This window comes from Solanum lycopersicum, chromosome 7 (genome assembly GCF_036512215.1).
Source record: "Solanum lycopersicum chromosome 7, SLM_r2.1".
Taxonomy (NCBI): Eukaryota; Viridiplantae; Streptophyta; class Magnoliopsida; order Solanales; family Solanaceae; genus Solanum; species Solanum lycopersicum.
Window position 1 is genome coordinate 26,467,187 of NC_090806.1, and position 72,089 is coordinate 26,539,275.

A 72,089-nucleotide genomic window follows, 5' to 3' on the forward strand; every position below is an offset into this window, starting at 1 on the left:
CTTAAGTAAGACAAACAGAGACCGCCCATACAACCTCTCTAGCTACCCCTAAATGATCCTCAAGACCACCCATAATGAGATCAATACACACTTACAATACACCAAGCACATGAACATGACATTCTCGTCCCAAAGGATATCAAAAGACTTACTTAAGTAAATAAGAAGATACGTCCATGACTGACCTCTTCAACATTACATAAATAATAATTAAGACTACCTAAGGCTTAGATCATGTCTACATAATCCACCATCTTTCTTAAATAGAGTCATTCTTAAGATTTATCCAGGTAAGATATGAAGTGATCATTCCTATGCCCCCTTCACACCTTAACTAGACAACTCTTAAATACTCAAGATAAGTACTTATTCATTTAACATACTTTCTTAACTTATATCATTACATTCATTAGTTCAATTAAGACTCATTCAACACATACAGGACATTCAAGTAATGGTCTTGGACAAGACCTAGGGACTTTAATTAACACCTTCAAAGCCTATTATGCAATGTCTAGATAATGTACCATACCACAACCTAAACTTCATAGAACCTCTCTAATGCTAGTAGGTATCCCACATGATGAGAATAGACAAAAAACGACATAGACCATGATATCTAGACATGGAATCTGGAGTTCTAACCTACTCCGATGAGGGTGTTCAACTTGCCAAGGGTAAAATTAAGATACATTCCATGTAGGCACGTGGATAAGGAATATGAAGGGCTTTTATGCACTCTAGTCTCAATCTCAATTAGAGATACATTGTACTCTAGACTCCGTCTCAAGTAGAGCTACTTCCCATGAAATAATCACTCGGTGCTAGCCTTGGTTCTCATAGATTAATTCACATTAAAGGATTACATGGAGAGATCCTTATCTAGTTCATAACCCAATCACGTTCACCCAACCAAAGAGGTCAACTAGGGGTACCTTTCAATAGAGACTAGGAAAGCTCATTATGACTTTCCTGAGGATGATATGATGTCGTTCAATCTGATGAATCCTAATTCCATCATCCTATACATGAAGGATACCATTATGGTTCATCAACTTCAACATTCATAACATAACCTATTCCACGTACATGACCTTCTTAACATCATCTAAGGTCTCACACATCATTCATTCATACATGCCAAAGGTGCACTACACCTACTTAGTCAAGACATCTCATATTCACATATCATTCATATACGTATCAAGTAAAGGACACAAATCTACCAAAACAAGACACCATATTTTTTACTTTATCACATGTAGCATATCTTTCTTAGAACCACTTAGGAATGACCCTTATCATCTTTATGTCATCCTATACGTTACTATAACATCATCAATATAACCATCATAGAATCGTATTGTCAAGTAGGAATAATCATGCATCGACTCTAAGACTACACATATAAGCATATAGTCATAGTCTACATGATCTCCTACCATACGTAGAAAGAACACATAGTTTCACATTACTTCACATATAGATACATATGCTCATACTTCACATAAATCAACTACAAAAATCATCATAATACTTTAAGCAGTGCCGACAAGGCCATGATCATCATAATAGATAAAGTAACGCCGACAAGGCCACATCAATTGCAAGTAAAGCACATAACACCGTCACCATACGTAGACCATACCAATCATAACATAATTAAAGTCTAAATAACATTAAATAAATAGAATTAGGGCAGGCTACCACCAATACATTCTCTCCACTTCAATCCATGTCTAAATAATCCAATTCAATACCATTTGACCCTTACCTATGGCCATAACCAATAATTCAATGCAATTATAACAATACTCAATGAAACTAGGTTAATTCACTATATATTCATCAATATAATACAACCTAGAAATCAATTCAATATAATTATCACATCATTCAATAGCCCATAAAAAACTAAAATAGAATTCATAAGTATTAAATCCAAATCACTTAACCAATAAAGTAGTAAAAAGCTAGGGTTCATCAATTACATGGGTTCATAGGTTAATTTATTTAAAATCATATAATTAACAACAATTCAATCAATATTCCACGCTTTAAAACCTTTAATGCAAGAACCCATGGATGGATAATGAAATTGGACAAATCATCTTTGAAAACTTTGGAAAACTTCTATGAAAGTTGGTCTCCTTAACGAATAGAGTTTCAAGGATAAAAAAAATACCTTAATGAATCTTATTAGTCAATTTGATGAAGAATCTCCACTTAATTCTCCAATCCAAGCCCTTCCTTGAGTTTTGGCTCCAATGGAAAACTAGAGGGTTTCTAACGAATTTTAGGTTTTGATTTTGAAGAATGAAATCTTCTAAGTGTTAAAGACTTATATACATGTTTAAAATACCCTAAATACCCCTAATTATCCGCCCTTTCTATTATTTGGATGTGGGGTGAATTTATCAATTCACCCCTTGAACCTAACAGTGATTGCGTAGGAATGCAGACCCAACCGACGAAAGACCATCGATGGCATGTCCCTTGACCAACTGACACTCTTGTTGAATTGTAGATTGGGACTGATTCTGGTTTTTCACTTCTCCTTCCTCACGCCTAGGTTTCCATCAACGTCCCCTCACCTACGGGGCATCGACTAACCCACAAGTATTGATTACCTACATAGGTTGGGCTGTCTTGGCTCAATGAAAAGGGTCCCGGACGTTTCCAACCAAAACATGCTCGATCTTATATGAGTTCAGTATATATCACATAAATTTCATCAAAAATGAACATGTAAAACACGACGAAACACGCATAAACACACAAAGTCATTTCAAGGCAAACCTTTCGAATGTCATGGACGTTCGTACGCGTTTGACCTCCAAACTTCACGAAAATTGACACACTTCCTATAAACAATATAATAACTCATATTAAGACCTCATTAACTCATAAAATAAATATATATGCATATAACCACATCTGAGGCACATAGGTGACTTAGTCGTCGAACATCTAGTCGTCCCTTGACGTTTCACTTCCAAATCGCATAAAACTCTAGAGACTACCTCAATACATCATTATAAAAAATTTTAGGAATTTTTACACTCATAAAACCCATGTTAGGTTGTAGATTCATGATACGCTCAAACTTACTTCTCAAATAAGAAGTAAAACGGTCGTGTCAAGTAAATAACCCAACTAGTGAGGTCGGGATCGTTCCCCCGAGGAAAATAGTTTAGACTTAACTTCAATCTATTAATAATATTGTTCAATAAATTACTTCCTTGGAAAGAATAAAATGATAAAAAGGGGGGTTTCTATTCCTAAATAAATGAAAATAACTACCGAAATAAAATGTGACAACTAACAGCTTCGAATGTTGGAGTTTAATCAATTAATCAAAGAAACTAGGGTTTATGTGTTCCCCACAAGTTCATAACTTGATAAGTCTAAATATAACAATTCTTTCCTAATATCTTGCATGCGAAGTGATAAGTTATGTATTTCTAAATCCTTGGTCCGGCATCTAGTAAATTTCACTCCGCACCTTGGTCCGGCTACGTGTGTTGCTATTCTAACCCTTATCTTTACCTCATATTAAGTATTGTATTCGATATTTAACTAAGTTATTACCTCGTACTAATCAATAGTAGCCTATTAGATAGTATACACTAAATCTATGTTGATAATTCTTTTCCTATTATCTATCTCCTTGGTCCGGAAAGTAGCGTTAAAACGAGTTCTAACGTTGTCCATCCGTTAAAAAGACTTCTATGCGAAAGAATTATCAATACATGCAAGACACTATTCTAGAGTTGTTATTTTAGTTAGGTTTTACCTCATTATTTGACTATGGTTCCCACAACCCTAGTGATGGAGTTTAGTTACCCATAGTCATAATCACAATATTCAAATATATGGTATAAGAATTCATGTACTTACTTTAATGAGAAAGAGTAAAATCCGAAAGTTCGCTTGATTAATCAACAATAATCACCAACAATCAATTCAAAGAATCTCAAAATAATCAAAAATCTAACAATAATCAAGGGCCTCACAAAATAATCCAGAGTCTAACCTAATATTCCAGAGTCTAACCTCAAAAACAGATTTTTCGAACTATTTATAGAAAATAAAAACCTAATTAAACAAGGATTCTATTTGCTGGAAATCTGTAATCAACCTACATTTGTCTTACCCAAATATCTAGTAAACTAGCAATGTTAAGGCACTTATTTCTAGGGTTTTGACACGGCAATTTCGGGAATTTTTTAATCTAGGTTAGATAAAATTTGATAAAGAATGAATGTATCAAGAAGACCTAGACTACTACCAATTGATAAACAAAAATGCAATATAAATGAGTTGAAATTAGAGACACATACCGGAGAATTTTAGAAAACAAGAGGGAAAGGTACTTGGTGATCAAGTACACACCCACAGCAGCAGCTCTTCGACTAGTAGATGATGACTTTTAGGATTTTTGAAAATTTGGGGAAAATGATCGGTTGAAGAGAGATATGATTTTTGAAGTTGAAAAGGGAGGGAAATAGGAGGAAGAGTGAAGGAATGGGGTGAAATGAAGGGTTGGTGGTTTTAAATGTTGAATTTTTTTAAAAACCCTAGTCGGGTCCGGTCGGGTATGCCTTATTAATGACGCGATGATTCCACAACGACGGTCCGTCTCATTTGTGAAGGTCCATCGTTAGTTCCGTCGCGTGTGCCCTAGTTTGAAAATAATAGAAAGACACACCTGGCACGATGGATTCATGCGATGGTCCATCACACTTGACACGGTCCATTGTTGTATCTGTCAGTGACTGCTGCAGACTAATTTTCTGCAGAATTTCCTGGTCATGTGCCTTCATATTTAAAATCCATTGGTAGAAAATGTTTCCATTACTAGAAAGAAAAACTAGTAAGTATTGGGTTGCCTCCCAACAAGTGCCTGATTTAAACCTCACTCCCTCCTTGGTTTTTAACTCAACTGCTCCATGAGGGAATACTTGGGTGATCAAGTAAGCGCCAGTCCGTTTGGACTTGAGCTCGCCCGGAAGACAAGGCAACCCAGATCTGTCTAAAAGCACAAAATCCCCCAACCATAAACTCTTGTTTTGCACTTTTTTGTTCATTCTCCTTCTTCATCTTTTCTTTGTGGGATATGGCGGATACCGATTTGAGCTCACCACTCTGCCTTATGGTCCTACAAACTTTGAAGGTCGCTTCTTCATTGTTCAATCGAAATTTCATCTGCCCTTTTTCCATATCAACTAAGGCTCTACTCTGTAGCAAGGAATGGCCTCCCAAGAATAATAGGCACTTCAAAATCGACTTCACAATCAAGAATAACAAAATCTGCCAGAAATATGAATGACTCCACTTTTATTAGCAAATCATGGAGTAACCCTATACGCCTTTTAACTGTTAGATCAGCCATCAGTAGCCGCATCGCAGTGGGTTTTTGGTCACCCAAACTCAACTTCTTGTAAATCGAGAGAGGCATGAGATTTATGCTTGCCCCCAGATCACATAATGCTTTCGCAAAATGTAATGACCCGAGTGTACAAGGAATAGTGAACGCACCCGGATCTTCTTTATTTTGTACGAGAAATCTTGTAGAAATAGCACTACTATGTTGCAGTCTATCATCATCTTCGAAAGTGACCGATCTTTTCTTTGTAACAAGATCTTTCATAAACTTGGCATAACCGGGCATTTCTTCTAGAGCTTCTACCAAAGGCACATTGATAGAAAGCTGCTGCAGCATGTTATAAAATGCCGATATTTACCATCCTCGGTCTTTTTCACTAATCTCTGAGGGAAGGGTGGTGGTTGTCTAGGCATGGGAATTACCTTCATAGGGACTTCTGCATTTTTTCAGTGCTCTCTTATGCTTCACCGCTACCCTTTACCACCTTATCATCATCCTTTCTCACCTTTTCCTCATTAGACGGCATAGGTGGGTCAATTGTTTGCTTACCACCACGAGAAGTGATTGTCATATAGTGTGCAACATTTTTCGGATTTTGGACAGTGTTGCTAGGAAGAGTGCCCGGTTGTCATGTGTTCACAGTCGCAGATAATTGGGCCATTTGAAACTTTATTTGCTTAATTGATATTGCATGTGTATCGACGTTTTGCCCAACACCTGCTAAATCACACCTTAATTCTTTAATGTGCTCATAACTAGCATCGAACCTCCTCATCATTTTGTGCAACATATCCTCAACTCACGCCATACTATCTCCGCCATCCCTAGGAGTAACTTCACGATTTTGAGGAGGGCATAGGGACCATTCCTATCATTTCTATTACCATAGTTAGCCCTGTTGAAGTTGTTGTCGCGGTTGTAGTTTCCATCTCGGACATAATGACCCACACGGTATTAGTTACTATAGATCCGACCTTGGTTCCCTTGACCTTGGCGCCAATTATCCTGATTTGAGCTTGGGCTCTCAGTCGAAAACTCCCCACCTTCTCATTTACTGTATAGGAGTCCTCCGCATAATAGCATTCATCATTACGAGGTGGTGGTTTAGGCAAGTAGTTAACTGCATTTATCTTTTCTACACCCCCAGTGATATGTTTTAGTACCAACCCAAGCTCAGATCTCATCTGAGCCATTTCTTCATGAATCTCATCAGTGGCTGGGTTGTGAGTGGACTGTAGTGCAAAGGTATTTCTCCTGATATCTTACTTCCTAGTACTCCAAGATTTATTATTCCAGGAGATTTTCTCTAATTTTTCAGCAATCTCAGCATAAGGACACTCCCCATAAGATGCACCTGCTATAGTGTCCAACACCATTTTATTATTATCATCATGTCCCCAATAGAAGTATTCCTTCAGTGACTCATCATCTATACGGTGATTTGGGACGCTTCTTAAGAACGAGGTGAATCAATCCCAAGAACTATTAACTGACTCTCCTGGTAGTGCCACAAAGTTGTTCACTATGTCTTTATGGTTTAGTTTCTTGGAGACCAGAGATTAGCGTGCTAAGAAAACATCCCTTAGTTGGTTCAAAGTGAAAATTTAGTTGTAATAAAACTCAGTGAACCATATAGCAGCCTCTCCCTTCAGTGAGAGAGGAAACACTCTAAGCCCTATTACATCCAAGTCCAAGTCAGGCCTCCCTACACAGCTTTTACACACTGCCCTTACCTTAGCTATATGGGCATGTGGATCCTCATAAGGTAGCCTGAAAACAAACCTCCGGCAGTGAGCATTTGCATCAGGCTACTAGTTACCACGAAGGTGTGGCCTGGTGGTAGAGGTGGCAAGACAAGTGGCCCACCGGAGTCTGCTATGTTGTCATAGCCTCTTTAGTATACTTGGGGCTGTGTAGCGGAATTTTGTCCCCTCTGTTGGTGTTCACCCGGAGCATCGGGTAACAACTGACCATGAACATCAACCGGAGCTGGGATGTTCTGGTTTGGATCATCATCATTGATTCCCAAGTTTCAATTCATATTGCGTAGTGTACGCTCTAATTCGTGATCGTAGGGAAACAAGGGTTCTCTTCCTCTCCGTGTATTTGTCATACAAGGAAGATGGTTCTGCAAGAATCAAAAACAATAAAACAAAGTAAAATCAAGAAAATATCAACTAAACTATAGTAATAAGATTAAGTTAATCTAAAAGCTACTTTCCCCGGTAACGGCACCAAAATTTGATACGGTCTAACTTACTTCTCAAATAAGAAGTGAAGCGGTCGTGTCAAGTAAATAACCCAACTAGTGAGGTCGGGATCGTTCCCATGAGGAAAATAGTTTAGATTAATTTCAATCTATTATTACTATTGTTCATTCAAGTACTTCCTTGGAAAGCATAAAATGATAAAAAGGGGGTTTCTATTCCTTAATAAATGAAAATAACTAGCAAAATAAAAGAAGAAAACTAACAACTTCGAATGTTGGAGTTTAATCAATTAATCAAAGTAACTAGGGTTTACGTGTTCCCCATAGGTTCATAACTTGATAAGTCTAACTGTAACAATTCTTTCCTAGTATCTTGCATGCAAAGTGATAAGTTATGTATTTCTAAATCCTTGGTCCAGCATCTAGAAAATTTCACTCCGCACCTTGGTCCGGCAACGTGTGTTGCTATCCTAACCCTTATCTTTACCTCATATTAAGCATCGTATTCGATATTTGACTAAGTTATTACCTCGTACCAATCAATACTAGCCCATTAGATAGTATACACTAAATCTATGGTTATAATTCTTTTTCTATTATCTACCTCCTTGGTCCGGCAACTAGCATTAAGGCGAGTTATAACGTTGCCCATCTGTTAAAAAGATTTCTATTGGAAAGAATTATCAATACATGCAAGAAACTATTCTAGAATTGTTATTTTAGTTAGGTTTTACCTCATTATTTGCCTATGGTTCCCACAACCCTAGTTATGGAGTTTAGTTACCCATAATCATAATCACAATATTAAAATATATGGTATAAGAATTCATATACTTACTTCAATGAGAAAGAGTAAAATCCGAAAGTTTGCTTGATTAATCAACAAAAATCACCAACAATCAATTCAAAGAATCTCAAAATAATCAAGATTCTAACAATAATCAAGGGCCTAACCAAATAATCATGAGACTAACCTAATATTCTAGAGTCTAACCTCAAAACGAGGTTGTTCAAACTATTTATCGAAAATAAGAACCTAATTAAACAAGGACTCTATTAGCTGGAAATCTGTCAAAATGCGGCTGGGCCGACGGACCTCGCGACGGATCGTCGTGGTCATGACGGGCCGTCATGGATTCTGTCGTCCCATGCTTGTGCAATTTATTCTACTGATCTCTTTATTACCCTCAACGGTAGGTATGGTGGATCGTTACGAGAACAACGGTCTATCGAGGGTCTCTGTTCCAAAACACTTGAACTCTTGGAATATTGGTACTGGGGCTACTTCTCTTATCTTCATGACGAACCTACAGGACGGACCGTCATAGCTATGACGGTCCATCACGTTTTCCATAACCCCACACTTGGTCAGACTTCCCAACTTCCTTCAGCAGTTGCACTACGCTGCCACATACGGACCGTCACAAGCATTACGGACCGTCACAAGCTCCGTAGGTGGTCTCTTCTGCATTTCTTCGCTCAAAAACCTCTGCATTCATCTTTGGACAAATTTCCTGCAAATAAGGAGAAACTTATATAAAAATTATCACAAAAAGGCTTTTGGACACACTAAACTTACGGAAAAAGTATTAATAATACCGTGAAACCACGGTATATCACTTCACCAAAGTCATTTGAGGGGTGGTATAGCAATCCTATGGTATTGAGCACAATTGTACTTGAAATTACTTTTGAGCATTAGTGTTGATTATATACCTATAATTAAAGTCATATTCATTGTGTGAAAAAGGTATTTTGTTTGAAGTAATGGCACTAGTTACATTGTCGAAGAGTTCATCCTTGGTGATGGTGAAACAATGTGTGTTGCGGAACTATTGGTCGATCTTTGTCATATTTTTATCCGCATGAGTTAGATTTTTGAGTCTGAGAGAAAAGATTTGCACTTGAAAAAGGATTCAGGATAGAAAGTCATGTTATTGCTTAAGTGTGAATTCTTGATTCAATACAAGAGTCGTTTAGAGTCTTAGTATGTCACTTGAGGATGAACAACGAAATTAAGTTGAGCATATTGATATACATGAGTTTACAGTGTTTTTAATACATTTCACTTCAGAGTTGTTAGTGTCTAGGGACATTTCGTATTTTTATTAATGTGTTTTGATCACGTTTGCATGAAATAAGTTCAAACGTGGAAGTTGAGAGACACCGTAGATGGTAGACGTAGATGGGCAGGAAAGGCTTGGATGAGACTCGGGGAATTTTTCAACTAAGTTTGGGACCACAGTTGCAAATGACGTACCATAGTTCAACCTACGGGTCATCCTCTTGGTCCTTTAATAGATTCATAGAGGGGGTTTCAGTACCTATGTTCGAAAAGTTTATGTACGGAGATACACAAGAGGATCCATGGATCGTAGATAAAACCGTAGTTTGGATTCCTAATCCATCGATCGTTATTGAGATTTAGAGATTTGTGAATCTGGATAATTGCCTAAGTCATGACCAACGGATGGGACTTACAGACCGTAGGCAAGTCAATGGTCTATAGGTCGGTATCGTAGGCTGAAGCCATGTATTGAAACATTATTTCCTTTTTTTGTTTCTTTTTTAGTTGGGACTTGTTTTTCAATAAATAGGGTATTTAAACTCATTTTTGGAGTTAGACATTATTACTTTTGTTCTAGTTTTAGCTTCGGAGATTATGTTGCAACTTTGGCAATTCTTGATTTCCGTAGCTCCTTTTCAAGATCTTTGCTTGGAAATTCAAGTTGAGATTTTGGATTTCTTATATTCGTTACTTAAGTTCATGATTTTTTTCATCTAAAAATATTAATTCTGTTCTTGCTAATATGGCAACTAAATCCACAACTAGGGTTGTGGGAACAATGAGTGATTATCAAAGTATGACTAGTATTTAAGCAATTCTTGAGTAGCATTTTTGCATGCATATGTCTTTTTAACGGTGGAAAACATTAGAACTCGCCTTGTTGCTACTTTCCTAACCAAGGAGGTACTTAATAACAAATGAATTATTAATATATAGATTTAGTGTTATATTATCTAATAGTCTAATAGCAATAGGTGCGAAGCTGAAAACTACACCTACATTGATATGATGTCTAATATGAGTTAAAGGTTCGAGTTACTAAATTATACACACACAACAGACCAAGTTGTGGAGTGAAATTCTCTAGTTGTAGGACCAAGGAATTAGAAATACATAATGTATAACTTTTCATGTAATACACGAGGGAAGTATTGTTATTACTAGGATTACCACGTTATGAGATTTGGGAACACGTGCACCCTATTTACTCAATCTTATTAATAAAAATGAATTTCAACTCCTGCTTAATTACCGTTACTAAACAACAATCAATTATTTGTTTCACAACCCCCCCCCCCCCACACTTACTTGTCTCGAAAATAACTTGTCTAAACGAATATAATAGTATGTTAAGTTTAAGTATAAATCATCCTCTTTGTAGGATCGATCTCAACCTACAAGTTGGGTCTTTACTTGATAACGATCGCTTATACTTCTTTAGGAGGTCTAACTTGAGTGTATCACTTACTACATAATGTATTGAAAATTTCTATTAGATTAGATCAATTTGTACTAACAAATTATACTATCTATGGGGTCTATGATTCACCAATACAATTATTGTAATAAAAAATAATTAATTAAATTGTTGAAATGTACATGATTAAATAAGTTTAAACAAGTCATAAGATCATATAAGAGTTCAATGTCATGACACAGGTCGTCAAGATTGGCACCCACATTAACCCTTCAATAGGAAACCATACCCAAAACCCAACTAAGCAATTTAATTAAAAAAAACTAGGCATCTAAAGATAAGAAGCAGGTTTAACTGAAAAATATAATAAATACAGAGTCCCATTAAACTCCAATCGTTTAATCAATGTGGAAATACCCCTAGAACTTTAAAGTCAATATATAAAAACCCTAATAACAATAAGTCTAATAACACAGGGTACAACCCCAAAACTAACCAACCACCTTAAGTGAATATCCTATGTCCGAAGAGAGTGGACTTAAACAAAAGAGATCCATGGAAGCTGAAAGAACTGTCTCACCCTTAAATTTAGTCAAGCTCAATAATCACATAACTGAGGTCTATGAATAACCGCCAAAAGATGCCGTCTACTAAATAAAAATAAGAGCAAGTGTAGAATCAGTACACAACCACCATGTACTGGTAAGATCACGTGGCTATCCCATTAAGTGAAACATATATAAGTCAAAAAACATTATATACATGGATACACCCAACATATAAAATATCATAAGATAACCACACCACAAACACTCTCAAATTCAACTTGTGCAATGCATGAATGAAGTCCCACACCCCAGTTAAACTAAGTAGAATTCTTTGAGAAGTCATAAGTCATAGTACATGTTCATGTTCATAACAATAAGCCAATATATAACAAGTCAATGGTCCTCTCATGGAACCCATACCCAAAATTTTAGTGCACCGCACTGTGGTACTCTATCACATGTTTATGCCAGAACGTGGCAATCGATTACATATTTATGCCAAAATGTCATAATTTGATCCCAGTTAATTATGCCCGAAGTGGCATTCTAATCCATTCAACACACCACAATCAGAATGAGTAACGACCAGCAAGTACCCCCTAGAAGAAGGGAACACCCATAGGTTAGAACAATTGCATACTTGACCTTTTGGAGGTCTTGTACAAGCCTTCGCTATCATTCATTACATAAGACATGAAAAGTAGTGCAGAAATTAAAACTTTTCATGAGTAAATTAATAAATAAAACATCTTTTACAAAAGCCAAGGATTAATATTGTCTCCACAAGCCAACTTAAAGACTCGACATAAATATCTTAGTGTCACGGCCCTTACATTAAATAAAAATACATAATAAGTCATAACAATAGAACATAACAAATAGAAGTATCTCCTTGAATGTAAGAGGTCATACTTAATCTTGAGAGGATAGATTCCCAAGCTTTGTCTTCTAGTCTTTAAGCGCCTCCAACCTATACTTATTAAGTATAAAAAAAAGTATGGAGTTAGTACAAAACAATGTACTAAGTATGGCATATACAAAAACATGCAAAAAGGGACATTTTATTAAAATAAGCTTTCATGCCAAATAAGTAAAAAATTTATGATCATAAAGTTAATAATCATCATTTATCATATAAAATAAAATTCTCATAATTTTAGAACCAAAAGGTAACTTAACGGTAACTCAAGTCTATTTACAGTTACACATAGAGGAACATTACAGTGAAAAATTCTTCCTAAGCATAGTTAACTCATTTCCCTTGAGGTTTCCCTATAAAAGTTATCTTAAGATTCCCTAAGGTAAGACAAGAAGGGAGTTTCCATACACCAACTTCAAGTCACATCAAAGCAATCCTTAAGACTACCAACCGTAGGCTTACCTCGGTCGGGGAAACAAGTCCACACATTTGGTTAGACATTGAAAGACACTCATACAAGAAGGATTTCATGTAAGCACCCTTCTCCAATAGGACCTAGAAGTTACACTAAGTGCAATGTGAGAGTAGCATCCCATACTACTACTGCCAGTAAGTTCTCCTTGAGGATTCCCCTGAATTAAGCACTCTACATTAGTGACTCCTAACTTCATCACATAAAACTTATCTTTAACATACTTCCTTAACATTAGACTTTAAGTTATCTTACTTCATTTACAACACATGATAGAACACACAAAGATTCCCCTTTCGGAAGGTCTACGTACTGCAATGGATAGATAGTGTCCCCTACCACCACCTACCCTAAGTAGTACGTCCTTTTAAGAGACTTAGTTCATACATTTCATATAAAACACACCAAGACTCCCCTTTCAGAAGGTCTACCTAGTGCAATGGATAGATAGTGTCTTATACCACCACATACTCTAAGTACTACGTTCTTTTAGGAGACTTAATTCATTCATTCTTTTCTGGGGGAATAGCTTCAACCGACATAGACCATGAAAGATAGACATGGAATCCCGATACCACTCTTATTGGATGAGGGATCCCCACTTGCCTAGGGTGGGGTCTTTCTCTTAGATTTTACATGACTTTTCCAATAGCTATACATATGCGGGCGCATAGTTAAGGGATAAGGAGATTGCTACTAAGTAACTCACACTCTACTAATAAGGAGTACTCATATCAGTAGGTGCATTTGGTACGACATCTCTACTCACAATTTGCACCCACCACTTCTTAAAATCCTCTTGGTGCTAAGCATAACTCCCCTACAGAGTCTGAAACATTCATTACTAAACGTCAAGGATAACTTTTGGACACTCCATCTCAACTCACAATGGGTATCCATCTTCCAACCTACATTATAAAGCTCTTTAGAGGTAGTGAGGTTGCTACTATGAACTTCATCTCAACTCACAATGAGTTCTCACCCCAAAACTCCCCTTTTTATTCACATTCTTTGACTTCAATCATTCATTCATTCAAAGTCTGAGTATGTGTGTACATGTGAGCACACCTTTCACATAAATCATCACTTTAATTAATGTTGAATTCTAAACATGCTTACACCTTAATTCATCATTTATCACACACTACCATACTCAACATATACACATGATTCATTTAGCCCTAATCTAACCAAGACATACAATTGAAGCTTCATAATACATATCAACATGAACCTCATCCTTATCACTTCATTTCACATCTTAGGCCTTCAAAGCTATATACTCACAACACATACAAATATATATATATATATATATATATATATATATATATATATATATATATATATATACACACACATCAAGTAAACACTGCCACCAAGAAGGTGGACCATACCACTCAAGAGCATTTCATAATAAGAGCTATAGAATATAACCAACTTAACATTTTAACAAGTATTTCATCACCTATAAGAAATTATTAAATTTTTTATCATAATATGGCCCTTATGTCAGTATCTCAACCATAATAATAACATGATAAGAAAAACAAAGTTCATACCCTACACAAACATGTTCATTTAACTCATTTCTTAAGCTAAAAATTGGAAATATGCATAAACATGAGTTCATTAGTGTATTTACATTTCAAATTCATCAATTAATACTAAAAAAATATATTTGAACCATTAAAACACTTTTACATGAAGACACATGCTTAGAATCAAAACTAGGAGAAAATAGAGTTTGTAGACCCTTTATGAAATCTTTTAAAAATGACTCCTTGAATAGAAGAGAGTTCAAGGATGACTACCATACCTCAATGAGAAGGAAATCCACTAATTTTGATGAAGAAACACGTACAACCAGCCCTCCTAGTTCTTCCTTGAATGTTAGCTCCAATGATGACTTGAGAGAGTTTATCTTTAGAGAGAGTTTGAATATTTGAAGTGAGGGATCCTGACTAGTTATAGGACTTTAAAATAATTTAACATAACATAAAAAAAATTGTCCTAGGTTCTTAAAATACTTGGGGTGAATTTACAAAACACCCAAGCCAAGGCATCCGCGTCCAGAATCTTTTGCAAAACCACCATCGACGCCCAGCAACGATGGACGGTCGATGCATCAATGTCCCATTGATGAGGGCTCGTGTTTTGGTACTACAACTCCCAAAATGTTCAGGCTGCAGGTCCAATCGACGTACCAAGTCGACGATGCGTTTGTTGGACCATCGGCCGTCGATTGGTCTCGTTTGTGGACACTGCCTAGGTAGTCTTGGGCCCTTCTCTAAGTCCACTTGTGGGTCCTAGGTGGGGTCTTACCAAGACTTTAAACCCCTATACATAGTCTTATGGGTATTAGGAACATCTCACACCAATTTTAAACAAAACGAACACGTAAAACTAACAAAAACACATGAGAACACACAAGCACTTTCTAAAGCATATCTTTGAAACGTCATGGACGTTCTTGGACGTTTGACCTCCAAATATAAACAAAATTCACACACTACCTAAGAAAATTAACATAACTCATTTTAATGCAAACTTAACTCATGAAACATTCATTAAGATCTAGTTCACCTTAGTTCATTTTAGGGTGTTATACAATGTATATTTCATAATAATACAACAAGATCTGATTCATGAAATATAGTTATTCATTTAAACTCATTTATGATTAGTGTGATCAATAATGAAACATTCATATAAATATGTGCATGATAATGAAGCAATACTGTAACAACCCTAAATATGAACTAGGTTAATATAGACCCTATCATGAGTTTTATGGTTTAATAAGGTGTTATAATGATTAATATTAGAATTAAAAGTCCGTTTGTAGAGTTTGGAAGTGAAATGTCGAAGAACGATCGATACATTCGAAAACTAGTTTTGTGTGTGGTAATGTATCCTTGTATGTTGTGCAAGTTTTAAGGTATTGTTTAAAGTATAAATCAGTGGGTACGACCCTATTACCTAAAGGGACATACCTAAGGTCAAACGTCTGAGCACAACTCCGGAAGGACCAACCAAAGGGTCCTTGAGAAGGACCCAAACATGGGCCAAGGAAATAGTCGAGGCAACCCATATTTGGAGTCCATGGCGTGTCTCGTCTCCAAAATTTGAAGGGAAAAAATTTTCCTGTTGACGGGTCTATACAAAAACCATTCTATATTAAAATTTAAAACAATCAAGAATTGGAAGTGCCTTCACAACGCGCAACCAAGTCCCAGACTTGGTCACGTCGTTGTTAATTCAAATTAAACTTAGTTAAAAGGTACAATAAGTGTAGGGGCCTTTTGGGTACTTTTGGAGGTTATTTATTGATGGTTATTGAGTCTTTTTAAACCCCCAAAAAAGTTACCAATTAAACCAAACCCTCAAGACCAAACAAAAACTCTATTCCTTCTCTCCAAAACCTCCATTGATGAATCTTTGAATCTTAAAGGAAGAAGGCCAAATTCTTCAATTCTTTCAACCCAATTTTGGTGGAATTTATACAAATAGCGTATGGTGATTCATCATTTATTCTTCCTCCGTATAAGGATCAAATTTTAAAGGATTTTCAAAGATCTTTCAAAACCTTGAAATCTTATTTTTAATTCTAAGCATGGGTTCTAGCATGAAAAGGTTTTAAGTGATGCTTTATGGATTTATCAATGGTATTTGAATGTTTTAAGGTCAAAAAACCTATGAAACCATGTATTCCATAAATTTCTAATTTTGGCTCTAATGTGGATGCATTGATCATGGCTTAATAGTATTGAATTCATGTGTAGATTATAATAGGACATTGAATTATGTATTGATAAATGTTGGAATTGTTCATGGCTGACTTATAATGTCGATATCTATATTGAGTATCGATGGATCACTGATTTAGTTGAACTATTGACTTAGTCTTATGTATATTGTTATGGGAAATATCTCTATTATGTGAATTTGTATTGGAAAGGCTAAAGGATGAGTATTATAGATATGAGAAGGTGGTGAGTTTACCTAATTCCTTTGTTTAGCATTGAATTGATATTGAATTGTTGTTGTTTGGTATGGTCCATGTAATACCTCTAAAATGACTTAGGTGAAACTAGATCCTAACATGTTTTTCATGAGAATCTAAGTTCCTAAAATGGTTTATAATATGGTAATGAGGAAGTGTCTATAGTTTTTGGTGATTTGAAAGTGAAACGTCAAGGGACGACTAAGATGTTCGACGACTAAGGCACATATGTGTCTCATGTGTGTATAATGTGTCTATATGTTTGTTTCATGAGATTATTAGGTCCTTATATAAGTAATAATATTTTTATAGGTAGTGTGTTAGGTTTCATGAGGTTTGGAGGTCAAACGTCAAAGAACGTCAATGACGTTCGAAAGGTTTGCCTTGAAATGACCTTGTGTGTCTTGGCATTTTTCGTCAATTTTTATGTGTTATTTTTGGTTGAAATTGATATAAGAGGTATAAAATTGTATAAAATAATAATTTAGTTGGAAACATATGGGAAAAAGTCTCCAAGGACCAAGCAAGTGTCTTTGAGGAAGGATCGTTCATTTGCGGACAAGGCTGTCTCGTCTAGCCCCAATTGACTGAGGCAATCGACGGCCAGTAAGCAGGTTGACGCCCTGACGTTGGTGTCCAATATTCAATACTTATTCTAGGGAGCATAATCTCCCAATTTCCAGTCTTTGAACCAAACGACATCCAGCCAGGACGGTCCGTTTGTGGACAAACGGTCCGTCGATGGGCAGGCGTGGATTGTATGCATTTCCTGCACAATAAGTGAAAATGGTGAATTTCATGTCCAAATAAGATTATTACTTAGGGATATTTTTGGTATTTTAAATAGATTTATAAGTCTTAAACACTTACATAAATTTATTCTTTAAAAATCAAAACCCGAAACCTCTGCGAAATTTTCTACAACTCCATTGAAGCGAAAACTCAAGGAAGAGATTGGATTGAATATTTGATTGGTGATTCTTCAAAATTTTCTTGGTTTAGATTCATTAGGGTATGGTTTTTCATCCTTTATTCAAGGAGCCAATCTTCAAAGTTTTTTTCTAAGAAAGACTCTAAATTGGAAAGTTAGTTGATACATTAGACATGATCCAAACTTAGGTAATCTTAAATATTATTTAAGTAATCTTGGAGAGGTCAAGTAAGGGCATTCTCTTCTTTATTTACTTAACTAGTATTTTGATAACCTTTGTGATATGAATGTCATATTATAAATATATATATATATATATATATATATATATATATATATATATATATACATATATATTATTGTATAAGGTGAGAATGATCTTATCATAGGTACTCTAAAGGATCTCTTCGGTGTGTGTGAAGGGATTGTATGGGTGATCGCTTCATAACTCACTCAGCGAATCTTAGAATCACCTTTGGTAGAAGGATCTCATGTCTATGTGGTTGGTGTATTGTAATTGTATTTGTCTCATTGTAGGTGGTCTTGAAGATCATTTAGGTGTGCCTAGAGAGGTTGTATGGGTGATCTCCCTTTGTCATACATAAGTGAGTCTTAAGATAGATTTTAGTGAAGGGATTGCATGTTATTTGAGCTCACTGTGAAGTTGGAAACTGTTCGCAATAAATTGGTAAGGTTTACTATAATATTCCATAAAATGGGGTAAAATGCTTATATGATCTCCTATATGTTTCTAAGGTGTTAAATGTTATTCTTGTGCTTATGATATGTTTTAATAAAAAAGAGCATGTTTCTAATAAATGTTTGTGTTCCTGATATTATGCATTAAGTCGTTTAAGTACAAGTGTTTGTACTAATTCCATACATTTTGTTATATCTAAAGGTGTATGTGGAAGGTGAGAAGGATCGTGAAGGAAAGCTTGGATTCTAGTTGTTGTTCAAGCAAAGTTGAAGTATGTCCTCACTTGACTCGAGGCATAAGCGTCTTTAGATGTCTTTTATTTTAAAGTAATGTAATTTACTAAGTATTTCTATATTCATATTGTATGGGTCGTGTCCCAAGTATTCTTGAGTCTAAGATTTGCATAAGTTGAGACTTAGTGTTTCTATGACTTTAATATGAAAGATGGTTTAAGATATTTTGTGTGAAAATTTTTAATTCCGCACTACTTTTTATACATGTATGTGATGAATGATGTCAAATGGCTTGTACAAGGCCTCTAAGAGGTCAAGTACGCCTTGTTGCACTCTGAGAGTGCCCAAACTCCTACGGTGTGATCTCGGGATGTGACAGTCCACTTATGGTGGCGGTGTTTACTTCATATAATTGTTATTAATATGGTCTAGTTGGCGTTATTGTGTGAATTATGGTATAATCATGACATGGTATATATGAAGGTATAAAGTGAAGGTATTCAGGAGATGTCTACATGATTTTGTATGAGTATATAATGCTAAGATTTGATATTTTGCCTTTATAGTGAATGATATATGATGTGAAGGAATGGGGAGAGCCTTTACATAATGATGTTGTATCTTGTATTAGTAGACTATATGTCCCTACTTAGTACTTGAATGGTATTAAATGAATGAAAGAATGAAAGTCTATGATTGTTAGACCTAAGTTGGTGCCATTCCTTGAATGATTAAATGAGGTATTTTAGAGCATGTCTTGAACCGGTAGACCTAAGCATGGTGCCTCTTCTTGATAAGTATAGAACACTAAGTAAATTTAAAACCTTGAATAATGAATAAAAGGTTAATAGAAGCCTTTAAGTGAAAGACCGTAATTGTGTCCTTTTTTAGTAGAATAATAGAATTAGAGGTAGGCTGGCTGGAAAGGCATGAAACCATCTCTAAGGAAGTCATAAGAGCAATCCTAAAAGACCTAGTTTGCAGCCCTGTGGGCCCATCCTTGGAAGAAAGCGTATTATGAGTTGGTAGGACTTAGTGAGGTACCTTTTCAAATACTAGTACATGAATGAATTACTCTTTAAGAACAAAGGCAAAGCACCGAGAGAATATGCTTCTGGTAGTAGCTCTACTTTATATGAGACTAGAGTACAAAAAAACCCCTTGATATTCCTTAACCCTGTGACAACATGGGATGATTACTAGCTCTACCTTTGTCAAGTGGAACACCTTCCATGGTGTGGAGTCTTATAACACTGGATTTAATACCTAGATAGTGTGATCTATGTAGGTTAATGCATATTCTCGTCATATCGGATTTACGCTCTAGTCATTAGATAGATTCTACAATGTGAAGGTAGTGGAATGGGATGCTATCTATACATTGCACGAGTTGACTTTAAAGATGTTAGGTGAGTTCCATAGATCCTACAAGACCATTATGTGAATTCCTCTAAATGCTTAATGGTTTCATAAATGGATTAATGAATAACGTTGACTTAAGTTAGTGCATGTTGAATAGAAAGGTTCTTATCTAGGGTAGCTTTGAGGATTACTTAGGTAGTCTTGAAGCGGGTGTATGGACGGTATCTTAATGTCTTACTTATGTAACTATTAAAGTAACCTTAGGTAGAGATTATAATGATGAAAAGGGAATAATCTTAATTAGGGAAGTCTTACGGAACACTTAGGTGTGTGTGGAAGGGTAGTATGGGCGGCCGCTTCATATCTTACTTAGGTGGGTAGTAGGATGACCTTTGGTAGAAGGTCTATAAGTTTTTATGGTTTCTAAGCGATGATGTTTATATATTGTGCATTACTTGAATATGTTGTAAATCTGAAGATTGATTTGAAGGTGATTCATATACTTGTTCTAGAGGTTTAGCAAACGAGCATGTAAAGTATGTTTTAAATTAAATGTTCATCTTTTCATGGTTTTATTGCATGTCACCATACTTGGTGCATTCAATGTGATAATTCCATATGTTTTTTATTACTAAAAGTATAGGTGGCAAGTGAGAATATTCTTAGAAGTTGAATCTTGGGAATATCATTCTCTCAAGATCGGTATGTTCTCATATGTTTGAACACATGGCTACATTTTAGCTTCCTTTTCTAAAAGACGTTGTAAAAGACTATAGTTTCTTTTAAATTTGATGAAAGGGTCATGACCCTATGTTATTTGACTTGTAACATGGTGTATGTTGAGACTTAGTTCTTCCTTATGATTTTATAAAAGAGTCTGACTATTATGATGATAAGTTTTAATTCCGCACTACTTTAAATATATGTGCGATGAAAGATTTCTAAATACTTGTACAAGAACTTTAAGAAGTCGAGTATTCCATTTGGTGAGTTAGGGGTGCTCACGAATCGTTACAAACTTGGTATCAGATGATAAGGTCATGAAGTAGTCTTTAGGATTAAAAGTCTCATAAAATCTAGGTCTAGTAGAGTCTTGTTCATCGGTGGTGAGTCGCGAAATATCTATGAGCGAGAGGTTATAGGACAATAGAAGTTTCACTTTCTTCATTACTATTGTGTCGTTCCATAGAGTTGAGAATATAAGTGTCTTTTCCTAATCTCTTCTCTTGTTTATTGGATATGAATACAATAAGGATGCCCACAAGGAAAGTTGATGAGGGAGTTCCTCCCCAAGGTGGACAAGCTCCACAAAGTGTTCAAGTTCCTCAAGTTGAACAATTCCCTGCATCTAATCAAGGGAATGAGGTTCTGGTGGTTCCCTAGACATCACTAATAAGGAAATTGGAGGAGAAATTTTTACCCTAACCCGAGCCATGACGGCTCAAGCAAATCGAGATGTGGGTCCTAGGATAAATCCTCTTGAGAGTACCATGACCTCTAGGTTGAGAGACTTTGTGATGATGAATCCTCCTACTTTTCTTGTCTCTAAGGTGGCATAATATCCCTAAGAGTTTCTAGATGGAGTTTATATGGTGTTGAGTGCTATGGGGGTGACTTCTGTAGAAAAAGCAGAGTTAACTTCATGCTAATTGAGGGAAGTTGATCAAGTGTGGTACACACAATGGAAAGTTAATAGGCCGATTGAATCGGTCCTATAGAAAGGGAAGAGTTTAAGGAAGTCTTATTAGGAAAGTACTTTACCCGTGAGAAGAGAGAAGTGAAGGTTGAGGATTTTATAAACCTTATACAAGATAACGTGAGTGTGGAGGATCATTCCTTGAAATTTACCTTATTGTCTAAGTATGCTCTATCTTTGGTGTCTAACCCCAAAGATGAGATGAATACATTTGTGACCGGTATTGCTGACCTTCTGAAAGATGAGTGTCGTACGACCATGCTCCATAATGACATGAACATATCAAGACTTATGGTGTATGCACAATACATTGAAGAATCAAAGCTTAGTAGAATAACAAGAAATTTGAAGAGGGCTAGATCTGATGATAAAACCCAACCTAGATTTAGAAAGAGGCATCCAAACCAACATTCTCCTAGTGCCCCTAAGTACAACTATGAGAGGGGTGGTGGTGCTCAAGGTGTTAAGCCTACTTTCTCCAATTGTGGGAAGAAACACTTTGGGAAGTGTCTATCAGGTACTAGAGGGTTCTATGGTTGTGTAACGGATGATAAAAAGGTGAAATATTTTCATACTATTTCTTCTAAATAGAGATAGACCAAGAAATCTCCTAGTGAAGGTACGGTTCCTATTCCTTCAAGTCTTGGTCCTTTCTATGCTCTCCAAGGTAACAAGGAAGCAAATCCGGATGAAGGTGCCGGTAAGTTATAGTTTTCCCCTTTGTATTTTGATGGGTATATTCTAAGTCGGGGAGTATGGTGAATAGCTTGGTTGATGAATCTTATCTCTTCTCTTCTATTCTATTCAAGCTTGAGAGTTAGAACTTTCTAGTAGCATGTTGCTTGTGTTTTAGAGACTAAATAAAAATGAATTTCATTGATCTCATTGCATTGTGCATATTTTCCTAAGTTAATGTTTATATGGTAAATTGAGCTTAAATGATGTTGTATTTCATGTTGTTATGCATCAATAATGAATTGATTAAATGTTGCATAAGTGTACTAGTAAGCATGCTTAACAGTAAAGTTTTTGAAAAATGTTGCATAATTGTGTTACTTGAGAAATGGACATGATATTCTTAGAATTTATGTGATAGCATGTTGCTATGTGGAGAAGGAAGTTCCTCTTATGTGAAATAAAAAGGGAGAGTCTTATTGGATGATAAGTAGTAGATGTTGTTCCTACTTTCTTGTTATGTTTTGAGTCTCTTCATTATTGGAGTTGATGTTCCTCCTAGATATGTGTATTTTGTATGGTGTGGTATGGTTATTAGCTGCTAGTCTTGTGTCCTTATCTCTTGATAATGTTTAAAGTGTTTTCGTGTCATTTGAGGACGAATGTTTTCTAGGTGGGGGAGAATGTAAAAACCCTAAAAATGAACTAGGTTAATCTAGAGACTATCATGAGTGTTATGAGTTAATAAGGTGTCAAAATGATTAATATTGGCATTAGAAGTCCATTGGTAGAATTTTGAAGTCAAACGTCAAAGAACGACCAAGACGTTTGGAAATTAGTCTTATGTGTACACGCAAGTGTGTCCTTGTATGTTGTGCATGTTTTAAGGTATTGTTTGGAGTCTAAAATCAGTGTGTATGACCCCAGTAACTAGAGGGACATAACTAGAGTACAAATATCTAGGCACGACTCCCCAAGGAACAACTAAACGATCCTTGAGGAAGGACCAAATATGGGGCAAGGAAGCTGCCAGGGCAGCCCATATTTGGAGTCCACGACGCGTTGCGCCTGCAACACTTGAAGCGAAAAAATGTTTCCCTGCAACACAGGCTCTACATGAAGCATTATGTCTTTAAAATTTTCAGAACTAAGAAGTGGAAGTACCTCCGCGATGCGCAGCTATGTCCCAGATTTGGTCAGGTTGTTTTTAAGTGAAATAAGACTTGGTTAAAATATCCAATAAGTTCAGGGCTCTTTTGGGTACTTTGGGTATTATTATTTGACGGTTATTGAGTCTTTTTAAACCCCAAAAAAAGTCACCAATCAAACAAAACCCTCAAGTCAGCATAAAAAACTCTCTATTCTTTCACTCCAAAACCTCCATAGATGAAGCTTTGAAGCTCCAAGGATGAAGGTCAAATTCTCCAAGTTTTTAAACCCAATTTCATGGGCTTTCTACAAATAAGGTATTGTAATTATTCCTTGATTATTCTTTCATTCAATAAGTCATCTTCAAAGGCTTTTCAAATATCTTTCAAAACCATAAAATCCTATTTTTAATTCCAAGCATGGGTTCTTTCATGAAATGGTTTTGGGAGTTTTACTCGCCTAAATTCAATTTCATAAAGTAGTACGGGTCCTTATCGTCTTAGATATGCATTTGTGTAATCAAATTCATAATTATATATCTCATTCTTTATTAGATTTCCCTATACCTCATTGACTCAGATTTTGTCCAAATTTGTAATAGGCTAGGAATTCCAAGTTACTATAAAAAAAGTTTTCTAGACCCAATTCTTTTCTCGTTGGATTTTTAATGACGACGGAACCCAGTTGTTACAAAAGATACCAATTTACCCATCACTCATCCCTGAGTGATCAACTAGGGAAGTTTGTCCAAAGTATGGGTAGAGTAGTATTTGAATCATTGAACAACAGGGGATACTTGTCTCACATGTCCTTAGCTTTCGAATATTGAGATCAAGAATTTTAATTGATTCTTCTTCATACAGAAGATCGTGTTTAACAAAACGAAGTCTCACTTTATGATATAATCTACGTCCCCAAACAAATAAATTGAATACCTACAGATCCTTCTATACAATGCATCAACGAAGTCATCACAACATTCATGCGATAATTACTGTTTATGTCCACTTAACTAACAACAAAGTTATTCTAAATAATCACCAAAGTTGATCTACACATGTCTGCATCATATTATCATGAACTTCCACGCAAAACTCAGGACAAATTTTTTTTTCACATAACCATGATAAAATTCAAACTCAATACTCACCATAATTAGAGGTAGACTTGAACCGACCAACACACATTCATAATACTCAAGCAGTCATATTCCTTATCAACAACTCCATCTCACAACATAAATATCCATAAGCTTAAGTTATAGAAATTTAATCTTAAGACATCATATACTCATCCAGGGATATGTTCAATAATATAAACCTTCCAACAACACTGTCAAAGTTTTTGATTTAGTAATTGTAGTTTACCTCTTAAGAATAGTAGAATCGGATCCAATAATCCTACATTTGACCACACATAATCGATACCTGACCTCAACAACTAGATGAATATTAAGATTGTTGAACAACCATAAATACACATGTTCACTCTTCTATAAACTCTCATAAGCAAGGTCTTACATGTACAACCACTGAAGTAATTTAACAACTCCAAGACAACAACACACAAGTCATATGAATAACCAGTTCTTCTAAATTCTTCCACTCAACCAAGAGAACATCAAAGGATTGGTACACCTGATCCACCACTATGGATACACAAATAAAAATACATGTGAGCATAGATAGTGCATCACACTCACAACCACGTACAACAATAGATGGTCATATAAGAATTTATCGAATAACATAAAAGGTTTTCCTCTGAAGAGTCGATACCAGTCATTTTCATTCACTTGACTCCACCTAATCTTCACATCATTCCATTGAAGTCCACACTCTAAATACTAAAGACCATCATGAACACACCAACCATTTACCTTACTATAACCAACACTTTTAAAATGGAGACCTTTCTTCGATACTTTAAAGAATCGAAAGTAATAAGCTGTAAAACTCAAACCAGGTGTAGGTCCTTTCAAATCCTCAATTACCAATACAATGGATCACTCCACACCTTTAGAATTCATACCTTGATAAAATATATCACCATGAATGTACACTTTCAATGAAATCTGAATTGTAAATTCAACCGTCTAACACAATACCCATATCTATCAACATTATCTTATACCTCAAATATTTTTATGAATTCATAGATCTTCAGTTATCATGGACCATATCTCCATCTATCTCACATATCATTCGCTACCAATCCAATTGTAATCATTACAGAACTCAAAACAAACAAAAACACTTATCATCACATTCGATATAGTGTATGTACACTCATTGCTCAATAGTTTATAACCAATCTGCTGGACTTGTGACACTATTAAAATAGTAACAAAAAAAATTATGTCTCTCAGCACCCATTTATATACACCTACAAAAAAAATCTTTATCCTTTGCAATCAATACAATATTCTTGCTCTCGCCTCTCTCTAATAGTTGAACTCATCCCACTATTTATTTATTTATTTATTGCATTATAACTCTAGATCTTTTAATTTGTATTTGAGTGGTGCTCCGCCTTCTCTTAAAACTTCCCATACGAACACGTTATTCGCCAAATATTTTATAAATCCACAACCTTAGATACTCACAATTCATAATTACTACACCAAATTTGCTTAGCCCTAACCTTATTATATAGTTGCATCCCGTCACAATCTACTACGAACTCTTATTACCATTATGCTCAGTCAACCCTGACTATCGCTACAAATAAATATTTTATCCAACATAACACCTCAAAATTTGGTATACTCATCAAATTCAAAAGACTAACCCCATTTTCATACACACTTTTTTATGGCTTAAGATAAAATCACCACTACTCATATTACCCTCATTTTTTCTTAACAAACAAGACAGGAGCACCCCACTTGAAAAAACTAGGATGGATGAATCCTTTATCATGAAACTCTTGGATTTGAGCCTTAAGTTATCTTAATTATATTTGATACATACGATACAAAGGCATGAAAATGGGGCGATGTCAGTCTCTATTTTAATGCAAAAATCTATATCTCTATCCAGAGGCATACAAGGCAAATCCATACGAAACACTCCTCTAAATTTAGACACTACAAGAATAGACTCAACCCCAATATCCCGAATATGATCCAAATAAGTCGAACAACCCTACCTCACTAGTTTCCTACCCTGCATGAAAGATACGGCATTCGCTAACTTAGGCTTGTACCCCTTCCCACTCTAATTTTTCCTTACGCAAGGTATCTAGAGTTATCGACTTAGTATTACAATAAAGTACAGTATAATAGGGGAACAACCAAGTCATGCCTAAAATTATATCAAGAAGTCATATACAACATAAATAAATCAACCCAAGTCTGAAAATTCATAAACACAACAGGACAAAGATGATATACAAGGATGACATGACCGACTCTTCAACTGGGTATAATCATGGATGAGGGCATCAATTGTATCACAAACCATATAAAATTCCAAGGCCATTGAACTGAAACATATGAATAAGTAGAACCCATATCACACAAAAAAATGTCCATCGAGGCACACACAAGAGCAACATTAGTAACCACTACATCACACCTCAAACTCAATTTTGCTCGGAAAGGCATATAACTGAGCCATGTCATCTTGAAGAGCAACCTCCTCGCCTGGATGCACTACTCCTCTACATGCATGGACATTTCCTAGCCTTCACGGCCTCACTAATTTCCTCCTCATATGCTCAGGTTCCCCTCAATTTTAACACACTTATAATTTCTATTTGACTATTAGACATTGAAGTAGATTGCGGCGGCTAGTTTGGTATGATTTAGGGTCCATAGTTGTGACTGAGAAAAAAATAGAGGAGACAGGGCTGAGCTTTTGTCCCAGTCTGGAAGGAGATATCCTGCACTGGCGAACTCGCCATGGCGGGAAAATCCTGCCCCAACGACCCTGACAGAAACATAACCCATGCTCACAATTTTTTGGGGGTTTTCTCTCTTCAATATTTTCCCCTCAAATTTACGTCTATAAGTAGGCATTTAGGGTGATTCCCTTAGCAAGAATAATCATTTCCTACACCGAGTCAACCCAACAAAGTACATATTTTAGAATCCCGTTTTCATCATTTTAACACTGCCACACATATCTCTATGATACACCTAGACTCTCACACAGTGATCAGTTTGTCGTAACACATATCCACATTTCTTGTTTCCGAACCATATCATAATTTATCTAGACCCTTACACCTAATATAGTGATTACTTTATTTTTCATAATAAGTTATATGACACTCAAACGGTTACAAGTTGAAAAATTCAACATTTAGGCCAGCCAACACATTGCACATATCAGCATTCAGACAAGCAATACTGCGCAAATAATCATATCAAAACATTCAAGAAATACATCCTTCACATTCACCTTTCTAAGTTACAACTCACAGACCAGTCCAACTTATTTAATTAATTCGCTCCATAGATGACTATTACTGCTCATTATGCCTTATACGACCCCTAAGACTAGATACCAAATGGAACCTTCTCATTTCCAATTAACTTGCCTGTGTCCGTCCAGCCGAGATTATACGTATAATTCACTTTATTGAGATATCAATTAGAATCTGGAGATACCAATTAGACTCAAATCATACCACAAGTGACAATAACAGCTAGCGAGCCCCCACAAAACTGCTAATTTCAATCACAAAAGTTGGTCGAGCCAAACTCTTAACCACTTTAATATTTCACTGATTGTAACCAGACCTTAAATCAATCGTAGATAAAATTGATTCCCCTTGAAATTGGTCAAAATGGTTACTTGTTCCGGATGGTAACCCTATTAAACTGTTGGTAATCTACACACATTTTCTCTTGCTAGTGATGGTGTTACCACTTATGTTGCTCTAGATCAAACAACAGAGTGAAAGAGGAAAGATATCAATGTGTATCACCCAGGTATCAATTTTATTTAAGTCATAGCAAAAGTTAGTAGAAACAAGTGAGTTTTTCCTAAAGTCTATTAGCCTCTCGAAGAAAAGTATGGACGTCATTGTACTGTTCTGCAAGAATCTACTAGAATTTTTTTGTAGAATGAGATCAATGAACCTAGGGCTCTGATACCAACTTTTTCATGACCAGACCATCAAGATTGGCACCACACTAATCCTTCGCTGCGAGAACCAGTACTACAGCCCAACTAAGAAATTTAACCAAAAAGTAGGGATTAATAATAAAAATGCAGAAGCAGGTTTAAATGACAATATAATAAATACAGAGTCCCCATAAATTTCAAAGGCTTAACAAACATCTAATAACAAATGCTTAAGTACCCCTAGAACCTAATAGAACCTGAAAGTCAATGTACTGAAACTCTACTAATGGCAAGTCTAAGAACAATGGGTACAACCCTGAAACCAAACAACCACCTTAAACAAATAGTCTTGGTATGAAGAGAGTGTACTTAAACAAGAGAGATCCATGGCAGCCTGGAAGAACTGGTTCACCATTGAATCTGGTCACGCTCAATAATCACAAAACTGAGGTCCATCAATAGCCGCCGGAAGATGCCATGTACTCAACAAAAATAAAATCAACATATATAAGTCAAAGCAACATTATAAGCATGCAAACACCGAACATATATATATCATAACAAAACCATAACCACTTTTAAAGTTCAATTGTTCAATGCATGAATAAAGTCTCATACCCCCACTCGCACTAAGTACATCTGTTTGAGATTTCATAAGTCATAGTCCACGTTCATGTTCATAAAAATAAGACAATATATAACAAGTCAATAGTCCTCTCATGGAAATCAATTCAATGACTCACTCATAGAATCCATACCCAATTTATTAGTGCACTGGAACGTGGTACTCAATTCCATGTTTATGCTGGAATGTGGCAATTCAATCGTAGTTTGTTATGTCGGAACATGACAGTCTGATTCATTCAACACACAAAAATTACAATCATATTGTATATTTCACCATCATACAACATGACGAGATTCATGGAATATAGTTATTCGTTCATACTCATTTACAATTAGTGTGATCGATAATGTAAGATTCACATACATACATGCATCATAATGAAGCAAAAAAAACATATATCACACATATGAAATCAGAACCATCACGTAACTCGAATCTAAGGTTGAATCCCCTAAGTCACTTGAATCTTCCCTTTCCTGATTTTTTACAATTTTTCTAGGTTTACAAACAATTAATATACACAACCATAAAAATCAAAGGTATAATTGTCGATATTATAACAAACTAAATAACATTAGAGCAAACCCTTGATCTCTCATACCCAAATTAAGGATTTTTCACCATAAATCTCAGATCAAAACTCATTTGTATCAATAATAACTCAAGAAATAGGTTCTACGGATCAAAAAATGGATTCGGAGAGTTAAAATCTTACTTTGATCCTCAAGAATAGTGGAAAATCGTCAAGAAAATCCCTAGGTTCATTCTTTAGCTCTCAAAGTCAAAAAATGCAGAAAAATATTGTTCTGTAGGTTTATTTACGACTTTAAGTTGCGTCGATCCCGCTACAGCGGATCCTATCCTGCTCTGTCGGCTCTAATCCCGCTCTACCAGCTTACATGAAGACAAAATGTTACCATTCAGACTAAGAAAATTTTTGGGAGTTCTACTAGCTCGAATCAATTTCATAAAGTCGTACAGGTTTCTTATTGTCTTAGCTATACATTCACGTAATCAAATTAATAATTATATCTCTCATTCCTTACTATGTTTCACTATAGCTCACTGAATCATATCTCGTCCAAATCTGGACTAGGTTAGGAATTTCGAGTTCCTACCAAATGTTTTCTGGCCCAAATTCTTTTTATAGTTGGCTTTTCTATAACGATGGAACCCGATTGTTACATTCATATACAATGGGGATGATAATTAGATAAAGATGTGTGAGAATGAGTAATGATTATACAATCAGCATCCTCACAATAATGTTGACCAAACACAAATATGTTCTAAGGATTTTATTTGTGCAATCATAATTCATTCTCATACATGTGTTATTATTATATTCAATTTATGTAGACTCTTATATGATCATATGACTTGTCTAAACTCATTTAATTTGGTAAATTTCAATAACTTATTTTTTTTATTAGTTAACTTTTCTCTTTTTAAAATTTTACAAGTTAAAGTCTACATACGTGTATTATAATCTAGTAAGTTTATTATGGTTGAATGTCTTAGTATAGGATATAGTTTAGTCATCAACTTCTTATAGTCTAACCTATTTTATGACCTTTATCCATAATAAACGTACTAGGTAAAGATACATATTTATAGACCATTGCTACTAAAATTTTAAAAAGAAAATAATTAATTCATAAAAAATAGGCTATTAAATTTATACAATTAAATAAGTTTAAACAAGTCATAAATCATAAGAGAGTGTACATATTGAAGATAACGAACATCAAATATGTATGAGGATAAAATTTGAATGAACGAAAGAAATCTTGACAAAACATACTTGTATTTTAGTAAACATTATTCCGAGGATGCTAATTGTATAACCACTATCCATCCTTATACTTCTCTCATCGTCATTACCAATTTACGTGGACTCTTATATGATCATAGAATTTGTTTAAGGTCATTAAGCTGAGTAAATTTTATTAATTTATTTTTTATCAATTAATTATTTTCTTTTTTGACAATATGCTAGTAAGAGTTATAAAATCATTCAATAAATTATTGATAAAATATATAGTTAAGGTATACAATGAATTTAGTTGTTGGTCCTCAATATAATATAATTTATGTAGTTATTTACTTTTTTGTTATATACTAATATTTTGCCTATGATTGAACCAACCAACATATATCTTACAAATGATAGAGTGTCAATCTATATAATCCATGCATGATCTTCCAGTCTTAAGAGCACTAATTGATTAAATTTATGATGTATGATACTAACAAAATTTAAGTATCCACTTTTACAACGGTAGTAAAGTACAACTCAAATTACACTCAATCGTAATATCTGAATTTTTTTATATATAAAAAGACAACCTTCGTTTTAATTCCATCATTTTATTGACTTCATTTTTATTCAATTTTAAATAAAAATGATGTCTCAAATATCCAACACAAAATAATTATTATTTCATCTAAGTAAACGAAGAATATATTTCCTTTTGTTATATTGTTGTTCCATCTAAATAAATGTAGAATGTGCTGAGAAGAATTTAAAAACTTTCCAGCATTCTTTTTTTATTATATAAAAACGAAGGAAATATTTATTTTAACTTTTTCAATTTATCGACTTCGTGTTTTGTTCAATTTAAAATAACTACAATGTCTTATTTAAAACATTCTATGAAAAAAATAATTGTTCCATCTAAGTAAACGAGGAATGTAATATTTTCCATGATGCTATCACTCCGTCTAAGTAAATGAGGAAAGCACAAAACAGAATCTAAAGACTTTTTGTATATTCTTCAAGATGAGAAAAAATCTCATATATATAATCATGTAATCAATGGAAGAATAAATAAATTTATAGAGTCTACGTATTAATGTATTAACATATAAGATTTTATAGTAAATCAATAAGATTATCGATAATAAGTACCAAAAATGCCTACAAAAATTGTATAAAGCATACAATGAATTGTTCTTCTTATTAAAAGTTTTTTTCTATTAGTTCAAATCAATCTTCTTCTTTAAACAACTGTATACTAGTCCAATGGTCTTTTTTTTAATGGATAAATATCAACGAAATTTTAATCAACCACTATTTTGATTTGGTTTAAATTCTTTTTATCTGTCGAATTCCTTGTCAAGAGCACCGAGTGCACAAACCAATCTAAAATACACTTCAAATTTTGATTGTTTCTCAATTGACTTGATTTAATTAAGTTTACCAGCCTTTCAATAGTGATATTGTTGTTCTTGGTAACCTTTAAAGAAAATATCTCACAATATTGAAGTATTTTGCTCCTTTTCTATTCACGTTGTATTTTTAACAATTCAATCCCATAATCAAAGTAAATTTCTTTAAGCTGAAACAAGTTGATTTATCATTCACTAGAACTAGATGTCATGCAACTTATTTTTACTCTTCGCACATCGCAACAACACATAACAAATCATTTATTTATTGTTTCTAAAATGCTTCAACAAATATTTCAAGAGTTAAAAATAGATTCACTTGGAATCAACATAGAACTTTTGATCCATTAGAATTTTTCTAAAGTGATCAAAATAAAATTGTCATCCTTACCCTTAAAGGTATTTAAAATTTTATAATAGTGATCAATACCTTTAGTTTTACGTTTCTTACTGCTGCAAGAAGTAGAAGCAAATTCTTTAGTAATTTTCTATCTTTAGCCATATTTTACACTCTAAAGCAAACAAATTTGTAGTGATCAATCTATTGACCACTAGTCTATTAACTAAAACAAAAAATTACTCTATCAAACTTGCAAAATGAGAAGCAATATTCTAGAAAGGAAGAATGCAAATGGCAACAACCAGAACATCATTAATGTGTACTAAAACACAGAAAAAGTCTACATATAATATAAACATAAATTCAAAAGAATTCTAATCATTATTCAAAGCAAAACACAATTAAAAATATGGAATGAAGAACATAAACTCAAAACATATCAAATTTAATCAAGAACAGTTGAATTTTTGTTTAAAAAAACATAATCCATTAAACAAAATTGCAACGAAAATAGTAAAATGGAGCAAAGACTGTACAGGCAAGAAAAATAAACTTACCTGAGCACAAGAGGATGGATAATTCGCTTGGGGAAGAAGAGAGGTTTAGAAGAGAGAGGATAGTTATTGAATAATTAAATGAATTTATAAAAAATAGAACATTTATATTAAATATAAAGGGGGCTTGGTTGTATTATGATAAACATCTATTTTACACCTAAGTTTCTAAAAGTATTAAAATGGTTCATGACCCCGCAACCATATCCCACTTTTTTCGCCTTTCACTTTTTTAATAAGCTGACCCTAAAATATAAATCAAAAAGAAATTTAGAGGCTATTATTCAAATAAAGTTTTGGGAGTGTCTCACGTGCCAATTAATCTCATGTATCATGCCATGAACTTATTTCTAATTGAAATATGCGCCTTAGTACAAAATGAAATTTATAATCATTAGTAAAAAAAATTATTAGTTAAAAGAGCAAATAAGGATTATATCGGTTCACAAAAAATACAAAGTAAAAGTAGAATATATCATGGTAATGGTGCAAATATTGAAAGCAAAAGAGACATGGAGTACTCCGTGTTTACAAGCGGAAAACGTAGGTTGCGCTTGTTTGAAGTAGTATTTGAACATAGAGGAGAAACATGTCAATGCATCCTACCGCAAATCAGATTGCATATAATTAATTCAACAATTTTCACTCTTATAAATCAAGAGAGTAGTAAAGAAAACGGACAGTATATGATATATTTTTATTTAAGACAGATAGATCTAAATTAAATCAGAATGGATGAAGATAATAAAATGGAATCTAAGAAGCCTCCTCTCAACAAGTATGCTCTCGCTTGCGCCCTTTTGGTTTCCACCAACTCCATCCTCTTGGGCTAAACAAGTGTGTGTTTAGAATTAAGTTGGAGTTAGTCATATTTGTTCATCTTTAGTTCTTTTTTTATATTTGGACATTTGTAATTGATATACTTTTAATTATTCTATTTTATGTTTTACTTGTGATTTATATTAAAATTATATTTAAGAAATTTCATATATATATATATATATATGTGTGTGTGTGTGTGTGTGTGTGTGTGTGTAGAATTGTATATGGGAGATAAATATAACGGCTTGCTTTTCCATTAGAACAACGAGATATATATTGTTACATAATTACAGTGGGCTGAAGCCCAGTAAACAGAATCTAAACCTAAACCTAATCTGGGTCAACACTCCTCCTCAAGTTGGAGCATGAACATCGTGAATGCCCATCTTGGATAAAAGAAATGAAAAATTAGGATGAGATAAAGGTTTAGTAAACAAATCAGCTCGCTGGAGTTTCGTGAGAACGTAGAGGGTCGAGAGCTCGTGACGTCGTACGCATTCACGTACGATATGGCAATCAATGTTGACATGTTTCATCCGCTCATGAAATACTGGATTAGCTGCGATATATAGGGCAGATTGGTTATCATAATATAACCTCGGAACTGAGGTAATCGCGACTCCAAGACATCCGAGGATATGCTGAATCCACCAAATTTCGTAGCAAGTATCAGCCATGGCCCGATACTCAGTTTCGGCGGAAGAACGAGAGACGGTAGTCTGTTTCTTGGTCTTCCAAGAGATGGGAGATCGCCCCAACATAACAAAATAGCCGCTGACAGACTTTCTGGAGAGAGGACATGTAGCGCAATCAGAATCACAATAAGCCATAATCTGTAAGTTACTGTCAGCTCTGAGAAGAATGCCCTGACCCGGATGACCCTTGAGGTAACGCAGCACGTGCATAGTAGCATTGAGATGGTCAACTCTGGGCTCGTGCATAAACTGGGACAGGATATGAACTGAATAACCCAAGTCCGGGGGCGTAATCGTCAGATAGATGAGACGACCAACCAATCGACGTTATTTGCTGGGATCGCAAATCGTTGCGCTGGTCGAAGTGGCCAAGCCGTGACCAGGGGGCAAAAGAGTCGAGGGCGGTTTGCAGTCGGTGAGTTCGGCCTCCTACAGAATTTCCAGTGCATATTTGCGTTGGCACAACACTAAACCAGTCGACGAACGGGCACATTCGATTCCCAGAAAGTATTTTAAAGGCCCCAAATCCTTTAGCTAAAAATAGTTGTGCAAATATTTTTTGAATGAAGCGCATAGATTGAGGTTGTTACCTATGACTAAAATGTCGTCGACGTAAATTAAGATGGCCAGAAAGTCGGCACCGCGTTGAAAAATGAAGAGCGTATGATCCTTATGAGCTTGGTTGAAACCATGACGCCTCAATGTGATTGTCAGTTTTTCAAACCAATTTCTGGGTGATTGTCAGAGACCATAGAGAGATTTTTTCAGTCGACATACTTTGCCTGGGTGTGCATTAGAATAACCGGGTGAAAGTCGCATGTGGACCTCTTCAGTAATATCCCCATGTAGAAAGGTGTTATTTACATCAAGTTGGTGAATCTCCCAATTCTTGGCAACGGCAACGGACAATAAAATTCGTACAGTTCCCATTCGGGCAACTGGAGCAAATGTATCCGTGTAATCTGTTCCTAATTCCTGATGATTTCCCAGAACAAATAGTCGTGCCTTGTCCCGTTCTTTAGATCCATCAGCATGGAATTTTGTCTTGTACACCCATTGACACCCCAGAGCGCGTCTACCGGCTGGAAGGTTAGTCAACACCCAAGTCTGATTGTTTTGCAAGGCTCGAATTTTTTTATGCATAGCCTCCCTCCAATTTGCAAATTTAACAGCATCCCGAAAGGATCAGGCGACGTCTGTAGCAGAGATGGCAGCCAAGAAACCACGATACCTGTCATGCAATTTTTCATAACGAATGTAGTTAGTGATAGGAAATCGTGTACCTGAACGAGGAGTGGTCGAAAGAACGAGTAACGGGAGGTACATGAGTAGCATATTGGCACACATATTCAGAAAGGTAGCCAGGTGGATGAAGAACGCGACTTGAAGTCCGGGCAGGTGGTGGAACCACGCCTAGGTCGACGGGAGGTACGGTGGTTGTAGGCTCTGTGGAGGTAGTGGATTCGGGCTGATGTGGCGCAATGTTGGTCTGCTGAGTAATGGAAACAACATTTGGGTTAGGTGACATGGTAGAGACAACGACGAGAAAGTTTGGGTTGGGTGACATGGTGGAGACAGCGACGGGAAAGTCTGCTGCTTGTTGGACTGTCGGTGTGTGGACTGTCAGTGTGTATTTCGTGGGCTGTGGGTTGGTAGGCGTAGGTGCGAAAGGAAAAATCGTCTCATTAAACGCGATGTCACGCATATGAAAGAAACGATGAGTTTCCAAATCGTATACTCGCCAACCTTTCGTTCCGGATGGATAACCGAGGAACATACATTGGAGACTGCGGGGTGCGAATTTTGTTTGGTGGACGCTGGATATTTCGGACAAAACACAGGCACCCGAAAACACGTAACTGGAAAATATCTGGTGGGGTTTTATTTAGCATTTTGAATGGAGACTTGCCACCGAGGACACGGCTAGGGGTGCGATTGATGAGATAAACTGCAGTACGTACACACTCCCCCCAAAATTTGACTTGTAGGGACGCCTGGAACATTAAGGAGCGTGCTACGTTTAATATGTGACGGTGTTTGCGCTCGACCCTCCTATTTTGTTGGGGGGTTCCGACGCATGATGTTTGGACAAAGACGCCCATGTCGTGGTAAAACTGACGAAGAGGGTTATGAAGAATTTTGGTACCATTGTCAGATCGGATAATTTTTATAGTTTTATGGTACTGAGTTTGGATCAAGGTAAAGAATTATTTTAAGCAAGTTGTGACTTCACTTTTATCACTATGAGGTACACCCATATAGCTCGAGAGTAATCATCTACAATACTCAAAAAATAATGTGACCCAGAAGATAGAAAGGTAGAGTAAGGACCCCATAAATCACAATGAATTAAATCAAAAACGGAAACAGCTTTATTAGAACTGGAAGGAAAACTTGAGCGAGTTTGCTTGGAATAAAAACAGATCTCACACTACTCTAATCGTTTGATATCTGAGGGGGTTTTATTAAAAGAAGGGGAACATAAAATTGTAGGAGATGGATGACCCAGTCGCTTGTGCAACAACTCGACCTGGTCGACTCTAGAAGCGGAAACGAAAGCTTGAGACTGGAACACGTATACCCCGTTACGAGCTGTACCCCGACCAATCTCCGTTGTCGAAACACAAACCAATAACACACAACAACAATCATCAAAAATCACACGACAATTGTTGAACTTAATCAGGCATCCAACAGAAATCAAGTGGCATTTCAGATTAGGGACGAACAACACATTTTTCAATATTAAATTGGCAGAAATTTGTACACTACCACAATAATTTGCCACAACACGAGTGCCATCCGGGAGACCAATAGAACACTCAGGGACAGACATAATATCATAAAGTGATGAAAAATTACCCGTCATGTGATGTGAAGCACCACTATCAATTAACCAATCGGGTGACAAAGCATGAACCGTACCCGTGTTATTTCTTGATTGTGTAGGAGTGTCGAGCATATTTAATAATCGAGTCATCTGCTCAGCCGACAGCCTTGGAAAGTTCCCGCCTTGGCTGTTGCCGATCGTCACTGCTGGTGAAGTTGGACTGTCTGTGTGTGCAGCCATGCCACCACCGCGGCCTGCAGATTGTTCACGGCCAGATGGTGGACCTTGACCTCTTCGACCCCCGCGTCCTCCCTCACGACCCCTTCTTCCTCCGCTGGGAAAGCCAATCAAAATAAAGCACCGTTCTGCAGAATGACCATTTTTCCCGCAATGGGTGCATTTGTATTTCAGAGGTGGTGTGGGTTGAGTTTCAACCGCGAATGCTAGTCCATCGGTGTGGTCATCGCGGTTACACACAATCGACTTGTGTCTCTCCTCTTGAGAGACAAGATAGTAGGCTTCATTGAGAACAAAAAGTGGATGGGTGCCGAAGATCTCGGAGCGAGTGGCTCCGAACTGTGCATCATCGAGTCCGAGAAGAAACGCATGTGTCTTCTCCTCCTCAAATCGAAGAAGCATTTTTGCACCTACAGGACATATACACCCGCAGTTTGGATCAATCGAACCATACAATTGGTTCCAAATATTTATAAACTGATTGTAGAACGAGACTACAGATTGACCTTTTTGTCTCAACATTTGTAGATCGGACTTCAACTGCCACGATCTTGGAGCATTCGTGCTTTTGTACCTTGCCGTTATATCAGTCCATAATTCGTGGGCAATTTGGTGAGCGACGATACTTGGCTGGATTGTCTCGTCAGCACTGTTAAAAATCCACGAACATATGATTGAGTTGTTCGCTTTCAAGGCATCAAGTTCCAACTCGTTCGTGGGTTTTCGAAAACCCTTTTCATATAAAAAACCAATCTTGCTTTTGCCTTCGAGTACATTACAAATAGCTTGCTCCCAAAAGTCAAAATTATCTCCCTTCAGTAGGTATTTGGTTAGAGAATTGCTTGGTCCTTCTGACGGGTGTAAATAGTAGACGGAGCTCGGATCATGGATCAGAATCTTCGCAGCAATCGTTGCGGAAATGGTGCTGGGTTTGGTGGATTCGACGGTCATGATTTCTCGTAGGGGCTGTGGTTTATTGTGCGAGATTGCAACGACGATCGGGAGATCGTATGTTGGCAGCGGCAGTGGTCGAATCTCGGCTAGGATTTGATTCCCGGTCGAGGCTCTGATACCATGTAGAATTGTATATGGGAGATAAATACAACGACTTGCTTTTCCATTAGCACAACGAGATATATATTGTTATATAATTATAGTGGGCTGAAGCCCAGTAAACAGAATCTAAACCTAAACCTAATCTGGGTCAACAATATATATATATATATATATATATATATATATATATATATATATATATATATATATATATATATATTGCAAATATAATTTTATTTATATTTCTAATTATTGATATAACCGATTACCTGAATCGAAAAAACTCAAATCAAAAAAGAAAAATCAAATTTATTTTGGTTTAGATTTAATTACACTTTTTCAAATAAAAAATTGAAAAATCCAAATCAAATAATATAAAATCAAACTGAAAATACGAATGCACACACCTAGATGCTCTATCGATGGCTTGAGACCAATATAGAAAAAAATATTGTTGTGAGGTCTTTGGTACCCCTCTCACGACATCCTACAATTGATAGTGGTGACTCGATTGAAGATAAAATTTTGGGTGATAATGTTGATATGCATTGTCATCCCAATAGAATCGAAAGATTCCGAATAGTTTAAAAAATAACGAAAATGTGGGTCAGGATATAACTCAACTACAGTTTTTCCAGTGAAACTTTTAAATTAAATATATATTTAGCAGAAAGAATCAGTTGAAAATGTTATTAGACCAAGTGTTGATGAGAAATTCATTTCACTATACTACTTTGAAGAATTGTAGTAAATGGTTCAAAGGGAAATGTATACCCCTTGATTGTACCATGAGAAATTCTTTTCATTATACTACTTTGAAGAATTGTAGTAAATGGTTCAAAGGGAAATGTATACCCCTTGATCGTACCTTGATACTGCGTGCAAAGAAGTATGAATGCTCGATCAAATTTTTCACCTATAAATATGTTGACTATCACACTTGCAGCGTCGAACATGTTGCGCACATCCATAAGGAAATCTCAATCAAAGTAATTATGTCACATTATGTGAAGTCTGTATCCAAACGGCAAGAGATTAAACACTAAAAAAATCAAAGAATTTCATTATAGTTTAAGCATCTATGAGTACTATTCACCTATGCATAAAGTCAACGTCTATATTCTTGCGTACTCAAAATCAATTAATGGTATACTTGTAGAGTTCGGATAGTGTGTGCCACATGTATTCTTTCATCCTTGTCGATACCAAGCTTGGAATAAAGAAAGAAAACATGTTAAGGATGTTGGCGAGACTTACAAAGCTAAAAAGAAGAATAAGTATTTAGTGTTTAATTGATCAGTACACAAAAGAACCACATGTAACAGCCATAAATTTAGAATAGAGTTGTTCCACTTTATTTTTGTTGTTCAAGGTGATGTATGTAATTTAAGACTCAACAGTTTTGATATAATAAGTAGCGTGTTAATTTTGTCTTCTTTAATCACTTTCTATAATTAATAGGCTAAAACAAATATATATTGTACATACTGTCTATTTGATTTATTTCCTACTTACTACATAATGTGTTGCAATTTCTATTCGATTAGATCAATTTAAATAAACAAATTAAACAGTCTACGAGGTCTATGCTTAGCTGCAACTTTATTGTTATTAAAAATAATTAATTAAAACATAAGTTATTGAAATGTACACTATTTAATGAGTTTTTAAAAAGTCATAAGATGCTATAAGAGTTCACATACATTGGGGATGGTAATTTGATCAAGATGTGTGAGAATGAGTAGTGATTTTGCAATCAATTTTTTAGAGTAATGTTGACCAAACACAAGTATGTTGTAAGGATTTATTTGTTCAATCACAGTTCATTCTCATACATCTCTTATTATTATACCCAATTTACGCGGACACTTATATGATCATATGACTTATTTAAATTTATTTAATTGGAAAAATTTCAATAATATTATTTTTTTTATTAGTTAACTATTCTCTTTTTAAAATTTTACTAGTTAAAGTATATACATGTGTATCATTATTTAGTAAGTTTATTAAGAATGAATGTCTTATTATGGGCTATAGTTTAATCATCGACTTCTTATAGTCTAACTTATCCTAAGACCTTCATCCATAATAAACTTACTAGGTTAGGATACATATGTATAGACTATAACTAGTAGAATTTTGAAAAGAGAATAATTAATACATAAAAAATAGATTATTAAAAATTATACAATTAAGAAAGTTTAAACAAGTCATTTAATTATATAAGAGTGAATATATTGATGATAACGAACGATCAGATTTGTACGAGGATGAGTTGTGGTTGCATGAATGAAATTTTGACAAAACATACTTGTACTTTAGTAAACAATATTTTGAGGGTATTAATTATATAACCTCTATCCGTCCTCATACATCTCCGAGCGTTATTTCTAATTTACGTGGACTCTTATACGATCATATGAGTTGTTTAAGCTCATTACGTTGTGTAAAATTTTATTAATTAATTATTTTCTTTTTTGACAATATGCTAGTAAGAGTTATAAACTCATACAGTATATTATAGATAAAACATGTAGTTTAGATATACAATGAATTTAGTTATTGTTCCTCAATAAATATAATTTATGTAGTTATTTACTTTTTTGTTATATACTAATATTTTGTTTATCATTGCACCAACTAGCATATATATTACAAATGAAAATTTTAATCTATGCAATCCATCATCTACCAGCCATATGAGAAATAGTTGATTATATTTATGATGTACGATACTAACAAAATTTAAATATCCATTTTTTCAATGGTAGTAAAGTACAATTCAAATTAAACCCAATAGTAATATCTTACCTTTTTATACATAAAAAAGCAATCTTTGTTTTAACTCCCTCATTTTATTGACTTCATTTATATTCAATTTAAAAAAAAAGAAAAATTATTAATTCCAAATTTAAATACAATTCAATTGTATTTAGAGTTAATCCTTGGTAAATAAGAAAAAGGTTTATAAAAGTATCTCTAAAATTTTATACGTAAAAAAAAAGAAGAAAATTGTATATAATAGCAAAGTAATAATCTAAAATAAATGGAATAGCTAGGGTTTGATTTAATTGTGCTCCATAGCAAACGTTAGCTAAAATTTGCCAGCATCTCTCTCTCAAAAATCTCGCTTGTCACTCTCCATTCTCGCTCGCCTCTCTCGCTTTATACATAGAAGTGTATAATTCTGTTTCTGTTTTGTATAAAGCGAGAGAAAACTGTATATACACATGCAAAAATATATATCTTCGTGTTATACACTTAATTATACAATTTACAAACATTTTACTTCAAATATTGCAGACAAAAAGGTGAACGAATTATACGATTGCAAATTATACAATTGCAGTGAAATACAATTTTCTCTAGCTTTATACAATAGAAGTGTATATATTTTGTTTCTGTTTTTGTATAAAGCGAGAAAAACATATAGCTTCTTGTTATACACTTATAATTATGCAATATACATACATTTTAATTTGATTCAACTGTATGCAAAACAAATTATACATTCGCAGCGAAATAGGCCAGCGAATTATACAATTTAGGCCAGCGAATTATACAATTGTATATGTATAGCGAATTATACAGTTTTATGTTTGTTATGGAGCGCAATTAAGCAAACTTTGCTATAGCATACAAATATGAATTTTTTGTTTGCTATATGTGAAAGTTACCCTAAAAAAAGAGTAAACTAATATAGTAAACAAATTTCTCTAGGATTAAACAAATTTATGCTACCTTTTAGAGAAATTTTAAAAATTAATTGTCTACCTTTTTCATTTAATTTTAACGGGAGTTATGTTCCTAATATTAAGATTATAACTTATATTTTTGTCTAACATGTACAATTGCTTTGCACGTGTAAAATATACTTTCCTCTTGCAAGTAAGATTATTAAGTATAAAAGGAAATTAAGGTAATTTTCATTAGATCAATGAAATAAAATAATAGTTTTCTATTACCAAACATTAACTTAGCTTTTGATTAGGTAATTAACATGTTGATAATAATTTTGCATTCAACTAAAAATCAATGTTTTCCTTAATATTAAATTCAATAATAAACTCACCGATTTAGCCTATATCAAAATTCATACATGGTAGTAGAAGAATGAATTGCCAGAGCAAATGATAAATATTAAATCAATAAATTAAAATTTAAAAAAAAAAGGAATTAGAAAAAGGGACGCATGCGTCACGGTAATAGAATTTTTTTTTTTTTTAAAAAAAAGTATTTTAAGCATAGGAATGGAGGACTCAAACATCCAATTTAAAAAGAGATGAGTGGCATTTGGGTTGGTGTTAGGAGACAATTTATATGTGATTCCTACGTCAGTTTCAAGAAAAAAGGATTATTCCTACTACTTTTAAAAAAATATATTAGAATAAGAAAGAATTATTAGTTAAAATAACATGTTTATTGAGGTTAAACTTGTAGTACTAGTAGGATACATTTATTAGTCAGGAGTATTTATGGTATTGGTGCATAGCAAAAGAGATATAATAGAGTAGTATTTACGAGAGGGAAAACGCATGTTGCGCTTGTTTGAAGTAGTAGAGGAGAAACGTGTCAATGCATCCTACAAGTTTGGCAAATCAGATTGCTTATAATTAATTCAAAAGTTTTTCAATCTCATTCACATCAACAGAGTAGTAAAGAAAAGAGATTTTTGTTAAATTAAATCAAAATGGATGAAGATAATAAAATTGAATGTGAGAAGCCTCCTCTCAACAAGTATGCCCTGGCTTGCGCCCTTTTAGCTTCCACCAACTCCATCCTCTTGGGCTATGGTCAGTTTAGTTTAGTTTAGTTTAAATAATATTTTATTTCAAAATCTGAACAATTATTATATACTTGCAGATATTGGAGTGATGAGTGGAGCTGTGTTATTCATAAAAGATAATATGAATATTTCATCTTCTGAAGTGGAAATATTGGTTGGATCATTGAATGTTTGTTCTCTAATTGGAGCTCTTGCTTCTGGAAAGACTTCAGATTTGATTGGTAGAAGATACACAATTATCTTATCAGCAGCAACATTCTTAATAGGTTCACTTTTGATGGGCTTTGCTCCTTCCTACCCATTCCTTATGGCTGGAAGGGTTGTTGCTGGAATCGGTGTTGGTTATTCTCTCATGATTGCTCCTGTCTATACTGCCGAGGTATCGCCTGCTATGACTCGTGGTTTGCTTACATCACTCCCTGAAATCTTCATCACTGTTGGTATTTTACTTGGCTATATTTTCAATTATGCATTAGCTGGTTTACCACATCACATCAACTGGAGGTTAATGCTTGGTCTAGCTGCTCTTCCAGCTATAGCCATTGCCTATGGAGTTTTTCAAATGCCTGAATCACCGCGTTGGCTTATTATGAAAGGTAATATAGAAGAAGCCAAAAGAGTGCTTCGTAAAACTTCAGATAATGATGATGAAGCTGATATGAGATTGGAAGAAATAATTAATGCTGCTGGAACAACTACTAATTGGAAAGGTCAGGGGGTTTGGAAACAACTCTTAAGACCAACTAAGCCACTTCGCCGTATTCTTCTAGCTGCTATTGGTATTAATTTCTTCATGCAAGCCTCTGGTAATGATGCAGTCGTATACTACACGCCATCAGTGTTCAATGCTGCAGGAATTCACAACCGTAAAGGACTAATAGCTGTGACAATCATAATGGGAATGGCAAAGACGTTTTTTTGCATAGTATCAGCACTTTTCTTGGATAATTTCGGAAGGAGGCCTATGTTGTTGTTGGGTACAATAGGAATGGCTGTTTCTCTAGCTGGTCTTGGGTTAGGCTCAATGTATCTAAACAATGTTGATTATAAGCCATCATGGGCTATCGCGTTGTGTGTTGTTGCAGTATGTGCTGATGTTTCATTCTTCTCAATAGGACTTGGTCCAATAACATGGGTATATTCTTCAGAAATATTTCCGATTAGGTTAAGGGCACAAGGTACGAGCTTGGCGGTTTCAGTGAATCGACTGGTGAGTGGTGCGGTTGCAATGACATTTCTAACTATATCCAACAAGATAACATTTGCAGGAACCTTCTTTCTACTCTGTGGAGTTATGATAGTAGCAACTATTTTTTTCTACTTTTTCTTGCCTGAAACTAAGGGCAAGAGCCTAGAAGAAATTATGGCAATCTTTGAAGACAAAAAGGAGGAAACGATTGAAAGATAGATTTAAACATGTTTGATTTTGAGATGTTTGCTTTAGATGCATCTACATTTTCTCACTATATTGAAAGCACTCTTTCTATCTCATACAAGTCAAAAGTATGGTCTGTTACCATTTCTGTGTCGGTAATTTAGTATGTTGTTGTAATCCATCATGGACAAAAAAAAATGCATTATTGTTTTCATAATAGTGTTGTAATTTTCTTTAATGCTAACGTCGTAAAACACCACCATATTCTACTCTTCATATTGATCCAAATAAATCGGATTCGGAGGGGGGCGGGGGCGCCTAAGGTTCCATCATAGGAATCAATCCTCATGATTCTTTATGTTAACCTGATTTGATTTTTCTGCTAACTAACTTTTTTATAATGTGTTCAAACACAAATCATAAGTGCTTTTGGTTATACAAGTTATATAAGATGTTAAATCTAGATATCCTATCCAGATAGAGTTGTTGAATTATTGTATAATTTGAATTAGTATTTCAACGATTTAACAAATATTATAAAATCAAGCTCATAGCAATATAAGTACAAAGAGAAGAAGACAATATATAGAGATGAAGAACAGAACTTTTCTTCTTATTCAAGTGTATGTAAGTCTCATATGTATATCATACAATAGTGAATGAACAATCTTATTTATAGGTTGAGAAATCACTCCAAAAGTCATCATATTAAGTATCATAATAAATATATACATTCTTATCCATAAAGGTTCATGAAACCTAGTGAGCATGGATGGTTATTCATGTACCAAGTTTATGGATTATCCACTCATTCAATGGATTTATAACAATCCCCCTTGGATGTCCATAGATAATGTGCGTCGTTAAAACCTTACTAAGAAAAACCCTATGGAAAAAAATTCTAGTGAAGGAAAAAGAGTACACATATCTTTTGATACGCACTATTTGTTGCCTCATTAAAAACCTTGCTAGGAAAAACCCAATAGGAAAAAACCTCGGTCAAGGGAAAAAGAGTGCAACGCGTATTATACTCCCCTGATTAAAACATCACTTAATTTCTTGTGATGATGTCTCCAATCTTCGTACATTGTGGTTGGTATATTCTTTTTCAAATAAAATCACACATTTTCAGAATATGATATGTCATTTATCTCAACCAGACGCACTTTCGACTTGCTTCATGGAGGGCTTTTATTTCTGCATAGCAACATTTGCTTCATTGATCGCCAGGATATTATTGTGCCTCCACATGCAAGCACATAGCGTGCTTGAGATAGAGCTTTATGCGGATCAGAAAAATATTCTGCATGTGTGTAATCAATCAATTTTGTCTTGAATTCCTCGGAATAGAATAAACTCATAACTATGGTCCTTCGAGGATATTCAATGATGTGCTCAACACCATTTAAATGTCCTTTTTATAGGGGAGAAATTTAATCTTGCCAGTAAATTTACTGCAAAATAAATATCTGGTCAAATGTTGTAAGTGAGATGCACTAGTACCCTGATTGCACCAAGATATGGAGTTTCATCATCAAGAAGCTCTTCATCTTTCTTTTGAGATCAAACTGAATCATCATTTACGTCAAGAGATCCCATCATCATTGGATGAATGTGATTTATCCATATAAAAACGCATCAAAACATATTTGTGTATGTGCACTGATAGACAAATATTTCATTTGTCTAATTATTAATCTGTAGGTCAAGACAAAATTATGTCTTACCAAGACCTTTTCATAACATACAGGGACAATTAGGATCATTCTTTTGTACCCTTTTCTTTCTTAACTATTTCAACCCATATAAGGATTCTTGAAGTTTTATTAAAAAGTTTCTTTCAAACTCTTATATGCTTCAGACACCTCGATTACTTGAAGGATTTTCATATAATCTTCATTGTCTGTCTAGACATTACAATTATTCATTAACATGCATTCAAGTTTTTCTTATGTTGTCAGATCAAAACAAACCTCATTGCATCCACCATAGGAGAAAACATCTCCAATAAAGTTAGGATTTTTGCGACAAACCTTTATGCCCCAAGGCACAAACCAGATTTGATATCTTACGGTTATACTATAGCATAATATTTTATTTGTACCCCGCTAACATTATACCTTGATTTATGGACTATCCGTTCAAAATCTCACTTTTCTAAGTGAAATAATATACTTGAATTATGCATTTACTTGGCCAATCATTTATTTGTCCACACTATATGACAGATTTGAATCCAAGATCCTCGTCACAATTTATATCATTGAGCGCTATCTCATATCAAAGATACCGTCCACGGTTATTTGATATCGATTCCAACAAGACATAACTTATCGAGATCTCTTCATTTTTCAAGTACCTAAACCTTTTCAGAGGTTTTATGAAGTGTTATGTCAATGTGCTCTTTTATAGCAATTGTCTCATTTTTATGACCATATTGATCATTTGCTCCTTCCTTTATCAAGAAATTTTATATTTGGAACCGATTGGTCTATTACGCTCTGGCGTATCATACACGCTGTCCTTCAAGGACTTTACATTGGTGCATTTGCAGCTGAATTATATCATAGGGTCACTACATTCATCTGCAATTGATTTGCAACATTATGCAAATGAATTATCCCTTGTTTATTAAGTTCACATATTTACTTAACGAAGATCAAGATAATTCATAATTAACCTCACACATAATTTTCAGCTGTCAAAATCATCTCTCCCCCTTATGTTAGAAAATCTAACATTCATCCCAACCTTATTTGGGAGTCATTTTTGTGCGTGGTGGAGTAATTAAAATCATAAACGCAATATTTTAGATGAAAATTATATGGTTCCTGACCCTGAACCAAGTTTAAGGGGGGAACATTGTTGGCTTGATGCATACATGTATTGCTACATGTTAAATAAATTTATTTAATACCAAATTTTATTTGGGAGTTTTGTTCTCATAACCATGATTTAGCTATAATTGGAGGCATACAATTTTTGCTAAATCAACCAACATTATCAATATAATTTCATAATTTGGAATTGTGCTCTTAATTTAACAATTCGAGCAAACAACCTTACAAACACCAATTGGTAAGTTGACAACCAAGCACATGTGATCATCGCATAGATGCATCTATCATATAGTTACAAATAATCCACATGGCAGGTGAATATGTCATATTCACCTTTTTATATGTTTCAAAAACTTCATGAGATTACAGTCCAAACCTTAGTTGGTACAATGAAAACAAGCAAAACAAGAGAATTCTTGAAAAATCTTTTATTTCTTCATCATAAGACACATAAATTCTCAAATATATTTGCATCACATCCAAACTATGATAGTAAACTGGTTATGCCAACTGATATTTATTTCAGTACATGTATAATTTACTTTTGCATGTGATTTCATCAGCATGTTCATGTTTGTCTGAAACAAATAAGAGAAAAAGTGAAGTAATCTTTTACATAAATATTTATAACCCTCTTTGATTGTAGTGATTTATAGTCTCAATATTTATTTTCAACTCATCCGAAAGTTAAAAAGTTTCTTTTGAGACTTACTACAACGCCAATATTATTCCTCTGATAATAGCACAACTCGTTAGAGTTTGCAATTAGTTTTGTGTACTATCACATATTGCATGATACCATCCCTATTATTGTCATGGTCAAAATCATTACAAGCAAAACGTGTTTCTTGCTTTACTTTTGTTGTACCATAGGTACACAACCACAAATTTGTATTGCCACACAACAATGACCACAACCCTTATAGGCAAAAACTATTTCTTTCTTTTTTCCTTTCGGTAGTTCACAATAAACATACCATAGTGACGTATAAACGTACAATACGATTAGCCATTTCTGCCAAATAAAATTTATTTCCTCTCAAACTTCCCGTAGAGGTGAGTTTTGACATATATCATTTTTTTCTCAAACCTCCCATAGAGGTGAGTTGTGGCATATATTCAACCCATAATGATTTTATCACATCTTGACCCGTTTTCTTATAGAATGTTCGAGCATTAACGATACTCATCACAAGTCACATTCTTTTCAAGGAATGGACTAATCATTTATATATACTTCATAAATTTGCATTTTAAGTACATTGTCATGGTTTTAAAATTCATTATATTTCCATGACACACCTCAACATCACTTTGAAAGATCAAGTGTACTATCTTCTTGTCTCATGATAGAAGATTTATTAACTTGTCAAATTATTGGGTTGACAACATTCACAAGTCTAATGGCCTTTCATACCAAAAAATTGTTTTCACATTTTTAAGGACTATTTGAAGAACTCATAGTGTTCTTCCTTTTATCATTACCACAATAATGACTATTATAATTTCGTCCCTTCACGCCCTTATTCATATCATTAATTAATTGTAATCTTTAAGACTAATTATTCACTGCTACCACATTCATATTATTGAATGGAGCAAGTCAACATGTGAATTTCAAAGTTATCACATATTGCTACCACATTCTTTTCAAGGAATAGAACAAATTCAATATATAAATTTCAAGAATTTTCATCAAATATATATTATTTTTGCCTTAATCATCATTTTATCACCACTATGGTGCATTGAGACTCAAATTCAATGTCTTATCCATACATGGCACATTAGGTCATAATTCTATGGGACTTGAACCCAATACATTATTATTACAGTGCATCAAAATTCAAATTGATGACTTACCCCCTTGGTGCAATAAAATTTGAATCTATCGTCTTATCCTCAAATATTTTTCATTATGGTGCATCCGGACTTTAACCTGATGTGTTACCCTTTTGGTGCGATGAGACTTGAATCCACCGTCTTACCTTTAATCAACGATATAATAGACCGAAATACAACATGACTCACCCTTTTTTTTTGAGTCTTTCAAAATAATATTCAAACTCATGCTATTAAAATTTTATACCTTCTTCCTATTAAGAATTTTTTTTTGTATAGCATATCACATTCAACCAATAGTAGTATATGATAATACCACAGAAAAATTTGACTTTACTTTTTTATTTTTGAGGTAACTCTCATCAACTAGCACTAGTTTGAGGTGAACTAGCACTAGTTTGATGTCTACCTCTATGAGTAATTCATCAAATTGGTTAAATCTAAAATAATAACATACTTTTTATTTAATACGATCCCACTATACATATAGATTCACCAACTACATTTCGGCCATCCAGAGATTCTGATCTATTTGAAAATTGCTAGAATTGATATATCCATATATCATGTTTCTGCGGGCATAAGAGTTTTTTCCTTTATGTTCGGTGGAAATCACATGTTATACTATACTACAATAAATAGATATCCGTGTTATGATACAAGTCCACGTTTTCAAAAAAAATGGATGAGATTGGGTCCCAGCGGATCTAAACAATCTTATTTTTTTGAACATGAAGAAATAAAGAAGCCATTGCAATTGCTGAAAAGACTAGGCCTACTAACGGCACAAAAATAGATGGAAGGTTCAAATTTTTCATAGAAGGGGTACCTTGATTTACTATTTGTATATGTTATTATGATATTATGTTATTATGTTATTATATAAATAAAGATATCTTGTAATAATTATAATTAAATTAAGAATTTGAATTCTAATTAGATAATATTTATTATTAATAGAATTTGAAGAATTTGAAATTCTTAGTATAGATCGAAGTATCGATATATCTAAATATAACTGAGTACGTATAATAAGAATAAGGCTTTTGTTCCTGGTCAATGTTAGTGACTGAATATTATTGTATTCTAAATCATAAAAATATTTTTAAAAATACATACACGATTTAATGCATATAATACTTTGATCTATATAACGAGATCAACCAAAATATGAGGTAAAGAAAAACAAGAACTCACTCTCAATTGGATAAAGTCTCGTGCTGATAACGTGTTATAAAATCAAGCTCATAGCAATATAAGTACAAAGAGAAGAAGACAATATATAGAGATGAAGAAGAGAACTTTTCTTCTTATTCAAGTGTATATAAGTCTCATTTGTATATCATACATTAGTGAGTAAACAACCCTATTTATAGGTTGAGAAATCACTCCAAAAGTCATCATATTAAGTATCATAATAAATATATACATTCTTATCCAAAAAGATTCATAAAACCTAATGAATATGGATGATTATTCATGTACTAACTTTATGGACTATCCACTCATTCAATGAATTTATAACAACAAATAATTTTTGGAAAAATTATAAGTATGTTTTACTGGCCAAGAGCCAACAAAAATACCAAAATCCTAATATTTACTTATTTCTTGGAAGCTTCAATGAATTATTAATGATTAAGTTACTTCTTATTGTTTATATTCATAAATACTATTTAAATAATAAAATTCAAAATCTTAAACAAATAAATTATTATTTTTTAATATTCAAATTTGGTATAGAAGCACTTATATTTTTAGTAATACCTAGAAGTTATGACAAAAGACAATTAAAATAAAGTAAAATTTGTAACTCTTCATCTCTTAATTTGTTAAATAAATATTTTTAATATTAAATACACTTAACTAGACAAACTATTTTGAATAATTCTTTTTGACATTTAGTTGATTTTGATCGAACACAAGAGGTACTTACAACATATGGTACAAAATGAAAAATAATGTACAATAGAATAAATAGGAAATATTTTAATATTTTTTGTGTCAAAATTAAACACACCTGAGTTTCAAGCAAACTTCATAACATCATATAATCATAAAAAATGAAATGTACAATCAAACTCAAACGATACCTGTTGTTAAAATTCAATTCACGAAAGGAACACAATTCTAATAAGGAACTACGAACTGAAAATCATAACAGTGAACTATGTGTGTGTTTTAGACAATTAAAATGCATAATCTAAATTTAGTTTTTCTTATTTTTAGTCGTATAGTTATGATCACTTTTACTATGACTAATTTATTTGTGATATTTATTTTATGAGATTTTAATACTATTATTTGTGGAATATTTTAGTGCCATCACTTCTATCATATTCTTTTTTCTTAACAATCTCCATTTATAATTATATTTTTGTAAAGACTAAAAAAATATTTGGAACACAAATTAATTATATATCTGTATGAATACTTTATATATAAAAATCCATAAATTCATAAAATTCGAGCACGATTAATTTGATTTGATTTATAGATTTGATAACCAGATACAAATGAAATTTGGTATTTTATATGAGTATTGTTTTTAGATAGGAAACATAAACAATGTGGGACTCCATCATGCGTATATAGAGTACTTCCTCTGTTTAAAAAAGAATGTTCTCCTTTCATTTTTAGTCTGTTTGAAAAAGAATGATCTTTTTTCTTTTTTTAGTAACTTTTTTTCTTAATATGTTTAAAGCCGCAAGATTAAAGCGTAATTTTAAACATTTGACATAACTTTAATTCAGGACCACAAGATTCAAAAGTCTTCCTTATTTACTTAAACTATGTACCAAATCAAATCAGGTTATTCTTTGTGAAACGGAGAGAGTAATAGTTATTGATTACATCTCTAATTCACATTCATTACCCTGTTTCAAAGGGAGTGCATTGAGCATATATACAACAGTTGTTTCAACCACATATTTTTAAGAGGAGCTTTCACATATAATCATTTAAAATAGCATAATTACTCTCTATAACTATAATTTGATAATTACAATTCCTAGTACATGTTATAGGAAAGAGAGAGGCGAGCGAGAGCGGGAAAAGAGTGGGAGAGAGTTGAATTCAATATGCATATCGGTTAGATAATTGTATATCATACATATACATTTGCACATATGGCAAACGAGATGGAGAGAGGGAGGGGAGAGGCAAGCGAGACTCTGAGAGGGAGGAGTCGTTTGTGTAATTCACAACTACATTTGCATAATTAATGTGTTTTCGCATTATTGAGTAATATAAAATCTGAAATTATATAAATATAATAAAATTCAAAATAACAAATTGATACAAACATAAATAGTAAACTTTTAACAATTATATAAATTATATTATACAAAATTTAAAAATCACACGTTTATACAAACTTTAAAAGTTTTGCACAAAAAGATTGAATGTATATGATGACAAAATTGAAAAATCAAAAGAAATCATCATCATATACAAATATAAGTATTCAAATAAATACAAAGCAAATAAAGAATCGTTAGTTGTGAATTATACAAATATGACGAATTATATATATATATATATATATAAATGTAGCTAATATACAAACTGAAAGTCGGGTCACGTGATTGAACTATAATATTAATCGTGAGTTGTAATAATATCAAATAATAGCTATGACAAGTAATTAAATGCTAAAATTTTAATTAACCACATAATTTTCCTTATTTTTCATTACTATTATTGTTTTGGTCTTTTTCTGATATCCTTTATAAAAAGTAAATGAAAATAGAGTACTTATCATTTAAACAAATTTTCAGCTGGATTGTATCTAACGTCCAACTTAGTCAAGCATAAATGTTTTCAAAAAATTATATCTAAATTTGAATTATGATTGTTGTGATTATTATTAAATATTTATATTTCATTTAATATTTATATTTTTTTTATAACATATGAAATGATAAATTTATGAAATAGTAGAATCTATTTCAGTTACGGATTTCTACTTTCGAGCTAATGAAAACAAAATCACCTAAAAATCTAATATTTTAAAATGCAGATACTTTTCATTTTTTAATTCAAAAATGTTATTATAATATTTATTAAACATGGTCTGTAATAATCAAATGGTTTTTGAAGAGCTTGTTACTTGAATCAACAACATGACAAAGTACGTACTCTCTTTTATTATTATTTTTATATAATATACATAGACATATTGTTTGACATAGATGTCTATTGGAGTGTATATATATTTTTGTATCTAAGCTTTCCGTCATTAGATTAATATTATTTTCAAAAAAAAAGATAAATAAGAACAGAAGAATTAAATAAAATAAATATATTTTTCAATACATCTTGTGAATAAAAAACTTTTATATTTTTTTGCCATAAAACTTGTTTTCCTTAATAAATGACCTATATTAGAGTCGTTAATATGAGCTAGGCCTATTGGGTTCGGGATATAATAGGGTTGGGCTAAAATTTTTGGAGCCCATTTAAGAAAAGAACTTTTTAGCTCGATCTGAATAAGCTTGTTGATTTGTTGGGCTTGAAAAATATAGGTAGGGCCGGCCCGTGGACCAATATAAAATAATCAAAAAAATATAATATAATATTAAAATTTAAAATTAAAGAGAGTTCAAACTCAACATAATTAAGTAAATATTTCTATTTAAATATTTATACTTTTTCTTGGAAATTTTTTTAATAAATAGTATAAAGATAATTTTATGGGATAATTTGAGAGACTTCTCTCCAAGTTTCACTCTATAACACTGATTTTCGTGTGGTTTACGATATTATGTCTAACTCTCTTATTTTCATTTACTTGTAACAATTCTATAAATCTATTTAAAATAAATATAAATTAATTTAGATTTGATAGTTTTACCTTTTTTACATTAGCTTCTTTATATGAATAAATATTATATAAAAAACAATTTTTAATAAATATTTTAAAAATAAATCAGCACAAATACATGTTTTTTTATCAAACAAAGATCAAAGTCTTCATTCAAGCTGACTCACCATTTGCACTAAATATTAAATCTTCGTATCCATTTCACCTTTATCAACTAAGGTAGATTTTTTTATATTAATAAATATTATATAAAAATAACTTATTTAACAAAAATTTTAAAAATAAATTAGCACAAATACATGTTTTTTTATTAAACAAAGATAAAAGTATTCATTTAAGTTGACTCATCATTTTCACCAAATATTAAATCTTCATATGCATTTCACCTTTATCAATTAGATTTCCCCCTACAATAACCCATCATTTTTTCAGCAACAATTTCTTCAAATAGAAAATAAAATGAACTCCTCAAAAGAGAAAGTCAATAAGAACAATCAAACTTTGTCTAGTTAAACATTTTCACGAGTGAAGAAGAAATATGATCCAACGAATAGAGATAAATCATTGACAATTATATATGTAAGTATGTATGTATGTATGTATATATATATATCTGAATTCAAAACCACTGATGTGGCATGCCTCTAAGAGCTAGAAAAATATTTACTTTTTTTTTATGTTTTTCCAAACCATTTTATAAATTTGAAAATACAAAAAGAGTCTCTTAAATATTGAAAATAATCACAATTAAAGTCATTGAATTTTAATTACTCCAATAGATGTTATTTATCTTTTCATATTCATATGTTACTAATTATTTTACTAACTATAAATATGTCTAACACTACATAACATTTTGTCGTTTTCATTCATAATTTTCTTTCAATTCTTCTTTTTACTAGTCAATTGAACCGCGCTTCGCGCCGTATTAGTATTCAAAAATTAAATTGAAATAGATACTATTTTACTTAAATTCACAATTTTTTCTTTTATATATCAACAAATGATATCAAAAAATAAAATAAATCATTAAAATAAGGTAAAACGCCATAAAAATAATCAAAAGAAAAGATAATATTTTTTTGAATTAGATTTCCCTCGGGAAAAAAACAAATAACATTATTTATTTTTTAAAATCTATGTCCGAAAACCTACTTAAAATATACAAAGATGTTGAAATTTTAAATGGACTACGCATATTTAAAATCGCATCTCAAATGAAAAAAAATGTAAAAACTTATATTTCGAATCTACTTTATTCATTACATTCTTTCTTCCCCTTTTTTGCTATCACGTCAATTTTTTATTAAATCTTATTATAACACTATGTGCCCATAAAAAATACCATTACATGTTATTCAAAATTGATATAAAAAAACAATCTATCACGACCCAAAACGAGCCGCGAGTGGCACCCACACTTATCCTACTATGTGAGCGAACCAACAAATCTAAACCCCACCATTTACCACCATTTCAAGTATAATGAACAAAATATAAAGCGGAAGACTCAAAATCTTATTATTATAACCAGTACATAAACTTCTAAAAGTTTATAAACTATTATTCCCAAAACCTGGAAGTCATCACACCAAGAACATCTATCCTCAAATTCTAAGTCTAAGAGTATTTAAGAAACTAAAATAAGCAAAAGAGATGGTCCATGTCCGAACTTCAAGACATCAAGACGTGAAGGAGAGAATCCAGCACGAGCTAGGAGTAGTAGCTCACCCTGAATTCTGATATGCTGGAGACTGGCTAGAGTCGCGGACGAGTCGAAGTCGATGGTACGTTTGCTGCACTCCACAAATAACAAAAGAAAAATACAAGTAGGGGTCAGTACAAGGAACACGTACTGAGTAGGTATCATCGGCCAACTCAAAATAGAAAGCAATATATATCGAATAATAACATAAAATCAACTACAATACTCAACAGGTGGCAACAACAAGTACAATAACCATTGGCATCAACACCAAGCACACCTATGAGAACTCAAGCCTCCACACAATACTCATTTGGGAAAAAGGTTCTTTAAGTTTGAGTATATTACCATGATTCAAGATTCATTCTCTTTATTCCTCTCGTGTCTGAATGTGACACTCCGATCCCCTAATACTACTTGTCGGTTCGTGACACCCGATCCCTTAATACTACATGTCGGTTCGTGACACCCGATCCCCTAATACTATGTGTCAGTTCGTGAAACCCGATCCCCTAATACTACGTGTCAATTCGTGACACCCGATCCCCTAATACTACGTGTCGGTTCGTGACACCCGATCAATTAACCTAATTCTTTTAGTTCATCAAGCCTTCTTTTATATCAAGACATCATCATTAATAGAGTGGATTTAAGGTTTTAAAGATTCCATAGTATCATCATTATAATCCATCACCATTTACATAATCACAACATGCAACAACACAATTAATCATATAGAAGACTTTACAATACCACCCAATACAGATCAATCGCCATTTAGAGTTTACTATGAACTAGCATAAACCATAACCTACCTCCACTGAAGAATCGTGATCAAGCAAGGTATTTCTCAATGCCTCTTCTTTCCTCTGCGTTCTCTCCCTTTTCTCGCTCGTTCTCCCTCTCTTTCTGTCTCTTTCTATCTTCTTTTACCCTAATTATCATATAATTTAATATGATAAAAGTAACCCATAATTTATTTTAAGGTTATCTCCTTTAACCCTCAAGTAAATAAGTTATTAAACTTACCCACTAATTTCATATAGTTTGTCATAAATAGTCCAAAACGCCCCTTAAAACTTTTAGCAGAAATCCGATCCAGTTGAGGTTATGCAGCTCGTGACGACCCGTCGTGCCTGCGACGGTCCGTCCTGCAGGGTCGTCACAGAGTTCAGAGACTCAATTTCATTAAAGAGGTCTGTGACGGTCCGTCGTGCCTATGACGGTCCGTGCTGCAATTACGTCGCGAAGTTCAGAGAATTGATTCCCCGTACCCAAATTTTAAAGTTTAAGTTTTTTGGCACGAGACACTCGACGGTCCGTCGCGACCATGATGGTCCGTCGTGTTCTCCGTCGACACAGTCAGTTTTTATCACAGTGATTCTACTGCTCGAAACGACTAAACATGCCGTTACAATAGATACCAATTTACCCATCGTTCGTCCTCGAACGATCACAAGAAGAAAAACAAGGGCGAGAAAGAGAACCTGAATCTGTAAAAAGGTGTGGATATCTTTCTTGCATATCCGCCTCCTTCTCCCAAGTGGACTCTTCAACTGGCCGATTCTTCCATTGAACCTTGATGGATGCAATCTCCCTTGACCTCAACTTGCGGACTTCTTTATCTAAAATAGCAACAGGCTCCTCCTCATAAGACAAATTCTCATCAAGAAGAACTGAATCCCAACGAATGATGTAGTTTCCATCCCCATGGTATCTTTTCAACATGGACACATGAAATACCAGGTGCACTCCTGAGATCCCTTGAGGCAACGCCAATTCATAAGCCACCTCCCCCACGCGCTTCAGAACTTCAAATGGACCAATATACCTGGGACTAAACTTACCTCGCTTACCAAACCGCATCACCCCTTTCATGGGTGAAACCTTCAGCAAGACTTGCTCACCCTCCATAAAATCCAAGTCCCTTACCTTTTGATCTGCATATTCTTTTTGCCTGTTCTGAGCGGCTAGAAGCTTTTCCTGAATGAATTTTACTTTATCTAACGACTCTCTCAAAAGATCGGTACCCCATGGTCTAACCTCAAATGCATCGAACCACCCAATGGGAGACCTACATCTTCTCCCATACAGTGCCTCAAATGGGGCCATATCAATACTTGAGTGATAGCTATTGTTGTATGAGAACTCTACTAAGGGTAAGAAGTTATCCCAATGACGACCAAATTCTATCACATATGCACGAAGCATATCCTCCAAAACCTGAATCGTTCGCTCAGACTGACCATCGGTCTGAGGGTGAAATGCAGTACTAAGATCCAAACTAGTACCTAATTCAGCATGCAATGTTTTCCAAAACTTAGAAGTAAACTGCGTACCTCTATCTGATATGATGGAAAGTGGAACTCCATGCAATCGAACAATTTCTGAGATATAAAGTTTGGCTAACTCACCTTGACCGGAATGAAGTGAGCAGACTTAGTTAATCTGTCAACAATTACCCAAATGGAGTCATACTTACCCAATGTCTTTGGAATACCAACTACGAAGTCCATTGCAATTCTCTCCCACTTCTATTCAGGAATGGGCATTCTCTGAAGTGTCCCTCCAGGCCTCTGGTGTTCATACTTTACATGCTGACAATTCGGGCATTGGGCAACAAAATCAACAATGTCACGCATCATCCTACTCCACCAGAAGTGTTGCTTTAGGTCACGATACATCTTGGTTGCACCAGGATTTATGGAAAACCTTGAACTATGAGCCTCTGTAAGAATAGTGTGAATAAAATCATTGATGCGGGGCACACATACCCTTCCCTTAATCCTCAAAATGCCTTCCTCATCAATTTTTGCTTCTTTAGACTCTCCTCGCAATACCATATCTTGAATCTGGATCAGTTTCTCATCCGTAAACTGATTTTCCTTAATCTTGTCAAGAAAAGAAGATCTTGCCTCCACACAGGCCAAAAATCCTCCCTTGTCTAGTACTTCCAACCTCATAAAGTCATTATCCAGAGTCTGAACCTCTCTAGCCAATGGGCGTCTAGAAACCTGCAAGAGAGCTAGACTTCCCATGCTCCCTGCCTTTCTACTTAAAGCATCTGCCACAACATTAGCTTTTCCTGGGTGATACAAGATAGTGATATCATAGTCCTTCAGTAGTTCCATCCATCTCCTTTGTCTCAAATTCAAATCTTTCTGAGTAAAGACATACTGTAAACTACGATGATCCGTACAGACTTCACACTTAACCCCATATAGATAATGTCTCCATTGCTTTAATGCAAACACTACTGCAGCCAACTCCAAATCATGGGTCGGATAATTACGTTCATGCACCTTTAATTGCCTCGAAGCATAAGCAATTACATTCTTCTCTTGCATTAGCACTGCACCCAAACCAGAATAGGATGCATCACAATAAACAATGAAATTCTTACCTTCCACTGGCAGGGTAAGAATTGGTGCAGTAGTCAACAAGGTCTTGAGTTTCTGAAAGCTTTCTTCACACTCGTCCGACCATACAAATGGAACACTCTGCTTAGTCAAATTTGTCAATTGGGAAGCAACAGAAGAAAATCGCTTGACAAATCGACAGTAGCTAGCTAGCTAAACCAACAAAGCTCCTTACCTCTGTAACATTAGTAGGTCTTACCCAACTCTTCACTGCTTCGATCTTAGAAGGATCCACCATCACTCCATCCTTAGAAACCACATGCCCAAAGAAGGACACTGAATCTAGCCAAAACTCACACTTGGATAATTTGGCATAAAGCTTTTTCTCCCTCAATATTTCCAATACAATTCTCAAGTGCTCCTCATGTTCTTTCCTGCTCTTTAAGTATACCAGTATATCATCAATGAATACAATGACAAAGAGATCCAGATATGGCTTAAAAATCCCGTTCATCAAGCTCATGAAAGCAGCAGGGGCATTCGTAAGCCCAAAAGACATTACTAAGAACTCATAATGCCCATACCTGGTCCGAAAAGCAGTCATTGGCACATCCGTTGCCCGTTTTTTCAATTGATGATAGCCAGATCTCAAATCGATTTTTGAGAAGGTACAAGCACCTTGTAACTGATCGAACAAGTCGTCAATGCGAGGAAGAGGGTACTTGTTCTTAATAGTTACCATATTCAGTTGCCTGTAGTCTATGCACATCCGAAAACTTCCATCCTTCTTCTTTACAAATAAAATAGGAGCACCCCAAGTGGATGCACTTGGTCTAATAAAGCCTTTCCCTAACAACTCTTGAAGTTGGGCCTTTAACTCCCTTAACTCAGCGGGAGCCATTATATAAGGGGGTATGGAAATGGGGCGAGTACCCGGCTCTAGATCAGTACAGAAATCAATATCTCTATCCGTTGGCATACCAGGAAGGTCTGCAGGAAACACATCCAGAAACTCACGGACTATCGAAACAGACTCAATCGAAGGTACTTGGGAAGTATCATTCCTGAGATGTGCCAAGAAAGTTAAACACCCTTTACTAACCATTCTCTTAGCACGAAGAAAGGATATGATACGAACTGGAGTGAAAGTGTAGTAACCCTCCCACACTAACAGATCTGTCCCAGGCTTGGCCAACGTTACAGTTTTAGCATTACAATCTAAGATTGCAAAATTTGGAGAAAGCCAAGTCATACCCAAAATTACATCGAAATTAACCATTTCTAGGATAACCAAGTCTACATGAGTATTGCTCCCCACAGAAGTCACAAGACAAGACCTATACACCTTCTCAACTATCACAGACTCACCCAAAGGAATAGAAACACGAATAGGCATGTCAACCAAATCACAATGTAAATCAAGACCAGTAGCAAATGAGAAAGATACATATGAAAATGTGGATCCAGGATCAAATAATACAGAAGCCATGCAATCACAAACCAAAATAATACCTGTGATAACAACATCAGATGTCTCTGCTTTAGATCTCCCGGGGAAAGCATAACAATGGGCCCTATCACCTGTCTGTCCGTTTCCCCTACCATGTTGTGCTGTAGTAGCTCCAGTTTGCCCGCCACCCCGGTTGATTTGGTGACCACCATTTCCTTGACCACCACGTCCTCCAGAATGGCGGCCTCTCCCATGACCACCTCTACCTCTGACTATTGGGGGTCTGTAACTCTGTTTTGGAAAATATCTCCTAATATGTCCAGCCTCCCCACATCCGTAACACTCTCTAGGTTCAAGCATAGGTCTCTGTGAGAACGACGGAGACTTGGGATAACCTCCGAACTTAGAAAAATATTGACCGGTCTGCGGTGGACCCCCAGCTACAGCCTGCAGTGAAGACTAAATAGGTCGGGCTGGATACCCTCCTGAACTCTGCCCTCTGGACTAAGAACCACTAAACTCATCTCCCTTACAAAACTTCTTAGTTGTTGATGCCATGGTGAAGTCGTCTGGCTTCACCCCCTCCACTTCTATTACAAAATCTACCACTTTCTGAGAGGATTTTGCTGCAGCAGCTACCTGTAAGGCTGGGATCTGCAAATCTGACCTCAATCCCTTCACAAAACGACGAATCCGCTCTTGTGGACTGAAGCAAAGCTGGGTGGCATACCTGGATAGTGCACGAAACTTAGCCTCATACGCAGTAACCGACATCCTGCCTTGCACTAGGCTCAGGAACTCATCTCTCCTCCTATCCCTCAAAGTCCGGGGTATATACTTCTCCATAAATAAGCTAGAGCATGATGCCCAAGTCATAGGTGGTGCCTATGCTGGTTGACACTCAACATATGACCGCCACCACATTTTGGCATTCCCCTGAAACTGATAGGTCACAAACTCAATGCCAAATCGCTCTACTATGCCCATCTTATGTAACAGCTCATGACAATCAACCAGAAAATCATAGTGAAAAGTTCATGCTGATCACTCGTCATTATAGGCCCTATAATCAATCGAGGAAAGATGCCTATTTCCAATGAGGCATCCATGCGGGGAGCCACAACAGCTGCATGTTGTACTCCTGGAACCTGAGGTGCTGGTGCAGAAAACACTGGAGGTGTCTGGCCTTGATCAGATAACCCGCTAAGATAAGCAAGAACCTGGTAAATCATATCTGGGGTAGGTTGGGGTGGTAATTCCTCATCTTGCACTTGCTCATTTTCCCCTTCCTCACCCTCTCTTACTACCTCATCAGTCGGTGGAGGAGTCACCGCCCTAGTACTGGCTGGACTAGGTGTTTGTCCTCTTCTTCTAGAGGACGTCCTCCCGCGACCTCTACCACGGCCTCTTGCCACCGCTCCTCTTCGAGCTACAGCCCCAGTGGCTGGCTCAGACGCATCTTCTCTTGCGGGTGTTGGTGTTGTCGCAGTTGTTTCTCTAGTTCTAACCATCTGGGAAATAGAGTGAAGATGGTCAGATTCCAATTTGTATCACCTAGATACCAATTGGATCCAAGTAATAGCACGAAAGAAAGAAAGAATGAAATTTTCCTAAAGTCCTATAGCCTCTCAAAGAAAAGTAAAGGCGTTCCCCTACCGTTCCTCAAGACTCTACTAGACTCGTTCTTGTGTGATGAGACCAACGAACCTAATGCTTTGATACCAAGTTTGTCACGACCCAAAACGAGCCGCGAGTAGCACCCACACTTATCCTACTATGTGAGCGAACCAACAAATCTAAACCCCACCATTTACCACCATTTCAAGCATAATGAACAAAATATAAAGCGGAAGACTCAAAATCTTATTATTATAACCAGTACATAAACTTCTAAAAGTTTATCAACTATTATTCCCAAAACCTGGAAGTTATCACACCAAGAACATCTATCCTCAAATTCTAAGTCTAAGAGTATTTAAGAAACTAAAATAAGCAAAAGAGATGGTCCATGTCCGAACTTCAAGACATCAAGACATGAAGAAGAGAATCCAGCACAAGCTAGGAGCAGTAGCTCACCCTTAATTCTGATATGCTGGAGACTGGCTAGAGTTGCGGACTAGTCGAAGTCGATGGTACGTTTGCTGCACTCCACAAAATAACAAAAGAAAAATACAAGTAGGGGTCAGTACAAGGAACACGTACTGAGTAGGTATCATCGGCCAACTCAAAATAGAAAGCAATAGATATCGAATAATAACATAAAATCAATTACAATACTCAACAGGTGGCAACAACAAGTACAATAACCATTGGCATCAACACCAAGCACACCTATGAGGACTCAAGCCTCCACATCATACTCATTTGGGAAAAAGGTTCTTTAAGTTTGAGTATATTACCATGATTCAAAATTCATTCTCTTTATTCCTCTCGTGTCGGAATGTGACACTCCGATCCCCTAATACTACGTGTCGGTTCATGACACCCGATCCCCTAATACTACGTGTCGGTTCGTGACACCCGATCCCCTAATACTACGTGTCGGTTCGTGACACCCGATCCCCTAATACTACGTGTTGGTTCATGACACCCGATCCCCTAATACTACGTGTCGGTTCGTGACACCCGATCCATTAACCTCATTCTTTTAGTTCATCAAGCCTTCTTTCATATCAAGGCATCATCATTAATAGAGTGGATTTAAAGTTTTTAAGATTCCACAGTATCATCATTATAATCCATCACCATTTACATAATCACAACATGCAACAACACAATTAAGCATATAGAATACTTTACAATACCACCCAATACATATCAATCGCTATTTAGATTTTACTATGAACTAGCATAAACCATAACCTACCTCCACCAAAGAATCGTGATCAAGCAAGCTATTTCTCAATGCCTCTGCTTTCCTCTTCGTTCTCTCCCTTTTCTCGCTCGTTCTCCCTCTCTTTCTGTCTCTTCCTTTATTCTTTTACCCTAATTATCATATAATTTAATATGATAAAAGTAACCCATAATTTATTTTAAGGTTATCTCCTTTGACCCTCAAGTAAATAAGTTATTAAACTTACCCAAAAAGCCCCTTAAAACTTTTAGCAGAAATCCGACCCAGACGAAGTTACGCAGCTCGCTACGGCCAGTCGTGCCTGCGACGGTCTGTCCTCCAGGGTCGTCAAAGAGTTCAGAGACTCAATTTAATTAAAGAGGTCTGTGACGGTCCGTCGTGCCTACGACGGTCCGTGCTGCAATTCCGTCGCGAAGTTCAGAGAGTATATTCCCCGTACCCAAATTTCAAAGTTTAAGTTTTTCGGGACGAGACACTCGACGGTCCATCGTGAACATGACGGTCCGTCGTGTGCTCCATTGACACAGTCAATTTTTATCACAGTGATTCTACTACTCGAAACGACTAAACAGGTCGTTACACAACCAAAATGAGTAATGACCTAATGAAAATTCAAAAGGAAAAAGGAAATTGTCACGACCCAAAAATAGGTGTGATGACAATTGTCTTATCACACCAAGACAAGTCAGCCTAAAACCCAATATCTAACAAAGTACGGAAGTAAATGACAATCCAACAACAATTTCTAGTATGAAACCAAGTCATATTAATTCAATCCCAAAAATCAGGTTGTCACGTAGACAAGCCTCTAATGTAAATATTAGAGTTGAAATAATATAGAAGTCTAAAATGAAGTTGTCTTTCAAGTAAAAACAATGTCATAAACTGTAGTAGGAAAGTTCGCTGAGATGACAAGCAGCTACCTCACAATCCTCCACAAGATGCCTCGGAAACGAAAAGAATAACAGGTATCATGAAGATCCAGGCTCGTAACCTACAAAAATTTGTAGAAGCAAGGGGTGAGTACCAAACCACGCGGTACCCAACAAGCAAACCTCTAAACACAAGTTAAGTGAATAAAATACGGGTACTCCTTACTCTCTATCTAGACCTCTACGCTACAGCCTAATAGTTTACCAAACACACAACTCAATAACCACACTCTATCAGTTTACACATTCTCAATAACAACTCAATATTCAACAGTCACAAGCTTCACAGAGAAACAATCACAAGATCAGCAAAACATGTGTTCAAGTTCATCAATAAAAAAATGTGCAATTCCATGAGATACAATGTCAAATATAGTGATGCATGTCTTTCTTAACGATACACACCCGCTGTCTCTCAGTCCGGGACCCATGGGGGACATATCTGTCTATGCATCTGTTGTGGCGCACAACACGACCCTCGATAAAAGTAACCTTTGTAGAGCGCGATACGTCCCTCGAAATATAATATCCACCGCGGCGCGCGATACGACCCTCGAAATGGTACTTCCTCTCACCACAACCATGTCTCAGATACAATGCAAATGACATGCTTAATTGAAACTGAGGAGGAAACCATTTTGATAACAAAGCACAATTTACAACCAGGAATACAACACCAACAAATAAGCAACAAGTCTCTAAGTCATTCTCAATACCACACAAGGAAATACACGAATTTCATACGCTTAACAAGGGTTTAGAAATTCACTTGCCTCAAATAGTAGAACAATCACTTCAGAACTTGAGTCTTCCCTTTTTGTTGAACTTCCAACTCAAAACAATCTATTCAAATAAGTAACTACGATAAGATTTTTGAAACTAACAATACCTATATGCCTATCTTAGACCCAAAACTTCACCCAAATCTATAATAAAGTCCCTAAGTCTTGATGCCAATTAATATTGCAACTCTCATATTTATCAAATTCAAGAAAAAGGTTAAGACTACAACCTTAATTGCTTTTATATATTATAATATACCAATATTTAACTCCTTGACTCACTGCATTAAAATTTCTATCATCTCTAAAAATTATGAAAGAAAAATCTGATTTTAAACAAATAAAGTTACACTATCGGTAGCTCTCACGAAAAAAACTGCCCAACCATGCATTGCATCCTCACTATGCATATTTTTATAAACTCAATTCCATATAATACTACTCAATTATTAGATCATCATCATGCCATTATTAGCTACCAATTACATGGCCAAACAGCATGCCAAATCACCGCCAAAAATTGATCCAAAAGAATAAAAAAAAATGCCTATTCAAATTTGGAAAAAAATAGTAATAATTTAATATATTATCCATCCAAAATTGTCCCCACATTTCTTAACAATTTCAAACTTTAACCCTTTATATCCATACTCCTTTCTTTCTTCCTATTCCCTATGATTAATAATATATATATATATATATAGGATACTATACAATTCTATATATATTAAAAATCATGGGGGGGGGGGCAGTTGTACCTGGAGGAAGAAGAAAACGCCGCCTGATCGTTATCGCAACCCTATTCCCTTTCTTGTTATAAATTAATAAAATAATCATAATAATCTTGTTTTACTTATTTTAATATGGGTCAAAAAATATAGGGTCTTAAATAAATTATCACTTTAGTCCATTAACTATTGGTTACATTAATTATTTTTAATTATTCATTAATTAATTAACCCTTACTAAACGAATATTTATCTATAAATATTCCTCAATTAATTAACTTAAGTTAATCGGATATTAAAAAAATGACCTTTTGGGTCATCACATTATCCATAACTAAAAATCATGTTCGTCCTCGAACATAACATGAAAGAAAGTACCTGGAGCTTAAAAAATATGTGGATATCTAGCACGCATGTCAGACTCTGTCTCCTAAGTTTCCTCCCCCGCAGGTCGGTGCTTCTATTGAACTTTCACTGAAGCAATCTCCTTGGTCCTAAGCTTTCGAACCTGCCTATCCAAAATAGCTATAGGCTCCTCCTCAAATGTCAAGTCTGGACTCAACTCCAAGGAGTCAAGTGAAAGCACATGAGATTCATCCGAAATAAACTTCCGAAGCATAGAGACATGAAAAACAGGATGAACTACAAGCTACCTCTCCTACTCGGCTCAAAATCTCAAAAGGTCCAATGAATCTAGGGCTAAACTTGCCCTTTTTTCCAAACCTCATCACACCCTTCATGGGTGATACTCGGAGCCAAACATGATCACCCTCCATAAACACTAAGGCTCTAATTCCCTGATCTGCATAACTCTGTCGACTCTGAACTGTCAATAATCTACTGAATCATACGGACTTGCTACATAGCATCTCTAAGCAAGTTTGTATCCAAAGAGTCCATCTTCGCCGAATCAAACCAACCAATCGGAGACCTACACCGTCTTCCATACAACGCCTCAAATGGGGCCATATGGATACTAGAGTGATAACTGTTATTATAGCCAAACTCCGCTAAGGATAAATGTTGATCCCATCTAGCACCAAAATCGATCACACACGCTCGAAGCATATCTTCCAATACTTGCATGGTCCGCTCAGATTGACCATCTGTTTGAGGGTGAAATGTTGTACTCATATCTAACTGAGTACACAGACCATGTTGTAATGCCTTCAAGAATTGAGATGTAAATAGTGAACCTCGATCTGATATGATAAAAATACGAACTCCATGTATTCGAACAATCTGACTGATATATAGCTCGACTAACTTTTCTGCCGTATACTACATCCGAACCGGAATGAAGTGAGCAGACTTGGTCAGCCTATCAACAATAACCCAAATAGAGTCATAACAACCCATTGTGGTAGGCAAACCCATAACAAAATCCACAGTAATCCGCTCCCACTTCCAAGTAGGAATAGGCAACCTCTAAGATACACCCCCAGGTCGCTGGTGCTCACACTTGACCTGCTGGCAAGTCAAACACCTCGAAACAAAGTCTGAAATATCTTTCTTAATCCCACACCACCAGTAATGCTGACTCAGATCATGATACATCTTCGCCGCTCCTGGATGGATGGAATATCGAGAATAATGGGCCTCCTCAAGAATCAATCTAATCAAATCACTTGTCCTGGGCACACAAATTCTTCCTCCGATCCGCAAGACACCATCAGAATCAAGGACAACCTCCTTAGCTTCCCCTCTCAATACTTCGTCTCGTATGAGACATAATTTTTCATCATCAAACTGATGTGCACAGATTAGCTCGACTAAAGAAGACCGAGCCTCAATAAAAGCAATAATCCCATCACTCTTTTCTGAAATCTTCAAGAGGACAAGACTGTTAGCTAATATTTGCACGTCTCTAGTCAATGGTCTCTCCATAATACTAAGCGCTGTAAGACTCCCCATGCTAGGAGTCTTCCTACTCAGTGCATCAGCCACAACATTGGCCTTTCCTGGATGATACAGAATGGTCACATCATAGTACTTCGGCAACTCAAGCCATCTCCGTTGTCTCAAGTTCAAATCCCTTTGGCTAAAGATATACTGAAGACTCCGATGATCAGTGAAGATCTCACAATGCACCCCATACAAATAATGACACCATAACTTAAGTACAAATACCACAGCCGCCCACTCCAAATCATGAGTAATGTAGTTCTTCTCATGGGATTTCAACTTCCTAGAAGCATAAGCAATCATTTTCCCCTTCTGCATAAACACACCACCCAAACAAACTCCTGAAGCATCACAATACACTGTAAAGTCTACACCCTCCTCAGGTAGAGTCAACACAGGAGCAGAAGTCAACAAAGTCTTGAGCTTTTGAAAGATCTCCTCACACTCATCAGACCACTGAAAACCCACATCATGTCAAGTCAATCTAGTCAATGGAGCTGCAATAGTAGAGAAACTCTGAACAAATCGTCGATAATAGCCTGCCAATCCCACAGAACTCCTAATCTCAGTAGGTGAAGTAGGTCGCGTCCAGCCTCTAACTGCCTCAATCTTGGCCGGATCTACTCTAATACCCTCCTTAGACACCACATGTCCTAAGAATGCCACAGAAGTAAGCCATAACTCACACTTTGGGAACTTGGCATACAACTTGTTTTTTCTCTACCTCTGAAGTATAATCCTCAAGTGTCGGGCATGGTCCTCCTTATTCTTGGAGTAAACCAAGATGTCATCGATGAAAACAATCACAAAAGAATCAAGGTATGGTCGAAACACCCCATTCATCAACTCTATGAATGCTGCTGGGGCATTAGTCAATCCGAAGGACATCACAAGGAACTCATAATGCCCATACTGAGTTTGAAAGGCTGTTTTAGGGATATCTGATGCCCTAATCTTCAACCGATGATACCCAGACCTCAAATCAATCTTAGAGAACAATGATGCTCCCTGTAACTGATCAAATAAGTAATTAATACGCGGAAGAAGATACTTATTCTTCACTGTTACCTTGTTCAACTGTCTATAATCAATACACATTCTCATAGTCCCAACCTTCTTCTTCACAAATAATACAGGGGAACACCTGAAAGATCAGAAGGAAATACATCGGGAAACTCCTGGACCACGGGAATAGAGTCCATGGGAGGTGGTTCAAAGCTAGTATCCCGAATAAAAGCTAAGTAAGACAAACACCCCCTCTCCACCAATCTCTGAGCACGGATAAAAAAGATGACCTTTCTAAGATAAGAACCACTAACACTCTTCCACTCAACCCTCGGAATACCAGGCATTGCTAAAGTCACAGTTTTAGCATTACAATCAAGGACAACATGATAAAGAGAAAGCCAATCCATACCCAAGATAACATCAAAGTCTACCATCCCCAGAATGATTAAGTCTACCCAAGTGTCATACCCAGCCAATGAAATAAGACATGATTTATACACTCGATCCACCACTAAGGTCTTACCCACGGGTGTAGAAACACGAATAGGTACAGTCATGCTATCACATATCATATCAAATTTAGCAGCAAAATACGTAGACACATAAGAGAATGTAGAACCTGGATCAAACAACACAGACGCAGATCGATGGCATACTGGGATGATACCTGTAACAACAGCATTAGAGGTCTCCGCCTCAGGTCTCCGGGGAAAAGCATAGCAGTGGCCTCCTCGTCCACCTCCATCCTGGGTGGTACCTTTACCCCCACTTTGCTGAGCTGCAACACCACTACTAGAAACTCTATCATCTCTACCTAACTAAACTCTGCCACGACCTCTACCATGTGGTGCTGGTGGTCTATTCTGGAATGAAGAATTAGGTCAAGGCCCACCACGACCCCTTTGTGAAGTACACTGCCGCATTAGATGATCGGGATCTCCACAAGTGAAACAAAATCTCTGACCTGGGAACTGTTCTATGGACCCTGAAAACCCACTATAATTTCCTCGCCCTGTAGGTTGCTATTGTGAACCGTATGAGTCCTAACTTAGGCTATAAGAACCCCTAGATGTCTGTACACCCTCAAATGTCGCATAGATGCATGAATAGGTCCCCGCTGCTGAAAAGAACCACTCACTCTCTGTGATACCCTACCTCCCGATGTGGCACCATGAAACTGGCCTGATATACGAGCCCTTTTAGGGTCCCCAAACTCCTCTCTCTCTCCATCAATTCCGCCTCTTTGGTGGCACTCACAATGGACTGGAAAGAAGCCCCCTCCCTAGATGCCTGAAACACAGCTGACCTGATCGAGAAAGGCAATCCCCTCACAAATCTGCGGATCCTCTCTGTCTCATTTGGAATAATGGCCAACACATGCCTAGACAACTGCAAAAACGTGTCTCATACTCTCTAACCGATAAACCATCGTCTCTCAGACTCTCAAACCTCAAGCGACTCTCCTCTCACACACTCCATGGGATAAAACGATCTTGGAATGCACTAGCAAACTGGTCCCAAGTCACTGGAGGAGATCCAACTGGCAAACCCCCCGAATAAGTACTCCACCAGTCTCTTGCTGGTCCACAAAGCTGGAGTGTAGCATATCGAACACTATGTGACTCAGCTAATCTAACCACCTCTAGTAACTCTCAGCAGGTTGTTAGAAACTCATGAGCGTCTTCGCTCTTCCCGCCCTGAAACTACACTGGGTCCATCTTTCGACATATCTCATACCTACGCTGCTCATCCTCTGTCAGAAAAACCATCGATGCAACTTGACCCCCAACTGCTGCTGTAACATCATTCTGAACCGTGGGATCTACTGGTAGTTGCCCCACCGCATCCTGAACAACTGGAGCTTGTTGCTTCTCTTGGGTCTGAGCCCCCTCTCTAGTACGAGAGTCATGTGGTATGGTAGTCGCCCCACCACCATGAGAAAAGCCCTCCAGCACAGTTAATACCCTCAATAGTGTATCCTTAAGCAAGGGTGTGACTACTGGATCTGGAGGAACCTGGTCCTCTCTGCCATCAATCTGAGGTTCTATAGAGACCTCTCTAGCATGACCTCTCACTGGTGATACTCCACGTCCACGACCTCTGGCTACTGTCGTACTACTAGAACGACCTCTAGCTCGAGATATACCCCTACCCCTAGCTGGGGCCTCAACAACTGCCTCGGCAAGTTCCTCCCCTCTACCACCAGTAACATTAGTTCTAGTCCTCGTAATCTGTCAAAAGAGTATACAACAACTAAGTACTAAAGAAAGGTACTATGCATGATGAGAAAGAATGAACAAAAAGGAGCTTTCCTAGTAATCTTTATAGTCGCTCAAAGATGAGTACAAACATCTCCGTACTGATCCTTGAGACTCTACGTAGACTCGGCTTGTATACAAGTAAGACCTATGAACCTGCGGCTCAAATACCATTTTGTCAAGACCCAAAAATAGGTGTGATGGCACTTGTCTTATCCCACCAAGACAAGTCAGCCTAAAACCCAATATCAAACA

At 35.5% G+C, this 72,089-nt stretch overlaps 3 protein-coding genes across 3 annotated transcripts; 1 reads left to right on the plus strand and 2 right to left on the minus strand.

Annotated features, from left to right (window-relative positions):
* Window positions 1-37,490: 37,490 nt before the first annotated feature.
* LOC101247933 (uncharacterized) lies at window positions 37,491-39,077 on the minus strand. Its single transcript, XM_004243071.1, has one exon. It carries the CDS (start codon window positions 39,075-39,077, stop codon window positions 37,491-37,493), a length of 1,587 nt encoding a protein of 528 aa, XP_004243119.1.
* Window positions 39,078-43,832: 4,755 nt separating this feature from the next.
* On the plus strand, window positions 43,833-45,710 carry LOC101248215 (polyol transporter 5-like). The gene is made up of 2 exons (XM_004243072.4): window positions 43,833-43,978; window positions 44,049-45,710. Exons 1-2 carry the CDS (start codon window positions 43,876-43,878, stop codon window positions 45,377-45,379), a joined length of 1,434 nt encoding a protein of 477 aa, XP_004243120.1. The 5' UTR covers window positions 43,833-43,875; the 3' UTR covers window positions 45,380-45,710.
* A 22,381-nt stretch (window positions 45,711-68,091) lies between these two features.
* Window positions 68,092-72,008, minus strand: LOC138337374 (uncharacterized). The gene is made up of 8 exons (XM_069287284.1): window positions 71,991-72,008; window positions 71,318-71,807; window positions 71,049-71,218; window positions 70,732-70,965; window positions 70,244-70,349; window positions 69,823-69,922; window positions 69,349-69,712; window positions 68,092-68,619 (listed from the first exon to the last, which is right to left on the minus strand). Exons 1-8 carry the CDS (start codon window positions 72,006-72,008, stop codon window positions 68,092-68,094), a joined length of 2,010 nt encoding a protein of 669 aa, XP_069143385.1.
* Between the last annotated feature and the right edge of the window lie 81 nt (window positions 72,009-72,089).

What these genes read in the sequence shown, in the direction of transcription:
- LOC101247933 (XM_004243071.1), bottom strand. Translation starts at nt 39,077, where the DNA reads ATGACCGTCGAATCCACCAAACCCAGCACCATTTCCGCAACGATTGCT.
- LOC101248215 (XM_004243072.4), top strand. Translation starts at nt 43,876, where the DNA reads ATGGATGAAGATAATAAAATTGAATGTGAGAAGCCTCCTCTCAACAAG. An exon ending in CTCCATCCTCTTGGGCTATG is followed by an intron (nt 43,979 to 44,048) that starts GTCAGTTTAGTT and finishes ATATACTTGCAG; the next exon opens with ATATTGGAGTGATGAGTGGA.
- LOC138337374 (XM_069287284.1), bottom strand. An exon ending in ATCGTTTTATCCCATGGAGT is followed by an intron (nt 70,966 to 71,048) that starts GTGTGAGAGGAG and finishes ACGTTTTTGCAG; the next exon opens with TTGTCTAGGCATGTGTTGGC. An exon ending in TTTTCATCGATGACATCTTG is followed by an intron (nt 68,620 to 69,348) that starts GTTTACTCCAAG and finishes CATCCAGGAAAG; the next exon opens with GCCAATGTTGTGGCTGATGC.